Here is a 72,089-nt window from a genome sequence, read left to right as displayed (position 1 = left end):
TCTTTTTTTTTCTGAAAAGTTTTTTAGAAAATATGTTTTTTTTTGAAATTTCTTGAAATTAACATCAAATTTTTTTAAACTATTCTCATTATATACCTTCAATAACACTTTGCAATTTTTACATAATGATGCAGAAGTTGATTTTTGAGACTTTTAAATTATTATGTCTTCTTAGAAAAAACATTTAAATTAAAAAAGCAAAAAAAGGGCTAACAAGTGATAAAATGTTACATCGGAATACATGAAACCGGATATTTTTGAATAACTCAATTTATATATGGGGCCATCCAGGGGAAAAAACCAATTAGTGGCTTTGCGACCAGCAGGACCAGACCCCGCGAAAACCGGCAGTTGTCAGGCTCCCTGTTCGTACCAATACATTTTGAAAATAAGAAACCGTTAGCGAACAGCATGGGCCGACCGGGCCCCCGCGGAGGCGCAGGGGTTTCCCATCTGGGCAAAGCCAATTTTTGGTTTTCCCATGGATGGCTATATATGGGGGTTCACCATGATTAAAGGTATAACACCAGCAAAATTTTCTATTCAAATTACGCTTATAATTACAGTAATTTTTTTGGGGAAAATTTTTATGTCAATAATTTTGCTTGAGAAAGGGTTTGCGCGAACTTTTTTTTTGATAGACTTTTCAAAGGGAGGGCCAATGTTTTTATTTTGGGGTTTCATTTGTATTATTGATTGAATTTTGGGTACCATACAGACCTGCCCCGTTTTTGGTTGTCTTTTCGAACTTACCCTAACAAATAAGTGTTTGAAAATTGTCTAGGAGAGCAAAGCAAGCCCACTAAAATTAAAACTAAACCAAATTTTATCATCCCCACCATCGGATTTACAAATACAAAAGCATAATTTTTTTCGGGCTAATTTTTTAAGAAGGGTTCCAAGGGCATTAAATAAAAACACGCTTTGAAGGCGTGGCTCCCAGCACAAGGGCATTTAAAAAACCAACTGTTTTTAAAAGGCTTGGCTCACAGGGAGTTAAATTTTCAACACGCATTGAAGGCTCTCACAGGGCGTAGAATACAAAAACATTGAAGGGGGGCTCACAGGGCAATTGAATACAACACTAATTAAGACAAACATATACGTATTTTATTCTTTAAATCACAAAAAAACATATCTGTTAAACAGGAACATTTACTTCCAACCACCTTCCCCCCGCAAAATTTTCTAAAATGGACTGGCCCTAATTTAAATTTTGGGAAATACCATTTATTTTAAAGGGATTTTCATTAAAATTTTTATGACTGAAAAAAAACAGTGAAAACCTTGTCAACCTGCAGGATGTCCCTGCACGGGTCGCAAAGGCAGAACATTGCCACCAGCGGGCAAAAGGTAAAGAGAAATCACTAATAATTTTTTAAAACAGTCTGCGTTCCCTTTACAATTTACGTTGTGGTTCGGTTATTTTTTTTTTACCTCTTAATTTTCAACGCATTGTAAAAAAACAAATAAAAAATATAGTTTTACGGGCCGAATAAGTCTTCCATTGCGCAAAAAAAAGGTTTTCGAGACAGTTGCCATTTGCTTTTTGTAAGCAAGAAAGTTAACCATACAAGTGATTTTTTTTTTTAAATTTTCATTTCAAAAATCCACAAATCACCAGAAGGCACTTAACAGGAAAGAATTCAGCATTGTTAATGGGGTTCTACATGGGAAAGTAAAGTTTTGGGGAAAAATTTTGATATAACTTTATTTCTTAATTATGCAGAGTGTCAATGTCTCAAGTTTAAAGAATTCAGAATGACCCATAGAATGTCAAAGCTTGATCTTCGGGTTTTTTTATATTTTAAATTTTGATGAATCTATTTAACAATTGAAAATGTAGATTTTAACAAATTTTTATCTTCCAAAATGCAACATTCTCATTTTGAAAACGTATTTAATCAAAGGGGGGAAGGTGACATGCACTTCCACAAATGAAAAAAAAACATACAAGTTAAATTTTTTTTTGTTTAGCCAAATATCGGAAATAGATTTGCTTCCCGCACCAGCCCACTGATCCCGGGAATTTCGTAGAATGCTAAAGTTTTTTATCGTTTTCCGAAAGGAAAAAACTATTTAAAAAAAAATTACCTGCTACCCCTTTTATTTAAAGCAGCCGACATGAATGAGTCTAATGCACCTGTGAAAATCCAAAAACAAACCCCTAGACTTTAAAAATTCACACCCCAACTACAATAGTAAAATTTTTTTTCTTGCATAATTGTTTTACATTTAGTTTTTTAATTTAAAAAAAATAATTAGTCTCGAATATTCCCACCCGCACTTCCAAAAGTAATAATATTTTCTGCATAATTAATTGTTCTACAAAATTTTTTTGTAGAAATAAACAAAATAATGACTTTTTTTAAAACATTTTTTTTGTCGCAAAATTTGATTTACGTATTCATATAATTGGAAAGGGTTTAATTCAGTAATTTCCATTTTAGGAAGCTATCTCGGGGGGGCCTAGGGTTTTAGTGCCCGTTACGAGTGCAGGAATTTTTTTTCGCTCCCTGACCGAGTCCCCTTTAAACTTTTTGTTTTTATTTTCCGAATGATAAAAAAAAAAGGAAAAATAATTAAAACTTTCAATTTATTGAATTTAAAAGATATAAACTAAATTTCTTAATTTCAAAAAAATGACGAAAAGGGGATTTCGCGAAAATTTCAAATCACAGCGTTTCACAAATTTTTTTTTTTATTTTCATCCAATACTCACATTTGCCCGAGAAACCACATTTATTAGGAGTCCACTCGCATTAAAACGAATTTTTCAACCTGGTTTTTTTGGATTTTTTTCTTTTGAGTTTAACAGAGAAAATTTTCGACATTATTTCGATTTGTAATGGGGGTCATTTAAAAATAAACAAGTTGCGAGTTGTCTAACAGTATATCCTGTTTTCCTCAATAAATTGCGAATTCTTTTAAAACAAAATGTAGGGTAATTTTTATTTAAGGGGCAACAAAACCGTCAAGAGAACGGCTCTAAAAAGATTAACCACAATCCACCCCAAAAATTCTGCACTCTCCCCCCCCCCCCCCCCCCCTTCCTCTCTAAATATAATATAAAATTTTTGATTTAAGAGTGTGTTTGTTTCATTATTTTTTGAAGAGAAATGGGAAATTTTTAAAGGGAAAATTAGTTAGGAGCCACGCTTTACCTTTCGCTTAGTTGGGAAACCCGTAAATTTTTTTCTTATTTGTCTGACAGAACAAAGTTAAATTGTATTGTAAGTTTGTTATGTAAAACATATAAACGAATGTTTTAAAAATAACAAATCCGCCCGCTTTGCTCAAAAGGGGAGCGAGGCCCCCCTTTCACGAAAAAAATTAAATAATTGCCTTTGCTAATCGTTATTTCAGATGCTTGTTTTTTTTCTTTTATGCGTTTTTCAATGTTTACTTTTTTCTCCTAACAGACCATATAGTCTATTTCATTTATCAAAACCCAAAAAAATTTTGAATTTTTCAGAAAACGAAGTAAAAAAATAAGAAATATACTTAAACAAATCTTAAGTTTGTTATACGTGCTTAAGAAAATTCATATTTTCGTGGAAAAATAAGACGCAGACAAAAATACTAACCATGTGTATTTTAGCTAAAATACATTGTTATAGAAAAAATCAATTTAAAAAACAATTTCTTTTAAAAACAAAGATTTAAATAACAGACTTAATAAGTAATTTTTTTTTTTTAAAGGTTTTTTGTGAAACGGGCCAGATTACGTATGCGGTGTCGTGAATTCGATCCTGGGCGGGGATACGTTTTCGATTTTATAAAAAAACAGTGTCTGAAATCATTCGCCCTCCTCTCTTATTCATGTAGAAGTTGGCAGTTAATTGCGGGAAAAAAACTTTTGTATGGGACCAAAAACAAAACAAGATTTGGTTAAAAGCTCGCCGTTAAATACGAAATCTGTTTAAAAAAGGTGTTAAACCAAACAAAACAAAACAAAATAAACTAAAAGCCTAAGCTACACAGCTATCACAATAGTTATGCGGGGGGGGGGAAAAAACTCCTAATCTATAGTTATACATTAAAAAATAACGATGATGATGAGATGATTAAAAAAATAATAACAGTAATAAAAATAATAATAAAATGAAAAAGATAATAAAAATAAAAAAATGAAGAAAAATGTTTTAAAAACACAAAAATAACTATAACAAAAAATTCTTGCATAAAAACTACTTTTTTCACGGACCGCCATGTTTTAACGGGAAAAAACGGTGCAAACAAGGCAAACAAGTGCGTTTAAACCCCGGGTTTTATTTTTTTAAAAGCTTTCCCGGGACGTAAATGTATTTCTGCGATTTAATCGGGACTGTGTTTGTTCCTTCAAAAAACTTTTTCTTTTTGCATAAAAGATGCAATTAAAACCCGATAGAATTTTTAAGTATCATTAAACGCCAAATGCGCTGCCACCAACAATGTTCGTACCGCTTTTTCCCTTTTATACTCCCCTTTTTCTTAACGGCGTTTCAGTTTTTTAGATAACTGTGAATGTAAAAAAAATCGCTGTAACTAGAACGATTTTTTTTTTAGGAAAATATTTTTGATTTGGTATGTATTAATCTGTATGTTTTTTTCTAATTTCTCGAAGAATGATAAACCTTTAAACCCCGACACTACTTTGAATATCCCCTACTCCTAGTTTCCGTACTCAAGTTTAAATGAATTTAAATTATTTCTTGAAATGTGTCCTTTCCCAAATTGTTAAGTTAATGGACAATTTTTGGTAATTTCATTTTTTAATAAGGAGATTAAAAACATCGTTTAAAAAACTTTTAGGATACTTTGGGGGTGTTGTTTATTTCTGGGCCCGGATACGGATATTTAAAACATGTTTACCGTTTTTAAGAACAACAGAAAGGAATTTTGAAAATGTCCCGAATCGTAAGTTTTAACAAGAAAACAAACATTTAGGGGTCGTAAATGTTTTTATGCAAGAATAGCGACAATACAGGTTTTTTTTGGTATTAAAGTCTGCGAAGCCCAAGATAGTTTTTGCCGAGGGGGAATCCCGGGCTTCGCAGATGTTAAACACAAAAAAGTGATTATCCCTACATAAAATTTTTTTACGGATTGCATCTCTGTTAAAAAAAAAAGTGGAAAATCACAGGCGTCCAAAAGCATAAACGAAACAAAATTGGGGTCGGTTTGTTAACCGTTCGGAACGGGAGCGGAAAGCAAATACCCTACCCTGCACGCTCTTTTCTTTTTGGGTTAAAAAAAAATATTATTATAAACAAAACATAATTTAAAATCTGTTCAGAAAAAATTTGAGTGAACACAAAAATTTTTATTTTTAAAAAAATACAATAAATAAAATAACCTACGTTATTTTAGTATTTAATTTAATTTTATAATAATGTAAACACTCAGATGGTATTGTTTGTTTGGGGGCAGGGGCCATTACACAGGGAAAAAAGTGCGGGCCCAATCTTCAATAATTATGAAGCCAGTCAATACTTCGTTCCCCAGAGGAAATCTCCTTTTTCGGGTTACTCCGATAAAAAACTTTTTTCAGTCCCTACCGCATTTGAGGTCCATTTAAAAAAAGTATTAAAAAAATAAATAAAAACAATAAAAATAAGAAAAGCAAAGGAAAAAGTGTTTGTATATAACAATAGCATTTAAAATATAAAATCATATCTTTAAGCTACTATCATTATACGTAAATGACGGTCTAACATCACAATAATGATTTCAGATAAAAATGGTGTTGTTGTGTCGGATAATACATAGGCTGTAAGTGGCGTCTTCTTGTCTGTCTACCAACTAGTTTTTCTAAATTTCCTTTTTATTTCGCTTTACTTTCTCAGTAAACTTGCCCTTTGCTTTGATGTATGTTTGTAAAAGAAAAGGGACGTAATAATGCAACATGTGAATAGTCTCAGCAATTACCACCTATGAACAGAACGATCTGTATACAGACTTGGCGTATTCTTTTGCAAAGTTTTCACGACAACACATGTGTTGTGATAATATATATTAAGAGTAACTGTTGATGTCAGGGTATATGTTCGCAAGTCTTTTATTTATTCTGAAGATGGCAGAATTCGTTTATAGTTTCGTTCTGGTATATCTACAAAATTGGTTTATTTCTATAAACTAGTGTACTTATAATACTTTACATAAATGGGTGATAAATAATTTATGAATAAATAAATAAATAAATAAATAAATAAATAAATAAATAAAATAGTAATTATGAGAATAATAACCATGTCCTTTTCCATTATTACTCAATATTGTTCTGTTTTCCCCCAAGCAATGCTATTTTTACCACATATTTCCTTGTCTAGCATAGTACAGACATTATTCATGATCAAGTTTACGTGAAAGTGATACCTCATAATAATATCATTACAATTGTGATAAAATTATTAAATTTGATTTACACGTTTGAAATGTTAGTTACAAGTTACAGTCAAACTTGCTTCAAGGCGATATGAGCCGCACCATGAGAAAACCAACATTGTGGCTTTGCAATCCGCGCAGTCTGGTCAGGATCCATGCTGTTCGCTTTCAAAGCCTATTGCAATTACAGAAACCATTAGCGAACAGCATGGATCCTGGCCAGATTGCGAAGATTCGCAGGCTGGTCTAGATCCATGCTGGTCGCAAAGCTGCTATGTTGGTTTTCTCATGGCGCGGCTCATATCTTCTTAGAGACCACTTTTGTTAACATACCTTATTTGTGTTTTAGAGAACAGATTACATTAAGAGACCATAATGTTTTATGACATTTTTTTGTACTTTCCTAAGATGTTCCAAGCTGTACTTTACTTGTGATTGCAAAATAAAATGGCATTATACATGTATGTTTTGTTCCGTATTCCTTGGCTGACATATAAGTTATTAATTTTGTATTTATCTTTCATACAGAATTCCGACCTTCCCTAAATTTAAGGCCCGACCCTAAATGTTTTTATGGCCTCGGTGAATATTCTTTTCATTTTTTTGACAAAAGGTTGCAAAACTGCTTTGGTAAATCTGTACGATACGTTTCTCTTTATTTTTACAATAAAGTTTGATTTTATCACATGAATTTATTAATGTATTGCTTTTTGATCAGAATGTATACTTCCAGGTGTCATATTTAAGTATACAGAACGAACATTACAACAGTTTATTATACCACTTTGCTGTATAAAAAGTACTATTTTCGGAAGTAACTTGAACTCAACAGAACCATAGACGGACGATGTTTAGGAATATTAGTCTAACATTTAATTTATTGGTGGGTGCTAAGGTATTTATATATATATACAGTCAAACCCGGCTGCAGAACCTCCCTTGGGGACTGAAAAATGCCGGTATTTGTGAAAACATTATTTTCTCAAGACGGGTGACGTGTGACCATAGTAAGCAGGTTATATTTTTAGGAGGCTGTCTACATTTACGGGTCCGACTGCATAAGGAGTTCATCGGTTCTAAGACAAAGGTGAATGTACCAAGTAATATAGCAAAAACAAAACAAAATCATGTGGGATAAGGCCGTGACTTTATTGTAAATTTTCAAATGAAAATTATGGCATATTGTAAATATATAGCATGGTATATATGAAAATTATGAGAAAATATGAAAGACAAAGCTCCAGCTAAAATGCCTGGAAGCAACATAGCAGCGCGAAGGTGCAGAAAACTATGAAAATAAGCGCAGAACATACCAAAGACCTAATAGGAAATTGTAGGTTCTAGTATTTCGCACTGATGAGAAACGAGGCAAAGATGCTCTCAGAGATCTCTATGACATGAGATGATATATCAACAAAAATATTCTGCCTAGATTAAGTAAATGCGAAATGAAACATAACACCAAGATCAAAATGAAATCTGATGTAAGTCAAGAAAGTCTTCAGCAAACAAACGCACAAAAATATTAAAAAAATTATTTCAATGTAATATATGAACAAACGGACCGGTGCGAGGGAATGGTTATAGCAAACTATGCTACAATAATAATATAATCCATCCAAGCGATTGACTGAGCTAACCAGCAGACTGGAAACGTAAGAAAACAGGGGGGATTTACATGTCTGTTTCAACATAACCCATGTGTTAGAGGTTTGTAGCAAAGTGATCCACAAATTATAAAAATATGTACGGACCTACACGTACATATAACAAATGCAACTTTCGACTGATCACTAATAATCGTATGGCCGATAAGTTGAACAACCCTGTTTATATAAGACACAGTCAATCCATGGACCTTGTGAATGGCCGACCACATGGTACAAGGCCCCTCTAACGGTTAAAGAGCGCCCCCCAATAACACCAATAATAAGAGATGACCAACCGAGCGCGAGGTTGCAGATACGAGAAGGTCAACCTAGACAAGTGAGCTTTTATTTTGATACTGCCGTAGTAACAAGAATAAAATATTTTGTGGATCACTAACTATTGCTCACAACACGGACAAAATTAAAATGAAATTAGAATTGACTTGAGCCAAACAATTTAATAAAGAAGACTTTCTTTACTGTACCCCGTATAAGATTACAATTTGTAAGCGTCTTTTTAAGTCACGACAATAAAAATTCTAAAATGATGAAATCAGATCAATGCAAATAATGTATGTTTACTAATATAAATCAAGTTGATATACGCATACACGCCTTATTTCTTTCCTTTACTATATAACTAATACCAAACAAACAACCTAAACTGGTTTCAAAGATGGTGGTTAACTACTGTTCATATAACAATCAATATTCCAATAACACAATGCATCAATAGAAACGCCTTCGAAATATATATAGACAGAAATATCATATGCATGTACTTAAGCAATCATATGCCGAAAGAAACATAAATTACCGGACTATTTATGAACATATGCAGTAAGACAAATACAGAATGGACAATTCATATGTAATATGACAAATACTTGTCATGTTATCTTAATCTTTACGCATTATTATTATTATATTTTATTTTTTGTTTTAATTTCATCTAAAAACTACCCAGAAAGACAGGTTAATCGTATGCTGCGAGCCGGCTGCCCCAACCCTAACTCTTTTCTATTTTTTTTTATGATATTTTTATATAAGAGGGGGGAGGTAAGGAGAATCCGAGGCTCTGACCAGCGAAAAGGCTCTCTCCACCCCCTGCTTTCCGAGTATTTACTATCATCAATGTTTCTAGTAGATAAAATAAATGTGCCAAACAGAACAAAAACAACACGAAAAACTGGGTAATGTTCATGAGCTGTCATCGAATTATAAATCGATGTACAAAACGATGTCCTACAAAAATATTTCAATTATGTTTGTTTTGCTTTTTTACAGAATAAATGACATTAAGACCATCTCCTCATATTTCTGCAAATACAATGCCAGAATTTGGCGAACCTGCATGCTATCGCTTTGTGTAGAAAACCCGCACTAATTCATGATATCTTCGTGCTTAAATTCAAACCAAATTTAACAAAAAACAACAAACAAAGTACCAAAAAGAAAAATATAGTAACATTCGGAATGTTTATAAATGAATACATGCAGTTAAAAATCAAGCTGGTTTCATTCAGCCGTATTGTTCCATGATGATTAAATGTACCAACAGAAGCATACTAGCAAAATTGAGTTTATACACACACTGTAAAGAGTTTGTTCTCTAATATACCATAGATTACAGAAGCGGCGTGACATGTTTGGTTCAGCAGTACATTTTGTGTCAGGGTTCAGCAGTATGATTCCCCATTGTGACCCTGAAACAGATTAAACTTGACGGCAGAAATATGTTAAAAACAACAAAGTTACTGTAATGGGAAGGGTGGGAGGGAATTTTTGTAAAGGATCTGTCCTCTACGGATTTCCGATAAAGAATGTACTTGTCACTGCACTAAATTTGCCCATGAAAATCCCGTGGGATTAAAACTTGTCAGACTAGTATTTGAACTGATACGACTATAAATACAAATACAGGTGCGGATTAGCAGTGAGGCGTTATGTTAGACAAGACGATACCCACCAAAATTAAAACAATTTATTTCATAAGAGAACATAAATTTACTTAATTTATTGGTGGGTGCTAAGGTATTTTATATATATACAGTCAAACCCGGCTGCAGAACCTCCCTTGGGGACTGAAAAATGCCGGTATTTGTGAAAACATTATATTTCTCAAGACAGGTGACGTGTGACCATAGTAAGCAGGTTATATTTTTAGGAGGCTGTCTACAGTACGGGTCCGACTGCATAAGGGGAGTTCATCGGTTCTAAGACAAAGGTGAATGTACCAAGTAATATAGCAAAAACAAACAAAATCATGTGGGATAAGGCCGTGACTTTATTGTAAATTTTAAAATGAAATTATGGCATATTGTAAATATATAGCATGGTATATATGAAAATTATGAGAAAATATGAAAGACAAAGCTCCAGCTAAAATGCCTGGAAGCAACATAGCAGCGCGAAGGTGCAGAAAACTATGAAAATAAGCGCAGAACATACCAAAGACATAATAGGAAATTGTAGGTTCTAGAATTTCGCACTGATGAGAAACGAGGCAAAGATGCTCTCACTGATCTCTATGATACAAGATGATAACTATAGATTTCAACGAATGTAATGCATTTTAGATTTTAGTACCAATAAGATTTACAATATGCCATACCGAAATGCACATTACGTGTATTGAGGGCCACTCAACATTTTATGAAAATAAAATTCGCCAAAACGAAGTATGCAGTGAATACACGTTTACTCGATAGGTACAGCAGGCCATTGACAAACAGTTAAAGTCTAGAGCTAGAAATTACCTTTTGCTATGTACCTTAATTTTTAAGATGTATCAAAATCTATGAAACTCGCTGCATATTTTACATATTGTATATTTTTAAATGTTACAATATCATTCAGGTACATGTACATATTATCCAATAGTTCGATTACTATACTATAAGCCAGGGTCACCATGAAGCCTTTTGCTGAGGTTTCAGTCAAAATGTATTATCTATTTATTTTGAACGAACATCAGACGAACGGACGGACGGGCGGACGAATAGGAAACCAGTAGCCATAAGACTTTCAATTAGAAGAGTCCTACTGCCACTGACTTGTTGCGTCATAAACAGAATATGCTTGAACAGTTTCCTGTGACGTCTTCTTTGCATTCATATTATTGAAATTATTATTCATATCATTATTGTTATTATAATTAATATTATTATTATCAACATTATTCTCATGAATGATTCACTTATGTTTTACACCTATTTTCGATATTTCTTGATTATTTCGTTTTCCATATCAATGCATTTTTATAACTTATTCGTTTACATGCAGGCAATTAAGTAATGCATGCAACGGACCTAGATAAATCGGATCTAATAAAATTAACCAAGTACAGCAGTTACCTTTCAACACAAGGTGCCCCAATAGCTGCCGATCCCGAACATGCCACGCCGCTCCTATAGCTAAACTGTTTAAAGACATTAGGAGAATAGCCGGTTGACGACATTAGTTTTCTGCAGCTCCTTAAACCAGAGATTGACCGTGTTAATGCTGGTGTTACAGTTGCTGACGTAATGGATTATCCGCATCAAAGCGTACAGGCTAGAACTGCGTCACTTTTCCTATGTGCAGTCTCTACGAACACTTCAACCATCTGACTGAAATACTGCTGAAAACGGCATGGAACCAATTAATTGTATGTCGCTCCTTTCTCATCGGATCTGTTAAGCTGTAACTAGACTATGCAGCATGCTTTTTATCATTTGAAGCAAGATATTTAAAGTATGATTTTGACAATTGGTAAGAAACAACCAAATGTATATTTCTATTTGATTTAATGACATAATAGTTTGTAATTTTTTTTTTTAAATTATATTTGGCTACAAAGCAAAATTCTTTGATTAATCCCAGCGATACTAAATCATGTTACAAAATATTTCCGCAACAATGTACGTTAGAAATGCATAAACCTCAATACACCTCGGTGAAACCAGTACATGCATATTGTACATATGATTAAAGTCCATAAATAATAATGACCGAGAATAATGTACAGGAACTAACGTACTGCATTTTTTTGCGCATGTACATGCAAACATAAAAAAAAGCTCGACCACACCCATGTTTTACCTGTGAGTGTTTGTCCGCTCACTATGTCTGTTAATTTTATTTATTTATTTATTTTTTTTATAACTAAAATTCACCTCAGAGTGATTCAGTCAGTGATTGAATAAAACTAAATAACCAATATATTACTGATTGTATGATGAACACGTGTCTCCATTACTTTCCAGAGGACATATTCAAATGCCGTATAAACAGAAAGTTCAGCAATCAAAATTACAAGCGCAGACATCTAAAGAAAATATATAATGTATACTCATCTCAATTGTGAATTCTCAAAACAGTAGCGCTGCAGTTTTCCGTCGTAATCTTCTTTAAATTTTTGTAAACGATCTGTCCTCTACGGATTTCCGATAAAGAATGTACTTGTCACTGCACTAAATTTGCCCATGAAAATCCCGTGGGATTAAAACTTGTCAGACTAGTATTTGAACTGATACGACTATAAATACAAATACAGGTGCGGATTAGCAGTGAGGCGTTATGTTAGACAAGACGATACCCACCAAAATTAAAACAATTTATTTCATAAGAGAACATAAATTTACTTAATTCGTTTCGACCCGCTTTACCTATTTAAAGATGGAGCAGAATCTGCCAATGCAATACATCACAAGTAGATTAAATGTGAAAAGACTATGTGAATTCTCCATTCGGAAGACAATATAGTTACATAAGGCCTAAAAAATTGTTTGTTTCCGGAATCCCGAGCTACCCTAAATTTTTGGCCCGACCCTAAATGTTTTTATGGCCTTGGAGAATATTGTTTTCAACTTTTTAACAAAAAGTTGCAAAACTGCACTTTTTATGGTTTAAACGTGGTCAGTGATGTTAGAAATCAACTTACTGATGCTCTAAAGGCATTACCCCCTTACCTGTATTCATTTTTGACACGAAAACAATTTCCGAAAAGTCTCCCTTAATAAAAAAAAAAAAAAAAAATCAAAAAAAATTCCGACCTACCTACCCTAATTTTTTTTAGCATGTTACGGAAACAAAGAATTTTTTTTAGGCCTAATACATTGTCGAAAATACTTGCTAATGACTAATGGATTCGATATCTTCAGCATAGCTATTAAGTATTTGTCCACTTGTGATATATAAAATAAAGACAATTTTATGTACTGATTATTTCCGGGTACTACATGTGAACATCTGGGATTACTGACGATAACTATGGTGTTCTGTTACGACCATGTGTTATTCTGCTTAAAATTAAATTAGATCAGACCGATTGAACCAACCTGCTACCTGTAAGTTGTGCCATATTTCCTATTTTATGCGTTTCAATCTAGATTATAATGTCGTTAGTTACAGAGTCTGACAGTGATTCTGAGATAATCACTGAAAATAATAGATATATTAAGAAGGCCCCACCTGTTTTTCAACAGTTGTTATTGCCTTTCCGACTTTACAAGATAAGAACATGCGATTCCCATTTAAAAGTGCCCCTACATCGATTTTTTAAAGTAGACCCAGAATAAAAAGTACAGCGTAAAATTGAAAGTCAGTTTACATTAGGTCTGCATAATTAAAGCCTTAATCAAATGTGAGTTTCTTAAACTAAATATATAAATTCATCGTAAAAGACAAAACATTAAAAGTTAGGCTTTGCCCTCGCCCGTCTGGAACATTCTTCTTTCGGATTTAACAGGTCATGTTTTAAGCAAACCTCGTACTGTATCTCTTGTATCCTTTAAATACAAACACACTGGTCTACTTAAAGAAACGGAAAGTGTTGCATTTAAAATCCATGACAGTGTCAAACCTAGAACTAAATTATTATTTGAATATAGATTTTTTTGGCTGCATCCCACGTTTCCAAAAGATAATATTTTTTTAGAAAATGCCAGGCAGAGTGTTTTTCTGCATTAGCAAACATCATTCGCTTGAAGGTTGTTGATATGCTATGCCAGTTTGCCTAATCAAAGGGAGAGTACTACGGAAAGCCAATAAACTGAATATAACATCATTCAGTTCCCTCCTCCCAGAGTGCATGTGAGGAGTTCCTTCGACTACAGGAGATGCAGAACGGAAACGTGTTACAAAAATTATACCAGAAATAAATAGTTTTGTATAACATGACGTGAATAATATGTTGAAATATGTTTTTTTTTTTTTTTATTTCTGGCTAAAATGTAAACGAGTTTTAGTCTTATATATCGTCTTAAATATCAAGTACAGTCAAAAATTATCACACGATCTCTTCACTTTAATACAATTTTGACAAATTGAATATGTGTATTAGTTATGTGCCCTTTTTATGCAATTTACCTAACAAGGTATTAAAACATTTTGAAAGCAGTAAACTTATCTTAAAAAAGCTGCTTCCACATCTTCTAAAAATATACAGCTAGGTCATCCTACATCCTAGCTGAGACAGAAATTTGTCCAAAATGCGCGAAGTAAAAAAAATACATACAACAAATTATATCTTGCCAGTAGCTGGGTGTCATAATTATAACATAAATCCCCATTTAATATCCTGCTTTAACCATTGTAGTGGTATTCAATAGATCAAATTTCAAATAGTGGTGTAGCCGGCCCAAAGCTGATGTTTCGTCAAGGGTTGCTAATTATACGAATTTATCTTCATTTTAACAAGCGTATCCAGTTACTTCTTTCAGTTAATGGCATAAGGCCTCATTGCCTTTAAGTTTAATTTCGTCGCATGTACATTAATTTAAATCATAGACGTTGACTATAAATTGATTAAAAGTTTTCCTTATCATCTTGCTACGGCTGTTCTTTCCTTACTTTAAATTGACCCAATTAAGGTTTTATAAAAAAATTTATCTTACTGCACAAACACTCGATGACAATCCCCTACCCTCCTCCGTCCCTGACAATTGTTAGCCAGTATTTTTAGCATTATAACACGAACCGAGCGTAGACGATTATAAAACGGACTTTGTTACAATTTCAACATGTTTAAAAATGTGCATTTTTATCATCAATGCTACAAAATACTGGTTTACAGTTGGCAGGCTCGGGGGAGGGTGTCTGTGACTTACTGTATATGAACAAAGAATTAAATTCCAGCAAATATCAGAATGCAAGATGTCTTGCCCGGGGGTCGAACTTACGACCCTGCGAGCTGTTGATCTGCGCTCTCCCTATTGAGCTAAGCGGTCAACAGCATTTTTACATGTGTCACACATACAATGGATAACCTACTAAGAACACTGTCACCTTCACATAACACAAACTAATACCTCTACAGTGTAATCTGTGTTTTATTTATAGGAATAGGAATGTGTGTGTGTGTGTTTTAAGGGTTGGGGAGGGTATTTCTTAAGCTTGAGGGGCCACGTGGCCTAGTGGTTAATATCGCTGATTTCAAATCGCTTGCACCTCACCGATGGAGGTTCGATCCTGACTTCGTGCGTGGAACCCTTCACATAAGAAGCCATCCAGCTGGTTTACAGAAAGTCAGAGGTTCTACCCAGGTATACTTCTTTCTATTTTATCCAGGAAACCGGATCTTGCGACTTAAATGCATAATACACAAAACTTACACACCATATTTCTATATCATGGCTTATGCAAGACAGACTATATCGATTTCAAAAATATAATCCGCCTTAATTTCATATTCATTTAATCTTGCTTAACATCGTAATTGTATACATATAATCAGATATAATGAAGGAGGTAATGTCTGATACATTTTCAGCTTATTTTCTAATTAAAAATGAAATTTGTGTCAGAAATGGTTACGACCGTTGACCCTTGGATACATATTGCCCCTCGTCGATAGGGGTACAAAGCTCATTAGGGTCTGAATAAGCAAAAGTCAGAAAGCTATCTAGCTGGCATGCCCAAGGTCGGAAGTTGAACCGAGATGCTAGCCCGTGCAGGGAATGATGGTATTTCCTACCACTAAATTTCCGGAAACAAAATCACAATATTAATGATTTAATTCAGTCGAAACACTAGGTAAGCACAAAGACTTAAACTAACTATCTCTAATGATAATCATTCGTTTAAGTAATTGCCCAGTCATCAAACTTCTAAACTGTATATATGTATTCAGAAAAGGTGCCCGTATTGAATAAAATGTCCATTTACTTCCGACATGCGTAGATTTTTATTCTGTTTATTAAATCGAGGATTGTCCTACTGATGTAGTTGTCTACTATTTTACCCCTATCTGTCATTCTAATTAATGTTCTTTTCCAAATGTCCTTGAAGCTAAATCAGTCAAATCTTTTCGGGAGACTTTGCCTGTAAAAACTTCTGGAAACTGGCTTTGAAACAAATAAAATTTTGGTATTACTGTAAACAAGCCTGGCTTGTCGTTATAATATTCTTCAAGAAACTTGCGTAGTTGCTGCTCAGTTACATCACTTCCTGGTTGCAATCGCACGCATGCGCAAAGAACTTGATAATATACGTCGTCTGGGACAGGGACAATGACTGCTGCTTCAAGACCTGGATATGACTCAAGTATGCGTTCTAGAATATCTGGACTCACGTTCATACCACCAGAGATAATTGTACTAGATTTTCTACCTTGTATATAGAGGACGCCTTTCTCGTTTAGCTTACCAATATCATTCGTTTTGAACCAACCTTCTGGCGTTTTCACCGCAGCTGTTTTCTCTTCATCGTGGAAATATTCTTTGAAAACAGAATCACCACGAAAATAAACCTCCCCATATGTATTAATCGGAACAACTTTTTCGTCATTATCGACAACCTTCATTTCAATTTCCGGGCCTTGAAACAGGTTTCCACAGCAGTTTTCTTCAAATTGCTCTTCTTTTATTGCAAACGCTATGGCTGCAATTTGAAATTCGGTAGCTCCGTAAGCTGAAACAATAGCAGGAGTTATTTTTCCGAGACATTTTGCAATGCTCCTGCTCAGCGGCTGACCTCCAGTAGCAAGAGCCGAAATTTGCCAATCAAAAGGGAGTTCATCCTGGAATAAATATTTCATTCTGATGTAATTCATATCTTTAATAATAAAGCCAAACACCACTTAACATGCTTAATTCCTATCTAATTTTGAAATACCTTTAAATAATCTAATTAACTTATATATTTTAAAAGAAAATTATGTCACGGTTTTATGCCGTTTATATGTAAGCAATCGGCTTTATTTCGCCAGTGAGGTAGTCAGTAATTCAGGTTGGCATTCACAAATTGCGCTTAAGACGTAAGCTTGTCTAGCTAAAACAACTATTTATTTTTTGGCAAAACCATTCCCCTTCAAAATAAAGATCTAACCTGAAAAAAGAAAAGAAATCAGACACTCATTCACTTCAAAATAATTATCACACGCCGTAATTTTCAGACTCGAAAAAGCCCAATATTTTCTTCCAAAATGTGGTAACATATATACAAAACGTATCTTGGGCAATATCTAGAGGTTTTGCTAAAGCATTTCTTCTTTTTTGTTTGATTCTTAAAATTGTAAAAAAAATGCATAGTCATGGGTTGTATAATCAGACAATCGCATTTCTTATAAGCAGACATTACCACAAGTTTCTTCTCAAGACAAAAAACAAAACAAAAAAAACAAAAAAACAAAGGAAAAAAGAAAAAAATGCACCAATGTATACAGGGTACATGTAACCTGTAATAGTGAATTTGTTAAAAATCATTCTTTTTTACACGAAAATGCGTGCGAGAGTATTTGTATTTTTCGGATGCATTTATTTTATAACCTACCTGCCGGCGTATAAACTCGTGCACCATCTGAGGAAGGACAGAGACTGAACTGCACTTCTCACGCTTTGCAACTTCTATCACGAATGCTGCACGGTCTTCAGGCGGAGAACAAAATCCTGACACTGTGACACGTTTAATGCCTGATATAAGGGTCAAGGGAAACCCGCCAATCCAAGCAAAGGGTCGATCGTTATAAGCTATTGATTTATCAGCTGCAACCGCTTCTGTCGCCACCTGCTGGCAAACACGAATGGCACGATGTGTATGAGCTACTAGTTTCGGTACCCCTGTACTGCCGGATGTTTGAAACAAAAAAGCTATGTCGTCTTCTTCAACTTTTGGAAGCTGTATGTCGTCATTCAATTGTTCAAGAAAGTCCACTAGATGTAAGTTATTCTGCATTTCAGCATAGTCTTCGTCTTTATGCGTAATCAAATAACGAAGATATGGCATTTTGTCGCTACGGACACGGCCTTTTCCATTTTGTGTCTTTATAAATTTCTTAACAATATTCCAATTAGCGCCAGCTACACCGGGGTCTAGTACTAACAGACAACAATTACGAAGTTTCTCCATTATAGCAATGAGATCGCTACCATCAGTGTAAGTAAACGAGATACTTACTGCTATAGCACCGGTCATCATCGCTCCAATAACAATATATAACCATTCCGGACAGTTCCGTACATTTACGGCTATTACCTCACCTTTCTTTACGCCAAGACTGATCAAGGCTTTAGCCGTTTCGCGAGCTTTTGCGAACAATCTCGACCACGTGACTGCCTCACGAGAATAGTTGGAAGCAACAAAAACAACCGCCTCTTTGTCTGGTATTGTGGATGCATGGTATTCAAGACAGTCTATTATAGTTTTTAAGTCAGTTTCCGCGTGTGTCCTCTCTAACTTTATGTAACTTTCTTTGAGATTACCTTCCTTTGTACTCATTTTATATATTAAGTATATCCGATTTAATCATTTACGACTCCTTTAGACAAAATTTTAATCTCTTAGTGTTAAAAATTCAGAACTGTACCGTTTTCAAATCCGATGTAGAGTAGATTTTCACATTCCTTACTTTGTCCTCACGTACTGACACAGCTGAGTTGTAATAACACAGCTGAGTTGTAATAACACGTCCAGACACTAAGCTTTTAATAATATAATGTTAAATCTTTCAATTCCATAGATTAAGAGCGCACCGTGCCATTCACAGAACAGTTTTTTTATTCAGCAAAGTAATTCCACTTTCTGTCCGTGGATTGTAGTATATGGTTAATTGAAAAAAAATCCCGAGCATTTATCATATTCTTTTCGGTAAATTAGATAACGCCTCCCACGTGAAGGCGATGTGAGATAAGGAATAAACTAAAATTACTACACAAATCTGACCTCCTTATTTCTACAGACAGAGCGAAATAAACCCATAATTACACAAGACTTCTTTCACATTCCAAAATCGATAGGTTATATATAAAACTACAGATAGAAGTTGATAATTTGACGACAAGCTGTGTGTTAAGATACGATGAACAAGTAGAATGCGGTGAATATATAGTAACATAATATCAAAGTCTGCTCTATCTGTCAGTTTAACATCGTAGAGCTAGCGTGACCTCATTTATTATGAACCCTGCAACCTTCTATTTACTTAACCCCTTGACCGAGGTATCGTTTACGTTCGAGAGTTATATCCGGTGAATTGTGTTATATCAGATAAACGATTTCAACCAAAAGTCATTTAAAATATTTAACTTATAGTCATCGTTAAACTACTTTTCCGTAGACGTTATTTCTCTATTCTTTTTTTTTAATAAACGGCCGAGATGCAAATTTTCGCTTTAATACTACAAGTAAAATTCATAAATCACTTCACGTACTCTAATATATAACTATATTGGTGCAAACTTACCTATGTATGCTGAACATTATAAATTGAATATATTATAATATATAATATCAGATTAACCATTATAGTACTAGTTTAAGTATAGTATATACTGTGAAATCATAAATATTCGTGGGGGACTATTTCTCGTGGATTTCGTGGTTAAGTCAGTCCACGAAATTTAATCCCAACGAACAAGCAAAATTCCTATTCAGTTTATTTCAGAAGTTGAAATCCACGAATTCTTATCCCCACGAAATTGCCGTTTTGACCAAAACCACGAAATTTCATGCCCGCGAAATTAAATGATTTAACAGTACATGATCAGGATAAATCTGTTATGTACTTGTATGATAACATAGATTGACGCGTGTAATATTTCAATCTTGTCGGATTACAGGTGACCATAAATAAATATTATCTTTAAACGTTTTCGTGTATATACTTTACCCCGTTAAAATTTGAAATTGGACTGTTCTGTCATTCAATTTGTGCAGTATCATTTAATATTTACATTCGCCCTATTCTTTTCCATTGAAAATTATGAGTCAGACGTTCATTTCGTATGAACAGCAAAAGGAAAGGCGCGAAAGTTACGTCATCGCTGCTTAGTGATAACTGACCGTTGTTTTGACGAAGTCCGCGTATAGTCAGGGAGAACGTTCCTTAGATGACGTCGCAGTTGTTCCGTCTGGTGAATAGAATGGCCGGGAAGATGATTTTAATGTTGAATGCCACAAAATATGTGCAATTTATAATATTATTTTGTTTACAAATGGAAAGGAAATAAAATGTAAATACAAGAAATGAAACTTTTCTTTTCGGTGTTCATTTGAAATGAACGACAGAATAGGATCGGCATATTAAACATGAATCGCTGCGATTCATTGATTTGCCGATCCTATTCTGTCGTTCATTTCGCATGAACGCGATTCATGTTTAGCGCGATTCATGGATTTGTCGATCCTATTCTGTCGTTTATTTCGCATGAACGCGATTCATGTTTGATTTGCCGATCCCATTCTGTCGTTCATTTCACATGAGCACCGAAACAAATCATTTCATTTCTTAATTATTCGAAGGGGTGCTAAACTGAAAAACTAACAAAGCAATGCCGACAGCGGAGTTAGGTATAAGTATAACGAGTGATCCACACAATGAAATTATCACATTTAGCAAAGTGCACTTGTACAAAACTTCACACGAACATAAAGAATAAGAAATGTAAAAGATCCTTTAAACATATATGAGCTGCGCCATGAGAAAACCAACATAGTGGTTTTGCGACCTGCATGGATCCAGACCAGCCTGCACATCCGCGCAGTCTGGTCAGGATCCATGCTGTTCACTAACAGATTCTCTAAGTGCAATAGGCTTTGAAAGCGAACACGGCGTGGATCCTGACCAGACTGCGCGGATGTGCAGGCTGGTATACATGCTTGTCTCAAAACCGCTATGTTGGTTTTCTCTTGGCGCGGCTCATATATTGTTCTTGAAGAATAAGGATAATACAGCGGAGGATATGAAAAGAATTGTCGATGTTTGTCTAAAAATGGTGTAAAAATACGACTTAAAATTACACTTATATTCATACACCAATACAAGAACTTAAAGATTTACGTCCAAGGTATAAATCTGTAAAAGAAACCAAGAAAAATCGGTTTAAAAACTTTACCAGTACAAAACTATTTACAAACAAATTTACTTTGCCTGAGGCGTAAACGCATGACGTGCGCGTTATAAATGGTACGATTTAGTTAAACAATTGAAAAGACAGCTAATAAAAGTAAAATATGTGTCCTTACATGAAAGCCACTCGTGAACTTATACATATAGCGTTCACTAGATGAAAAATACTTTTGACGTTTCCGCCAAATTAGAGAGAGGGCATTTCTACGGGTCGGGGTGTCAAGAGTTCGATCACCTGTCGGACGGGGCGTACGTTCTCTGTGAAGATTTGATAAAAGGAAACATTGTATCCAAATTAATCATTGGTGTTTCACCTCTGGTTCATGTGGGGAAGTTGGCAGTGACATGCGGATAACAGGTTTGTATTGTTACATAAACCAGGAACAGTGGTAAGGTTAACTGCCCGATGTTACATGACTGAAATACTTTTGAAAATCAGAGCTAAATGAAAATAAAAACAAACAAAAATCTGAAACAAACAAATGTTCTGTTTATACTATTTTCGAGATACATTGATAATGACTTATGTACTCATCGCTTAATCTAGCAGAGATGATGCTGAAGGTATCCAGAGGCACGATGTCTGCTGCTTTATTTAACACTGCATAGGTAGTTCAAAGTTGCTATTATATATTTTATAACATATCACGTAGAGTTTTCAGTTACTGAACCAAAGGTGAAGTCCTATAAATCATTTATCGAAGATAACACTAAAATGTTCAACGGTTGAATAGAAAAATGTAGTCTGGATTTAAGAAACTGACAACAACGCAATGGATTCCGAGCACTCAGTACTCCACATATACATTTGAATATCAAATAGGGTAAAAAAGGCGTTTAATGTAATACGCGTTCATCAAAACAGAAAGTTAAGTATTTGCGTCAGAAGGACAGTCATAACACCGATATTAATTGTGCTTGCTATGCTACATTTCATATCCGCTAGGACAATAAACACTGAGGTTGTTGCTGTGACGTCATACGGTGACTCATCTTCACCTTCGTCCTTGACTTTGATCTGAAGAGCGTAGCCTCTCGTTACAGACGCATCCAGGGTTTTGTTTGGAGCTACACTGATCATACCAGTCGTGTTGCCTATAACGAAATATCCGTTATCATCACCATCTGCAAAGGGTCATTTAAAAAACTTCAGTTAAACGACAGAAACTCACTTCAGCTTATTCAAGATGTCGATTTATTAGATATTTAAAATACTCAGAAATAGTAACTACTGTATAAAGACTTACAATCGGAGTTTAAATTTTCGTGTTTACTTAACTCACGTAAAAAATAATGATAATGATGATAATGATAATAATAATAATACAGCTAAAAAAATATAAAAGATTGTAGCATTAATTATTAAAAAAGATAAAACTTAAGCCTGCTGGCGGCAAGTGATTCTGCCTTTGCGGCCAGTGCAGACCAAGGTCAGGCTGATCATGGTCTGTACTGTTCGCTATGCAGTCAGTAAATTTTCAGTAAACACTCCTCCTAAAAATAAATGGTACTGCCAAAACCGAATGGTCCATTTTAGAAATTACGCAGGTTAAAGGTTAAAAGATCCTTTATTTTCATATTAAAATGTAATACTGGATAACAAAATGAGCATAAATAGTTTTTTAAAATCACCAAAATGTTATGATAGAAAAAATAGACTAAATCAGTAAAGATAAGACCTCAGATATGTAGGAACTGATCCAAGAAGGTGATAGACCGAATGTTTAAAGCTCTCCCTGCTAAATTTCTAAAATGAACTCGTCAATCTCTCAATTTGGACAGTTCCAGTAACTGTTAAAAGGGGTGCTAACAAATAAAAGATAATGACTGAATGACGAACATTGCAGATTATGATCAGACTGCACGCCGCGGATGACAAGGGGTAAATAACCTCTCGTCAGAGCGATCAACCGATATAAATCAGACGATAAAAAATAAGAACGCCTTGTTAACCTTGTTAAATTTTCACCGTTGTTTATCGCAGAATATTACAACGTTTGACTTCCTTCACGTTCGAAGTATAGATATAAACTAGTATGAAAAACTACGTATTACTTGCTATCGAATATGACATCAGAGAAGAGTCTCCAGTAGCCTTCGCTTGAATCACATCCGTTCCTATAAATAAAAATTTCTTTTCTGCACAACGATATTTTGATCATAATTATATCACTGAATCATGCAAAAATGTTTAACGTATACATTACATGGTTTGCAAAATTAAACACTTATGTTGGAATGAAATCAGTTATAACAGAACTTAAATTATTACACAGAATGTGTCTGTCACTCTAATTTGACTGGCAATGCTAAAATCATTAAAACTATTTTACGTTGACGTCACGTCAACGTGATATTAAGCATCATTTTTGCATCTAGAAAAAGCGCTTTCATTTGGTCAAATATTTAACTTCCAAAATTTAAATCGAAATGTCACATTGCACAACTGTCTTGATTAATTTACACACATACTGAACTGGTTATTCGCTTTGCAGAATAATTTGCTATCATTTTTCCCCAAAGTAAACACTTCCACGAGTATAAAAAATGGAGCGTGACGACCTACAGTTTTGCGTCATGTATGCGCGACGAAACGATTCTATTCTATTTTATCTAAATTTATTTAACAATAAAAATATATAACTAGAAATATCGAAATAATTAATAGAAAAACCGTGTATGAACACTCGGGCGGCTAGGCCCTTTACGTCGTTCGAAATAATTACACTCGGGCTGTGACCCCGTGAAATTAAAACGCCCAACGTCTAACCGTCCATCGTGAATAAATAGTACTGACACGTTTTTTGTATTCAAATATTTCATAATCAAATAAATTTGTATGGCACAAGTGATAAAACAAGAAACCTGAATCCAACCCATCCGCAACACAGATTCCGTAGGAGGAGGATTTAAAAGCCGGTGGATTATTTACGTCAATAATGTTCACTGTGACGGTGGCTGTTGCGGAACTCCCTGAAGAACCATTTTCGCTGGAATTTGTCGTTGCGCTGGTTTGAAATTTAGATCGTTCATAATGTAAACAAAAGTTTACAAAAATTTGTTTGAATAATAAACAGAAAATTTAAGTTTATATCAAGAAAAAGGTTTTTATTTTCAATACGAGTGGCATAGCTACGGGTGAAATATGATTTTTTACCCTACCATTCTTAGGCTACTGGTCGAGCTTGTACAATTTTAAGACCAAATGATTTTATAACGGTGAATTTAACAACGCGAAAATGCGAAAATCGCATTTTGAATTATCATATTTTCTTCTGTTTTAGTAACGTACCTAATCTCCAAAACATAGGTTTTCATAACTTCGTAGTCTAATGGTGTCTTCAGAATCAGTCTACCTCTAGACCATACAGAGAAATCGTCAGTTAATGTTTCCACCTTGTACCCTACGGAGTCTTGGTCTTCTTTAACTTTGAACTTAATGTCTGTGGCCCCTACAGGTTGATTTTCATATAGCGTAATATTTCCCGAACCATTTGCGCTGTCAGTTTCTGGTATGATCCATCCAGTGAATCCTGCTTCGCCTAATGCTGTAATAATATTATGTGTAAAGTACTCGTCGGATAGCGTCGATGTAGTTAACACGCCCAGAAGTTTAAGATTCTTTCAAAGTCAAATGACTAAAATATAATGCTTCTACATTTTGCTCCCCCTACCCCTGCCCCCTCCCCAAAAAAGAAAACCACAAAAAAAAGCTGATTCACATAGAAATAAGTCAATTTTCTGCCTTCTCTAATCAAAGGGCGAGATCATTGCTTTGTTTGTTAACCCGACGTTATAAGACATAATGCATCATTTGAAAGCCAGAAATCTCTTATTTTCAGACGTAGAAAACTTTTCTTGTTGTTATCAGATATTTGCATGTTATCAAGAAAGAAACTGAGCCTTTTCTTATATACAAAATCCATCTTATCCTCTGATATCATGAAGTCTTTTCTTGATAACAATACATTGATTTCCTGATGTGAATAAATATCAATGAATTGCACGACTGGATCGAGTCTCTTTTTACAGACTTACTGATTATTTCGAGTAAAGAACGGAACATGCCGAAATCACACGCAGAAAAAGGCATTTGTTTGAATTTGTTTTAAAATCAGGCTAGCAGTTTTGAGAAGAAAACCTTTTAAATTTTAAACTATATATAGAATGCTGATAGAAAAAAAGTTTATGTCTTATTTCATAAAGTCTTGATGTTTTTCTTTCGGAATTTGAATAATTTCAACCATTATCCATCTAAAAATTTATAATGATCTTGTATATCTTCCAATTTGGACGGTGCAATTAATGTTGAAAGGGATGTTTAATAACAAAACTATTCTGTCTGAATAGCGAACAGACGAGTGTAGATCATGATCAGCCTTTACGGATGTGCAGGCTGATCATGATTTACACTAGTATCAAAGACACAAACAATTGTGTCAAGCATAAGGGTTAAAAATCGTACGGAAGGATTTTCTAAATAATATTGGTATGAAATACTGTTTTTTCGATCTTTCCGATGTTTTCTAACAAACACATTTTTTTCCTAAACGTTGACACGCCAATAATGTTTGCACGAGTGAATTTTTTCTTGATATCTGAAATACGGATCTATATTCGGGAATTGCTGTTGTAATTACAATTGATGTATCAATGTCATGAAACGATTTTCTGATACCAAGATAACATTTTGTTTGCAATAATAAGAAGAATCTCTTTTTAATAATTTACTTATATCAGAACGTTTTCTTAATATCAGGTAATAGTGTACACACACAAAAAAAGAAAGAAAATAAAATTGGGATAAAAAAACATTTCGAAATTTAAAAATTAAAAAAAAAAAAAATTAAAAAATAAACAACAAAAAACGACTGGATTTGGATTTAAAAGATCTACAGAAGTCTAGTCAAACAAAACCAAAACCATCTGACAGGTCTTAATTATAGTAACATTAAATTTGTTAAAAAACTATAAAAGAATTACCTGCAGCGGAACATGTCAAAAGTACTATAAAATCGCAGTTACACATCATCATTGAAAACAGGTCTATTTTCACTGAAACTTAACAAATTCTAAACTATAATTAAAGCTTGAATCAGGTTGATATGTAATTATTCTATTTTATTTATCGCGTTGATATATAATTATTTCATTTTGGTCATTACCACAACAATATTAAAACAAAACGTAACCAGTGAAAATAATTAAAACACGCAATGGTTCTAATTTTAGTCTATTCTTTTTTAAATTTTCAGTTTATATTATTAAAATTTTAAATCGAATTGAAAAAGATGGATCGAAAAATGTATTCCGTTTCGTTTGGTACCTTCTCGCGTGATATGGTGTCAATTTAAATTCTAATTGAATATCATTCTTAAAGTTGAGTTCCAATATTTAAAGATGTTTCATAATATTGTTATTTCCTAGGTGAGGAATTGCAAATATTTCAGTAAATGATGTATATATACCATGATGCATTGTTACCGATGTCATGTAACGGTCAATTCGTTCTTTTGGGACATGAATGCTGAAAGGCTGCTAGTCAAAGCCTTGAAATAAACGTCTTTAAGCCTGGGGCATATTTGTCTTTTCATGTAGATTACAGACGTATATTAATAAAATATGAGTGTCATTTATAATATGGCCAAAAAGTGGCCAGGAGCATGGCACTATAGAATTAAGTTTCAGTCGAAGGCGTCTTGTAATTTGGTAGGTTGCATTGAATGACACGTCTGAACGTAGAAAATTGAAGTTTTAGAGCAAACTTCATCCGTTTCAAAACAATCTCGTCAAATATAGGGGTAATATGATAGCATCTATCAAGTTTTGAGTTTTCCTGTACTTAAATCCATTGTAACTTGCCATTCACATAATCAAAATATTTGTACTAATTTTAATAGGCAGGGAAATATCAAACATTTTGTTTCGCTTAAGCAGAAAGATTTCATTCCGAATTATAATTTCAAGCGGTTATATATGTAATGGTTAAAGGACAGATCGAGTGCTTTGTTACAAATATCAGGCACTGGGAGTAGTGATCTTCAAATTGTCGCCGACAGCTTAAAGAGCCAAAGTCGCCAACATCGATTATGAACTTGCATAGTTTGACGCTTTGGCGAGTTTAAAGCCCATTCGGGAGTTACGCGTCTTTTGGTGGTATTTCATTTTTAGGTTCATTTCTTTTCCACTCTTCAAAATGGAGGCAAATCATGTTTCGTACGATCAAAATAATAAAATGCAATCCAAGATATATTCCCATATCTGGGCAAAACAATATCACCAGACAACGTGGAAGAACTTTGGATTCTACAAGATCTGTGAAGGTGCAGCATTGAGAAAAAATGCGGTGTATCGTTTGTCGATAATTATTAAAAAGTAAACAAATAAAGGTACCCCAACCACTTTATAATTTGGGTTGATTTACTATGAAAACAATTCAATCAACATCGTGTTTCTAGAATTTTTAATATACAGCTGGAAATTTGTAATTTCATACACAAGAAAAATTGGGGGGCATCGGAGATTGAACAAAAATAGGTACAAAATAGCATTTCATTAATGATTTTAGTTTTAGGTCTTTCATCATTGCCAGTTTCTTAGAGACTCCTGATTGTCCGACAGACGTTTGGGTGAAAATTATTTAAATTATTATGCCGCATTATTTCTTAAAAAATAAAAGAAATCTGAGTTCGTGTGCGCGTTTCCGATTCATTTTACATATTCAAAAGCTACCTACTTTGATATGTCATAGGTCTATTTGTTAATCCATTAGACATTTTACATGGCTTTTATCTGTGTAACACTTTTTAATTACCCACCTTGATATCTGCATACAAGGGCTATAACTCCTTACGCAAATTATATAACTCCTGCTAATTTGCTAATACAGTTACATGTACATGTAGTTAGTCAAGTGAGGTTATGGTCAGTAAGTTTCAGTAGGTTCAGTGTTTAAGTCCGATTATTTTCCAATTAATCGCTCAGAAGGCCTTCCGATTATATCCGATTAATCGATTTTCCTTATGCTCTCCGATTTTCATCACTAAGGGTTTTCCTGCGAATATATTAATCGACGTGTTTGATTATGATTAATATCTATCCGTCCGTGATGAAATAATGCCCAGAGGGGCACATGGAGTCTTGAAAAGTCTGAAAGTCTCCATATGACCTATTATTGTGTCGGTGTGATTTAAACACACACCTACCACCACAAAAATAAATAAAAATAACGAAGAATGACACTGTGCAGATGTTTCTTAGCGAACCTTTATGATAAATGTCATTTAGCAATATTCCCACTATTTGATTCTTTAAATCCATATCAGAATGTTTCGCAAATTTCTTTCTAATTAAGAAATAAGATAAAAAATGATACTTAATTTCCTGCAGATTTAGTAACTTTTTGGAATTCGAACGGAATTTTAATGATACTATGAAAAAAAATGGATTTTGTCTAAGCAAAGTCTGAAAGAGATATGTTTAAAAGGATACACATTTTAGTAGGAAATATGTTACTTTTATGCAGACTGAAACACCTGGAGCCAGATATATGCGTTATATTTGGAATGAAATCAATGACAAAATGTTAAGGGTTATGTGGCATTCATGTGAAATGAATTCAGACTAAATAATTTCAGACACATTGTCTTGTGCCAGATCGTCAGGAAGAACATATGCATCCACACTACCACTACCCACGATTAATAAATCTTTGCTCTCCCTAATGAGCTAAAAGGGCGAGCTTTTTCATTGAAATAACGTAGATAGCCCCATTATCTGTCTTTATTGTTAACATTTCACAAACTGGTTTAAAACACGTTATGCACATTGTTATCGAGTACTTACATTTGCAGAATGCTATAGGTTTTAGGGACCAAAGCCCTTCCTGTTTAAATTTCGAGAAGCCGCATGCGCAAGTCCAATTATTCACTTTTGATATTTTTTATCCTGACTATATAAATTCTACATTTAAAGATAAAAAATCATTGCAGATTTTGGTACTGGATATATCAGATATTACCACCATTCATTTAAGTTACAAGTAAGAATTTTTTTCCCATTTTGTTTTGTACACTACTGTAATTACAGTTTTAGAGAGTATAGTTTATTCACAATGCGAACCTGTTCAATCGTGCATTAAGAACACGTGAAGATATCTATTTATGAATAAAGATATCGCTCGTCTTTCATTCGACGCCGCCCTGAAGGCGGTGTCGAGTATATGGGATACACTTTTATTTCGGACCCTGTAAAGATGGTAATGAATAGTTTCGGAGTGATAAACTGAACACAGTGAATAGTTTGTAGAAGGATCAACGATATTGCACAATATTTTTAGTGAATAAACAAAAAAATGGCAAAAAGAAAACATAAAAAATGTATGTAATGCAACTTATTATGTGATTTAAAACAATGCTATCTGTCTTTCCTCTCCTTATTTGTAGAGCAGAACATATTTTTTTATTTACAATTTCGTCAAAAATTTCTATAAATAGAATACACCACAGAGCTGATATACCATATACTGTAACGCGTGAATCGCCTGGACAAGGGAGCGTTCGTGTATTTTACAATAATCTTGCAGTAAACTTCGAAGAGAATATTAAAAAAAATTACAATTTGTCTGCATAAAAATTCCTTGGAAAAAAAACGTATTTACAAAGTAAATAAAGGAATCAATAAGCATAGATATGTTGAAATGAACGAAGGAAGTGCCGCTGTTAACTTATTTTTAACCTTTTGTCTTATTTTCTTTGTTGATAGGTACAATGATGTAATTTCAGAATGCGCACACTTTAGCAAATTCCTATTTCTATTTGTTTTTTTGTTTGTTTTTTTTTCTTCCTTTTTTCTTTTTTTTTTTGCTTATGTGTCATATAGATCTACTCATTGTTTACAGATATACACTGTCAACTAAGGTGTGCAATAGGCTAAAGAGCATTTGGCTGAATTTGTTAGTGACAAGTTAATACTTCTTTAAATGTGGTTAGATCGAAATATCAAAAGGCATGGGACCATAACTTATCAAAGCATCAGTGACTTTAAAATAGAATTCCTTGTTGAATTTATATGTTCATTGGTCTTATATGACTAGTCAATTGCTCTGGTTTTATTATATCTTGTTACTTGCTTCTTTTTTTCTTTTTCTTTTTAATTTAATAGATAGTTTTTGTATTTGTCCATTGAAATATTTTCTACACTTTGGCAGCGGGTTATTATGCTTGCTAAATTTCTTGTAATATTAGATTTGAATCTAGACACTGACATACTCCTAGTAACCTTACAGTTCAACGAGGACTTCAAGTTTATCGTTCGTCCGAAAAAATGAATTCTATGATATTCAAAAGTATATAAGAAAGATTCATGCTTTGTGAATAGGGGCAATATAGAGATTATTTATGTTATATAATTCTTTTCCTGGACAAAATGTTTGGTTGTTTTTGGCAACGGAAACAGTAAATTGCTGTGTATAATCTGCATTCTGAAATCTATAATGTAGGTGACTAAGGCCATAAAACTTCATCAGTAAATAGAAAACACGCATTACATTACATGATAATAAAAATAATGGTTTCTGTGAACCACAACTTTGAAATAATTTCAACATTTCCTCATTTCCCAACAAACTGCATTTCTGTGAAACTTCATAAACACTCTCCTGCATATAAGAACTTTTCACAGGAGGTGACCTTAGTTAGTGAAATAATTACTTTAATTTTGTATGTAAAGGGACCACCTACTCGGAATGTTAATGTCATTGCAGGTAGAGGATTTGTATTGCATGGTAAAACTTTTCTATCATGTTTATTCTTCATGTTTAAACAGTTTATAACATATATTGTTTTATGTGCTAATGTTGATAACTTGTAGCCAGTCAGACTAATAAAGTAATGATTAGGTGATTTCTCATATTGCAAAAAATGTACTTCAGACACAACACTTGGCGGCGTCTTTGATGCTTGCATCAATGAATTTCCTTGTGTACTCTGCTGTGTGTCTATCATTTACACCAATGGCAAGAAAGTAAAAGCACAATACCGCGAAAAACAATCTAGGTTGTTCTTAGATCTTCTGTAGTCTCCTTCTGATCCGGTCTCAAAATCTGGCTAGATTTTGGGTTTAACTGGACAACTCGCCATTATATCCTAATTGTATAAAACATAACAAAAGACAAACACTTCCTCATAGAGCTTTTATTCATATCAATGATTTTATCTTAGAATGGGGTGTTGTTATTTCGCTTTGAATCTTGTATTAAGATTTATAACGAATTAAAACTGAAAAGAATACTACTTCTTTTCTTTCTCATTATAATTTCGTGAAGTAAAATAAAAAAAATCAACTTTTAATTGTTGCATATATTCATTGCTATTGACAGTGAATAGACTGGTGGTAATGATAACTATTTCTATCATTATATTTACATTAATGATTTATTTATGATATATATAGATTTGATATTTATTATTAGGAGTACTGTAGAAGTAGTGTAATAACCATTTTATGATCACACTGAAGGCAAAGAAAGATAATCCTGTAAAGATACAAAGCTATGTTATAAAAGAAAAATAAACAATGGTTATCAAACATGTTTATGTAGCTTGAAATTGAAGAAACAAGAGTCACATATGTTACAATGGTATTTGATACTAAGATCTCGACATACAATTGTTTACCTGGTAGAAAAATTCCCGCCATGTGTTAAGGGTTTTGTTTAGAATTTTTAAACACTTTGATATATCTTGATCCGAAATTGGCAGCGTCACTTTATTTGTTTTAACTGAAACAAATTATCAGGTGTGTTTAGGTGAGAGAAACAATGATTAATAATATTTATGCACAAGTGTAAGTTGCATAGCCCCCGTAGCATTAATTCAGGATAATAGTGCACATGTATAATGACATGTTATTAAAGGTCTAAGCTTATATATTCTCTTAGGAATGAGATGATTACGTTTGATAGATGAAATAATATGAGCCGCGCCGTGAGAAAACAAACATATTAATGACTTTACGACAAGCATCGATCCAGACCAGCCTGCGCATCCATGTTACGTTGTTCGCTTTCAAAGCCTATTGCAGTTAGAGAAACCGTTAGCAAACAGCATGGATCCTGACCAGACTGCGTAGATGCGCAGGCTGGTCTGGATCCATGCTGGTCGCAAAGGCACTATGTTGGTTTTCTCATGGCGCGGCTCAATTATGATGAATACGGTTACGACAGTATATGAATGATATTGTAATTAGGAAACTGTATGGTTAAATATAAAGTAGTGAGTTGATGAGTATTATCTACATGTTTGCTCGTACATACAGAAGGACAATTGTGAATGTAATAATTAGCGTACGCAGTACGCAATACCAAAGTATTAGAATAATATTTATACTGCAGAAACACCTTTTTGGTATAATAAATGAACAGTTCAAATCCATTTTTCAGTGTGAAATGATATCTTTGTATACTTATTTATCAGCCATGAATATGTTTGATCATAGTCTCTGTAAAAACATCGAGAAGTAACCATTTAAAAAAATCTGAAGCAAAATTGATACTTGTAATATGTAATTGACAGTTATATGTAATTTCAAACGTTTCCTCAGGTGAATAATTCAGCAGAATATTGGGTAAGCTAAGATTCCTTTTCAACAGTTTGCAAGAGCCGAATTTTTTTTTTAGTTAACTCAAAACCAAAGACCAGCCAGGAATCTAAAACTGATAAAAGTGCTCCGGGTAAGAGGGAATCATATGCATACCAAATCATGCTAATTTAAGTTAACCTGAAAGAGCCTACAATAGATTTTATAATGTAAGCAATCTCTAATTGTAATTATAGTTTGGCTGGATATAGTCGTAAACGAGATGCTCCCAACAGAAAATTGTAAAATGATGTAAACATTTGTGAGATTTATGTGAGTTATAAACTGATGTGAATTTTTAAGTTTTTTTTCTTACATTGTTTGCAACATATAAAAGGTGTGTACCCTACATTTAGCAAAATCCGAAAATGCTTCAAAATGAGTAAAGCATTTGGGACACTTTTGAAAACAGGACATGGAATGACGAACGGAATCCGCTGAAATATCTTGAAAGTAAACCTTTACATCTTGAAACAAAAAGAAAGTTCTTCCGAACATATTGGCGGACGGAGAGAGAGATATACTATATACAACATTAACAATACAATATTTCATAAAAAAAAACACTTGAAGTAAAATTGCATTTAAACATATAAACATAAAGAATATGACTCAGTATAAACATCTATATTAAGTATTTGCTCTCTCCATTTCCTGGATCAGGTTATTAATAGATGAAATAGACAAACGTGAAATATATCAAACATACGGATGTATATAAGCTGTTGTTCAAAGACATGTGTACTGATCGTTCAATGAGCTTTAACAGCAACTTGGGTTTGGTGTATTTTTTGACAATTTTATAATCAGTGAAATATTTACTCATGAACCAAAAACCTGAGAAGAAATTCTTGTAAAATCGACCCACACACATTTTTCCAAACCATTCAACCGATTTAACTGAAACCTGTTGATTTTTTTCTAGTTTCGTACCAGCTTGCGTGAAAGGACAGTCACATCCATTACCGGTTATAGCCATACACGGATGCATATGACACATTTCCAAACATGATATGCAACTGAAAGTTTCGATGAGCCTCAGTGCATATTTGGGCATTGAATATGTACATCCCACTTCTTGGAGCTACAAATATACCCGACGAGCAGTTGTAAGCACCTCCCTCGTTTACGAGTGCATTTGAAAAGACAAATGACTGACCTGGTGTTGGCGTTATGTCTGTGATATTGTAGGCGTTGAATGTAACACTTGTATCCGAAACAGTATCTAAAACAAAACAGAAATAGAAAAGATTCAAAATGGATTATTGTTTATCACACTTGAGTCCGTCTCCTGGAAAACCAGAACAGGTGTCATATGAGAAGGCATGGTCGACACCCTAGTGGGGCTCGAACCTGTGAGCTCCAGTTTTAGCAGTGGACACCTTAACCATTAGACAGTATTACTTAGCATGGCGCCGGAGATGCCCTTACTAAATTGTTGAATATCAATTTGGTTTAAGTGGGACAGTATATATTGTCAACAAAAGGAGCAGGATTATATTCAAGTTAAAAAAAAAACGAGTACGCTACAAACAAAGACATGTTAAAGCAACTAACCCACACATTGTGATTTGTAATTTTTAAAACATTTATCACCGAATGGCAAAATGCCGCCAGTGTTTCTTATATTTACATGAAACATAATGGTTGACCAGTTGATAGTTTTCAGATTCGATTTTTTGCAGTTTTTCTCATGAACTTTTATAAACCGTTACAACGCTTTATTTTGTAAACATTGATACATATAGAACGAGAGGCGACATAATTTTTAGACGTTATCATGGGCAGCAAACCAACAGTTCGCGTGTAGTTTGATGGTTTCATTTATATAGTCGTCTACCGATTTGGGAAGTCAGTATGATTTATGATTTACTTTGCCTTATTTAGGTAAGAACCACTATCGTACTGAATAACATTACCTAAATAAAGGGCCGTTCAGTTATTAAAAATACACAAACATCGCTCACCTCCAAACCGAACTATAGGTAGCGCACAGTATTATGGGGTTTTGCAGTGAAAACAAAACAATAACATAAACTCAAGTCAACACATTAAGTTTACGATTTAGTAAGTGATTCTTCGTTGGCCGAGTGGTTACGGTATTCGGATTATACCTTTTCTTGAAACGAAGTTCGATGCCCATTTTTTCAGTTTGCATCACATACTTTGTGTAAGTTTGTTCTTCTCTGGTTTCTAATTATTTTTTTTATATTTTCTTAAAAAAATGGTAGTATCTATAAATCAATCAATCCTAGAATTATGGCCGGGTAATGCTTTTATTAAGATAAGTGTAAAATTGTTATAAAACTTACAAGGTAGTCTAAAAGACAGCCAATCCCCGCCACTGTTATGGATAGTGAAAGGGTAAACATTTGACGTTGAGCTGTGACCTTGACCTTGAACTGACATGACTGACCCTTAAATTCTGCACATCGTCTTGATGAGGTGATTATTTGACCCAGGTTTCATGAAAATCCTTTAATGAGTTAAGGAGATACAGAGCTCAAACCTTTGACCTTGAGTTGTGGCCTTCACCTTGAGTTGACATGGCTGACTCATGAGTTCTTGATGAGGTGATCATTTGACCCAAGTTGGATGAAAATCCTTCAAGGGGTTTAGGAGATACAGAGTTGACACAAAATGGAAGGCTCAAACTTTTGACCCCAAATTGCGATCTTGACCTTGAGCTGGCATGACTGACTCATGAGTTCTACACATCGTCTTTGATAGGTGTTCATTTGACCCAGGATTCATATGAATCCTTCAAGGGGATTGGGAGATACAGAGCGGACACAAAATGGAAGGCTCGAACATTTGACCCAGAGTTGTGACCTTGACCTAAAGCAAACATGGCTTACTCATAAGTTCTGCACATTGCCTTGATGAGGTGATCATTTGACCCAAGTTGGATGAAAATCCTTCAAGGCGTTTAGGAGATACAGAGCGGACACAAAATGGAAGGCTCAAACATTTGACCCAAAGTTGTGACCTTGACCTTGAGCCGACATGGCTGACTCATAAGTTCTGCACATTGTTTTGATGAGAAGATCATCTGATCTAAGTTTCATGATTATCCTTCAAGGGGTTTATGAGATACAGGGCGAACACAAAATGGAAGGTTCAAACATTTGACCCCAAGTTGTGACCTTGACCTTGAGCCGACATAGCTGACTCATGAGTTCTGCACATCGTCTTGATGAGGTTATCATTTGACCCAAGTTCCATGAAAATCCTTCAAGGGGTTTAGGAGATATAGAGCAAACACAAAATGTTACGGAAGGACGGAAGCACGGAAGATGGAAGGACGGAAGGACGGACGGAGACCATTCCTATTACGCCCACCACTTGTGGCGGGGGATTAATAAAACTAACTTTAAAAATAGTAAAGGAAAGCTTTAAAACATTAGACCATATTAAACGTAGAGTGTATTTAGACATAATTACGTGTCTAAGTGTACTGACTTCATTTTATGTTACAGTTTTGTTTGTTTTGTATTTCAAAACGTCACAATAGCGTGCGGCGCTGTATTGATAATCAAGTGATATTTGCTTTTTTTATAAACCGGGAAACTCTTATCAGAAATTGTAGACGAATGTTTTTTATCTTAAATTAAATTTTATTTGGAAAACAGCTATTGTCAACAGAATTTGATGGGGGAAAAAAACATTTCTAGAACATCAAATATTCAGGATATCTATAGGTGAATATAGCAAAAGTTTGACTTTTTAAAATCTGACACTACAATCAGTGGATTAGTCGCTTTAAGATCTTTGTGTAAGAAACAAGTCCAAGTTGTCCATTTAATGTTTTAGAACTATATTGATTTTTTTTTATTCAACTGTCAAAATATTCGGAAGAAAAATAAATCGTCTGAATAACACAAACTAATGCCTGTTTCTGGTTTCATTTCTCAAACACATAATTCTTACAACTGACAGGAAGTTAACTCTAAATGAAAATTTAATTTAGACGTATGCATCAAATAGGCTCATACTGCTACTTACTATTCAATACTCTTTACATCCAGGATAACCATGATAATGATATCTTAATAAGTACACGTCAATAAGACATAGTATTAAGACATATGCTAAGATGCTAACCATTCCTTGCACTCCCCTGTTACTCATGGTCATCCTTTAAATGAATATAAATAAATCGTGTGACATGATTTGCTTTTCCTACACTAAATTAGGCTTAATCTTGCAGAGCGGACCGGTTTCGTGCACAATGGACTGGAGTTTCTTTTTATCGATAATGGAAAATTCCATTTCACATCGCGGGAAAAAAAGATAAATCCCGTGCTGTAAACGTCGTCAAGAGAAACTAAATTCATGCAGTAAACTCGTGTCATTATATTTGTTTTAACGTTTTCTGTAAGGCTGGATAAATACCAAATACGGTCAAACCTGTGTTATAAAGACCACCTCTGAACAGAGACCACCTGACTCTAAAGACCACATGTTTTGTTTCACATTTTAACATTTACAGTGTATTCTAACCTGTGAATAAAGACCACTTCCCAATAAAGACCACGTTTTGGCTCTCCCAAAGGTGGTCTTTGTAGACAGGTTTGACTGTACATTGATACACTTTGTTTCTTATAGTCAATATCTCAGTTTTAAATTTTACTAGAAATACATGAAGTAACGCTTCAGTTACTACGATGATTCTAATGTTGATTTTCACTTTTCAAATGATGACGTCTCTCTGTTTACGATCGTACATTGTCAGCGTTTTCTTTAAATGAGCGTCTATGAGAAATAGTACTGTAAAGAAAGTAATTTTCTTCTATTATTTGTATAAAACGGTTTGTAAGAAACAATCTGTCTCATGTCGTAGACACAGATGAAGATATACGGTCTCGAGTAACCGTTTAAGTTTTCTCGTTAGAGCCTCGTTACCGCTGTTACAATTACCCTCGAGCTGTAGGCTACCATCTGCACTTACACGGAAAAATTCCTAAAGCCGACATACGTCCAGGTCTTATATACTTATGACAGGCTTTTCTATAACATATTTCCACATCACTTGAATCACCGTCGCAGTATTTTCCATATGGATCCGGACAAGGGTTTGTACACGACCTTGAGCGTTTACGCAAACCCCAATCACAAGACGCACTGCAATTACCCCATCCACCCCATTCTGTCCATCCTCCGTCTACAGCTGAAAATGAAAGATATAAAGAAATCAAACATTTCACTAAAGTTAGGTGATTATATAGCTTTGCCATTAATAGTTGTTTGGTTAATTCAGATAATCATTGAGTAATATGTCAGTTCTTTAATATGTGCAATATTTGTTATCAGTCAAAAACACAGAATACCGGGGAAGGACAAAATAATTGTAAAGCTTGTAAATTATACGAACTAGCATAAACAACATATGTGTTAATTTAAGAACGCGGGTGTACATATTTGACAGTTTTGTAAAGCTTGTAAATTATACGAAATAGCATAAACAACAAATTTGTTAATTTAAGAACGCGGGTGTAAAGATTTGACAGTTTCGTTTGTTTGTTTCTTTGTGTGTTTGTTTTGGGTTTAACGCCGCTTTTCAACAGTAATTCTGTTATGTAACGGTCGAAACTTTTAATAATGATATTCTGTCGACTTTGTTTCAGCGGATTATACATGTTGACTAATTTCATTCAATTTTGAACTCTTTCAAAGATATAAAATGCACACGTTTTCAAATACTAATGTTGTCTATCATTATGTTATTGACTGGAAATTAAGCAGGTAAGTTTATTAACAAATTCAACGAGGTAACAAAACAGTGTGTTTCGTATAACAACTGTCTAGCTTACTTTCAGATGCATTGAAAAAAGCATTTTCTTATTAAGATACAAAATAGGTAAACTACTGCAGGATTTAAACATTTGCCACGCCATCGTTTTCTTTCACTGATAACACTATTTTCAAATTAAGGCATGTGTATCACCTCTAGTTTATATTTCGAAGATTTTAAATTGGTGTTTTGCCTACCCCGAATGTTTCAGCAATTTCGTAAGCTGTTTTTCATCCCGAACGGGCAACTCAAGAGCTTTAGAATTTGTTGTAATGTCTGATGGGATACTGTCTTTGCTTTTTGCAGCTACCATGCTCGTGTAAAAAGAAGTTGTCGCCATAATCAACTTCACGTGAATTAAAGAACCGTAACTCTGCTTACAACTTGCAAGTGAGCGTCTTAAAGTCGTAAAAACCCTGAATTTACTGTAGCTTGTCGAGTAAGGCATATAGTCATCAAATTCAAATTATCTAACTATAGCCGGAAATTTCGTTGGAAGATTAAGATATGACAGGGAGAAGCTTACTTTAAGGGAGCGAAAATGCAGTGACAACAAAATCGATTTTGTCCAAGTTTTTTTTTGAATTAAACACTCAATTACTATTAAACTATGTCGTTCGCAGTCCGATTTGATTCAACAGCTATAGTTTTCTACTGTGTTCTTCCGCTTCAATATCTCTGTATATAAAATGTAATTCCCATTTTAAATATAAATGCAGAAACAAAAGTTACCTTCGCATGGATCTTTCACACATATGTTTACGTCCATTGTGTCCCCAAAACAGTGGTCGCCATACCTTAACGGTGATGGATTGGTACATGTACGGTGCCTTTTCTGTACACCTATTCCGCAAGTTACTGAACATGTTCCCCAGTCTGTCCAGTCGGTCCAGCCTCCATGCTCTGAAAAACGAGTCTTGAAAGTTTTTTTACTCACACGAATTCGGGAAAATGGACAATGAAATTTTAATGTTGTGTTTTATATATCTGGTTCTTTAATATGGTCAACTGCCGTGAAGGTGACGCCTTCATAACATTGCAATAAGGACTTCCAGATTTTAATACTGGAACGCAAAAACATTCGTACAAGGAGTCCATAAATATCTCTCTCACTCTTGATTTTGTTTTCTGAAGCGTATTATCTAAAATTATCAGAAATAAGAAAACAGTATATTTATAGGTTATTAGCTTTGTATCGGGAAATATGCACGAGTTCTTCAGTGGAAATATTGCGCGACTTTAGGAGCGCAATATTCTTCCGCTGAAGAACGAGTGCATATTTCCCGATGCAAAGATAATAACCTTTTTATTACATACGCATCTACACATATAAATATAATGTAAATACCATAAACTTGTTCAATAGCCTGAATAGGACTGAAAATACTGAACTAAATAGAAAAAAAAGTGCAACAACACACACTGAATTACGTCACGCACCCGATATGAAATTCAGGCGTCAGTGTATGGAAAAATATTGACGTTTCCGGTACCAGAGTAACTTAACGGGGAATAGAAACGAGTAATTATGTAATAAGTATAACTATTTAATTTGGAAAGGGCACAGTCATTTCATCTAATTTGCAAAATATGAGAACAGTAACTTCCTTTGTAAAATTTAATTTAGGATGATTGTTTGAGACCATTTGATTGATTTTAATGGTAAAATCTGAAACATGTGTACGAAAGATTGCAATCTGGATATGCAATTATGTATAAAAAAGACTGCTATAAAACATATGTAGAACAAATTTAATTTTCAAACAATATTACAACACATGCAGTTACGCACCGGGACATAAAGGTCTGACGCATTGCTTTATATCAGTATCGTTCCTTCGCAGTCCAGTCCCCAGTACGCAGGTGCTGGTTTGGTACATGTTCGTGTTCTTGTATGTTTTCCTTACCCACATGTCACATCACACGATGACCAAGAGGACCAGTCAGCCCAGTTACCATCAACTACAGGACACATGTAGTGAAACAAAGCAATAACTTTTAACATCTCCAAACAAGATAATTGGTTATCAGGACATGTCTTTAAATTATACACAGAACAAGGGAGCACTGTAGAAGTTTAAAGTTACATAGTCTAGGTGAAACTTATGTCTCTGTAGTTAAGTTTGTATTAATGTCTACTCTAGGTGTTACTGATGTTATTATGATTTAGTTTCAAATGCAGGGTGATAATATAGGCTTAAGGCAATCTGTATAGACGGAAAAAATAAAAAATTCATATTAGTTTTAGAATCTTATATGCCAATCTCTTTATATATTAATGGAATATTATCTACACCGTTTTTTTTTATTAAAAAACAACAACAAACGATACAAATATAAAAATACACATCTCAGTTCTATATACCTAACAAACACAGGTCACAGGATTTTCAGCAGACAAATTTAGCATCATGTATATCATCACATACGTCAAACAAATAGTCCAACATGTCACAGTTTTCGTACGTGTCCACGCAGGGTACAGCTGCAATTAGGCCAAGTACATGTCAATTACGTGTAGCTAAAATATACATTAGCATTCTATAGTAATACGAGTTATACTGGAACTGTAAATAAACAATTTCATGGCATCGTGATATAAAGAACTAAGTAGTATTCTTACATTTCATATACTACAGATTAGTGCGCAGCGTATGTACTAATCCGAATTTTTGTGTTCTGATCACAACAAATGATGTGTTTTTGTTTTTTGTTGTTTTTTGTGTGAAAAGGTGATGAGTACATATGGTTAATTTTGAAGATGACTACCAGTTAACACATCAATTCACAGGCACACAGAAACTAGTTCTTGCTCTTGCTGAAAAGTAATGAGTCACAGATATTCCACAGAATATTTGAGCCGCACTAAGAGAAAACCAACATAGTGCGTTTGCGACCAGCATGGATTCTCTCATTGCAGCATGGATCGTGACAAGACTGCGCGAATGCGCAGGCTGGTCTAGATCCACGCTGGTGGCAAACGTACTATATTGGTTTTCACATGGCGCGGCTCATTTCAAGAAACGTAAACACTAACTAAAGTATCCACCAGTTCAGTCATCTTAGTACAGTATGATGACGCTGATATTTGATTATGTAGTGTTAGATAAAGAAACAAAATCAATTCTTAAGTCTATAAAGATAAAATGAGCCGTGCCATGAGAAAACCAACATAGTGGGTTTGCGACCAGCAAGGATCCAGACCAACCTGCGCATCCGCGCAGTCTGGTCAGGATCCATGCTGTTCGCTTTCAAAGCCTTTTGCAATTAGAAAAACCGTTAGCGAACAGCATGGATCCTGACCAGACTGCGGATGCGCAGGCTGGTCTGGATCCTTGCTGGTCGCAAACCAACTATGTTTGTTTTCTCATGGCACGGCTCAAATATGAATGGATGAACTGACATATTAATGATCTTTTGTCTTTTCTTGCAAGATAGAATTTAATGAAACGACATGATATTTAAAATAAATGACGAGTAGAAAAAAAATACAGGTAGTTTCTAGCACTGATAAATTTAATGAAAGCTAACTAAAAAATTAAAGTAGGAATAATGATCTAATAAGAAAAATCGAAGTAGGTGTCTTGGTACCAGATGGTTAAGAATAAGATGTTGTTACATAATCTTGACGAAAATGACTAGTTTTAATCGCTCCTTAATTGTGATTGAAAAACATTTTAAACAATTGGGTATTTCGTCAATATACTTAAAATATCTGAGTGCAAAAGTGTCTATTATTAACATTCTGACAGTGATCTGATATCATTAATGTAAGTACATACCTGGCCTACTCATTAACTAAGCATTTCATCAACCTTCCAATAAGCAAAAGCAATCCCGCAATAATAAGCATAACAGCTATATTCACAAATAAAAAAAAATGGAATCGGAAGGTACAACATCTGGGAAATCTAAGGAAAATTTTAAATGGGAAATATTTTAAATTAAAGTCTGGTAATGGCTTGATAAAAAATATATATAAGTCGCAGAAACATAAAGATTTCCAATAGACATCTTACACTACATTATTAGCTCAAATATATGTTGTATAAAAATTAACTTTACTAAATATAAGAGATAAAATATAAGGGTGATTTCCAGGAGGCACAAAACACCCCAACCATGCACCGCAAAGTAGGTCCAAAGAAAAAGAAGCTTTAACGGTAAAATATTGTAGTCAAGTTTAAATGAATCAAGGTACTTTCATAACTGGATGTCATGCAATAACAAATGATTGTAAAAAACAACAGTTTTAATGGCGGTACACATTTATACTGTGCTTATCTACATGAATGTATACATGTATACAGGGTGTACTGTTTTAAATCTAATGCATGGTACTGTTAATACACATAAACATGTTCATCTTATTTTACATCAACTGTATGAAGGATTTAATGTACCTTTAACTTATACAAGTGGTATAACATATTTTAGAATAGTTAGATACAAGATAAACGATGAACTAGAAGATAGTAACCTGATACAAGTTGTATGACTACACATTTTGTATATTATATGCTGAATTTTGTAAAGGTTTTTAAACTACAACATGCCATATCTACCGTATATGTAAAAACTTACGCGACGATTTTTAGAAGATTTAACTATTACCGAAATATAGATTTCATGTGATAAATTCTCGCAAAAATACCGTCATACTAGATGTCCAAATTTCCTATTAAAGACAGCAAAATTAAACTCAGTAGACACTTGTTTTTCGATTTTCTCACGTATTTCGTTTTAGCACTTTGTCATCGGAATGAATGACATAACTTAAAATCTACACCCCATGCCTTTAAATGCCGATATCTAATTACGTCGATGTGAGAATTCAAAAAATAATTTTAATATGCACACAAATATCTTCAAATAGTTTCCTGCTTTCAGTTTCTTGCACACATCTTTTATCAACATTTACATAAATTAATAAATAGTTGATTCGTTCGTCGGTCGAGTTTCATTATCTGTTCAAGTGTTTCACAATGTCAGTATTACAAATTCGTATCACATGCCAAAGGTAAATAAAACACATTTAATTTTTTTCTTGTTATTTGAAATCAACGTACGTGTTTCCTGTTGACACAGGAGATCGTTACACTTTTCAGTTCCGCAGCACTCGTAACACTGTTCGGCCGAAAGTGTTGGAGGTATATTGTCACAATTCTATAACATATAAATAATTGGTTAAATTAACTTCTTTTAAATTTCATTTTGACATTTATAATATCTATTTGTCAGTGATCAGGTTTTGAATTTTTACACTTCACTTAACATAAATGTAAACATGACCTTTTTTATCCATGTTCATAAATCAAAATATATGTTTGTTCTATGCATTTGATGTTTCGTTCAGTTAAATGATTTTTGTATGTTCAAAGTTACTACACATATTGATATTATTATGTTACGGCCAGGAAGTAAAAGTGTAAATACGCTACCTCATCGTCTGTACATCCCATCGTAAATGTCTGATTTTGTCCTATTGTTTCGGATCGTGTGAAACATGACTGTAAAAATGAAAATATGATATTGTAGCATAGGAATTACAGTAATCACTACATGTATTTCTTTCAGACTGCTTTATGATATTACATTTAAAATTTCCATTGTGTTTAGCTTTTAATTTTTGTCATTCGGGACAAAGTTATGACCCGTTACTGGATGTTTTATTCCTTTGAAGCCTAATTATTATAGCTTGTTCATAGTTAGTCAGATTTAACATTATTCGAAAATATTGCATCCGATGTTCACTCAGTGCAATATTTCGATTTACACTGAAGCTCTGCGCAATGCAATATCTTTGAAATATGTTCATCTTTTGTAATAGTCATAAGCATGCATTTATCGTTTCAATCAATGTAATTTAAAGTTTTTATGTGTTACATTATTTTGTAACAGAACAGACTTTTATACAACTACCTACCTGTCCACTTCCGCATGTCATATTTGATTGACAGTTCTCTAAACTATCTACGTCACTACACGTGTAACACGACAGTGAAGCTGAAATGTTACTTCAGAATTTTTTTTAAACAACAATGCATGTACAAAATTTTTTAATGTGGAGAAAATAAGGAAAGCTAGAAAGAAAATACTATACATATAAAGTAGTTCTGAAGTTGATGTTTGAAATAAAAATTCAGGGTGATCACATTTCATCACGCTCATCAACGAAATCAATATGGCAAACTTTTAGAGGGTGTAGACAGTATCATATAGTTTGTGAGAAAATGCGCATCATCGTAGATCTGCTTAATTTTCTTCAGTTATCAAGTTGTAAATTTTGAAACTATCACTACGAAGTATATATTTTCAATGCTTAAATTAGTGGTATTACAGTTATTATCAATTTCTGCGGTAATTTGAACAATATTATGGTTATTTTCAAATTGTCACTACATACCTGTGGTTCTAAGCGCAGCCAAAAAGAAAGCAAGACAGACTGAAGGTAAAACATAGAAAGGTGAACATTGTTGGTAATTATAGTATACTCAATAATGTGTTAAAGCTGTTGAAGAACAGAAAAGGGGTGTAAAAATTTTATGTATCAATATAATCCGAACGTCAAGTGATAAATATGGAACTCTGGAGCTGTTTTATGTTAGATAAATATTTATTTAGAATAGTATCTTCCCAAGATCCTGTTATGTCTTGTTAATTACTGCATTATCATGTTGACTTGCAATGCTATCATGTCTAACGTATGTACTATTTTTGTCAGAGTGACGACCATCCTATTTTCTTAAAACAACCTGTTATAATGCCCAGTGGACATAGTGGCGTACTATTTTATTAAACGGCCATCATATTTTCACAAATGAACATGCAACCATGTCCATTGTATATAAAATCTTGTCAGAGTGGCGTACTATTTTATTTAAAGACAATCCTATGCTATCATGGCCAGTGCATTTACTCTCTTTTCAGACTGACGTAGTATATTGTAAAACGACCATCGTATTATCTCAAAAAAGTACTTTCTTGTCAGAGTGATGGACTATTTTCAAATTGCCAAACGACCATCCTATTTTCTCAATGTATCATGCTATCATGTCCAGTGTATATACTATCTTGTCAGAGTGACGTGCTTTTTAGTCTAACGATCATCTTTTTTTCTCAAAGTAACCTACTATTTTGTCAGAGTAACGTTCTATTATGTCAAACGACTATCCTACTTTCTCAAAGTAACATACTATCATGTCCAGAGTACATACTATCTTGTCAGAGTGAAGTATTATTTTGTTAAACAACCATCCTATTTTCTAGAAGTAACAAGGTATCATGTCCAGTGAACATTACAATCTTGTCAGAGTGATACACTATTTTGTTAAAAGACATAATAGTATACACACTAGACAAGATAGCATGTTCCTTAGAGAAAATAGGATGATCGTTTAAGAAAATAGCACGTCACTCTGACAAGATAATATACACACTTTACATGATAGTATGTCACTTTGAGACAATAGGATGGTCGTTAAACAAAAAACAAAAAAAAAAAAAAAAAAAAAAAAAAGAAGAAGAAAAAAAAAAAAGAACGTCAATCAGACAAGATACTATGTTAAGTGGACATGATATCATGTTGCTTTGAGAAAATAGGATGGTCGTATCACAAAATAATATGCCACTCTGACAAAATAGTACATATATTAGACATGATAGCATTGCAACTCAACATGACAACACGGTAATAAACAAGACATAACTATATCCTGAGAAGATACTTCTCTAAATAAAGAAGATACCGCTTAATCTTCTAACATACGACAGCTCCGCTTTTCCATATAAAAATCGCTATTAACATAGAAAATAAACTCTTATCAAGGGTATTCAGTTTGCCATAATCCAGTCAATTTCTTTAATTTTAACAAAAGAAATACTATAGCTACCAGAAGACGAGCATAATAGTCACCATTAAAATACGCATATTATTTAAATACCTATGTTGAACATTTTTGGCATAAACGAGCTCCCAGTAAATATCATTTTGTCCGTTGAACAACGAAAACGAGACACTAAAATATAACAGAAGATATAATTATTATCTGTAAAATAAAATCATTTGGTATAAATTCTGAACCAACAGTTTAGTTATTGTTTCAATATTGACATTTCTTTCTCCCTATCAATTTTGAATTAGCTTAACATTATTTAAATTATTTGCTAGAAACGTTTGTCATATATCAATATCGCTCTTGTTCTGGAAATAATGTTACATGAAATATTGAGCCTTTTCTTTAAACGTATGAATTACCTAAGATAATGTTGTCATGGTTTCTTGCAGAATATAGCCAACTAGTCACCTTAAAACACAGTGTACTTATTTTAAGTGTTTTTAAACAGCGTGTAAACTAATACATCTAAACTGTATGAATGTACTACTCCTTTTTGAGATAGCCTTTTTATGAAATTCTAATAACAGATTCAGAGAATCATGTGAAATACTTTTTAGATGTAATATGTAAGTTTACAGAAAAAGCAGTTTGTGTTATTGCACGATTAAACTTTAAATGTCAAACTGTTCTCGTTATAAATCTGTGTTGATATTTTACTCTTTATGCTGAGTGGGAACGAAGGATGCGGCTCAAAGAGTTTTTTATGTAAGAAAATGACACAGAATTTCAAAGAACTCCCTAAAAAATCAAGGAACATAAAAAGACAATTTCACGCTGGAAAGGGCCGAGACATGTGGCTTGACCTGTACATTGAAATGTGAAAATGACTAGTTACTGTTGAAAAGGTGGGAGATGAATGTTATCTGAAGACGAAGCTTTAAATCCTGTTACACAATATGATATGTTAGCTGCTGACAAGATCTGTTTGTTCTAGACAAAAGTTATTTAATGTCTCAGAAAAATGAGGAGATGTTCTACGCGAGTCCGAGAATGATCTAACACAGACATCATGAAAAAGTAAGGAATTAGAAATAGTATAGTAGAAATGGATCAATCCATAAAAGACATGAAACAGTACTTATTGCCAAATATCCAAAGGTGGTACGTCTAAAGAGTAATCCGAAATCATAAAAAGAATGTGCAATGAGGTCAATTGTAAATGAAGAACAGACCAATAAAGAATTGCAGAGCTTGCAGACATGACTGAATTGAATGTGTAAATATACAAGTTACATCCGGACACTATGACTTTATAAACAAACTGAAAGACATTCAACACCTTCCTGAAGGTACATGTGCTATTCTGCTTTGATATCTGTAAATTATATCATGTTCCAAAGAAATAAGGATTGATTGCATGTGATAGTCTCACAAATATGAAACATGCTTGTCAACTGAAGATGGAAAATAAAGATCGCTCAAAACAATTAATTCAAACCTGGCGTAAAACACTTATAAGAAAAAGGTATTGTAATGGATCCAATTACTGAAAGATTGGCAGAGCTTGCAGAACATGAACTGAATGAATTTGTAACCTCATCACCAAGTTACATCCGGGACACTACTGACTTTATAAACAAATGAAAGACATTCAGACACCACTTCCTGAAGGTACATTGCTATTCTGCTTTGATATCTGTAAATATATCCATCTGTTCCCAAGAAATAAGGTATGATGCATGTAGGATAGGTCTCAACAAAAGATCAAACATGCTTGTCCCAACTGAAGATGTGGTAAAAATGATAGAAGTCGTCCTCAAAACAATAATTCAAACCTTGGGGTAAACACTATATACAGAAAAAAAGGTATTGCTATTGGATCCAAGTTAGGAAAAAATTTTGCATGTTCATACATGAGAATCTGGGATGAGAAACTTATGAACTTTGACCAGCAACCCCTTTTCTACAAGAGATTTATAGACGATGGATTTGGTTTATGGACTGGCGGAGAGGAAAGTCTGAGAAATTTTGCGAGGCATGCAAATAGTATACACAAAGATATTCAAGTTGAACTGAGATATAGCCCAGCTAAAATAGAATTTCTAGACACATGGGTAATACTTGAGAATGGAAAAGTTTACACCAGCCTGTATAAGAAGCCCACTGATAAACAATTATATTTGCACAAAAGCTCCAATCACCCATCAAATACAAAATCAGGGTTGGCGTATGGCTTAGGTCTTAGGCTTAAGAGAATCTGTGAAAAAGAGCAAGATTACCAGAAACACAGAACTGGACTTAAACAACAACTTCGCAGAAGAGGATATAGTGGTAAAGAAGTAGAACGGCAACTGACAAAAGTAGATACTTTAGACAGAGAAGACCTATTACAAAAGCAGACTAAAAAAGGAAAAGACAAACGTGTACCACTAGTATTAACATATACCAAGCAGCTCCCTAATATCCACTCAATTGTTAGGAAACATATGAACATTTTATATAGATCTGAGAAGATGATGGAAGTATTCCAATCTCCACCCATTATTGCCTACAGAAGAGACAAAAATATATGTGACATCCTAGTGCACGGGAAAACAAACAAGGCTTTAAAGCAGTCAGTTAACCTATGTAAATGTAGAATATGTTTGTCTCTCCACATGGGAGAAGTCTGGTCCACTGACAAAAACAGCAGCTACAATACAGCCTCAGTTCCAAAATGTACTGACAGAAACTTAATATATGCTCTGGTCTGCTCACGGTGTGACATGACAGTTTATGTAGGAGAGACAGAAAGATCCCTGAAAGAACGCACAGAAGAACATCTTAGAGATGTCCGTCAACAAGCAGATAAACCAATTATGAGGCATTTCGAGGGTCATACAGCAGAAGATGTAAAGGTTGCAGTACTTCAAAAGGTGTTTAACGAAGGACCCATTTACAGACAGATGGTAGAAGAGGAATGGATAAAGAGGCTAGGCACGAAGACACCCCAGGGATGTAACGTAAAACTTAATATTTAAAATGCATTCAGTAAAGTCGTTTATAGTCATCAGTAGTGACCCTTGGATTCTTTAACTTAACTTGTGTAATTCTAAAAACTATGGAGGGTCCTTTCACTTAAATGACAATGCATGCATTTCTAGTGTTTCCATACTGACTGCGTATAGACATCGTGTATATTTTAAATTTTAGGGGTTTAAAATGAATTGGACAGTTATCTTGCTGATTTTATTTATTATATATATATATTTATTATTATTATTATTTATTTATTTATTATTATTATTATTATTTTGTATATCTTGCTGCACTTAGTATTGTGTTTTGCTCTCTGGTTATGAATGATGTTGACACCTTGCCCTTTTGCGGGAAACGACGTCACGTCTTACACAGGATATGACGTGACGTTGTCTTAGTGACAGGACGTCAACATTATTCATTTCCTGTGATATAAATGTTACATGGATATTACTTAGTCAGAAAAATATTTCCATATTCTTGAAAAAGGACAAGTGTCCGAAAATTCGAAATAAAGATTAAAATATCAACACAGATTTGTACTATACTTCCCTTCGGAAGATTTACAGACATATTGTGTTCTCGTTATAGGTTGGAATAATGCATGCGGACCGTATTTAATGTTTAATGGTGCTATAATTTCAGGATCTTCATTTATTATAGCAAATATTCCGTGTAGGACAAGAGTTATTACACCTTTAATCACATGCCACTAATATAGCCCGCTATTAATTTGCTTACTTGCGTTGTATGCTTTTTATAGATATTAAAACATATAAATGCCGTGACTGTCACAGTGTAAATATGCTACTTTTTTGTAGTATCACAATTTATATAGTAAAAACTTGCATTAGAAAAACCCATGAAAAAGAAGTACAAAAAGAGGAATCTTCATCGAATCCATTTACGTCAAACTAATATAAGTAACAAACGTAGAACATATGAATAAAGTTATTGATTTGAGTTTTGTGATACTATTACGCAAGTGAAATACTATCAATATTGGTACCAAAATATACTGAACTGCAAAAAAACTATCCAGATGTATAACTGGTATATTTTGAAATAATCAGTTAATTTTTCAAATTTAAATATTTTCTTCATACCAAAATTAAACTTGAAGAGCTTCACCTGATAATTTTTTAAAAATCAATCAACCGTGAAGTCAGTAGTCCCACGATAGCCGTTTGAAAGTCTATATCTTCTGCGCGTCAGCTGCATTGTAACATCCCAATTAGGCGCTCGCGCTACATTTGATTCAGTCGTGCGGTGCAACCAACAATATTTTTTAAACTTGATGCTGATTTTCGTGTTAGCCAATTATCAATATTTCCAATGACAATAAAATTTCACAAAGAAAATTGTTAATTACAGGTGCACGTGAATTTCGTGCAAAACGGCTATTGTGGGACTACTGACTTTACGGTTGATTGATTTTTTAAAATTCTACACGTGAAGTTCTTTAAGTGTAATGAGATATGAAAAACACAAATGATTTATAAATTAAAGTTTTTAAATCAAAAATACCCAAGTTTTAAAACTGGATAGTTTCTCTTGCTTTTCAGTATACAAATTTATCGTCAATTGTGTAGCTTTATCTTTTCTATAAACTTACTCACTAAAGAATCATGACTACTTTGCAAAGTTTAAAGTAACTATTTATTGTTGAAATCAGCTTTTTAGATAAGAGAAACGAACGAGTAATTGGTTTGTATTCTCCATTCATAAAACCATAAAATCCATTAAACATTCGCAACTTTTAATCACATTTTGTTTCTAGATTTGTGCAAACGAGTTTAAGTAATATTCACAAAAATTATTGAAACTACTTGAAATCATAAAGTTTTAAACATTTTCAATTCTTATTGAAAGGGATGAAGTTTTTCAGTCAAATTTATCTATTCAATATTCAGTTTAATTTTAAAAATGGTGAAAATATGTACCATAAAATCGGATATAGATGCTCATGCAACATCAACGCTTTTGACGTCTTTATATTTCATGATAAGTTTTGTTAAGAAATTGGATTTAAAAATCTAGTGTATTATGTACTATCTGATATTAAACAAAGCCGTCCAAACAGTTAAAATAATTTGAATTTTACCTGAAAAAGAAGCAATCTACACACAAACAAAAGTATCTGATTTCTGTTATTCTGTATATCAAATAATGAAAACAAAACATAATGTATTCTAATTTACGAGTACTTACCGAAATGTTATATGCCTGACACAATTATTTACTTGACACTTAAGTAAAAGTTCGTCATGTAAAATGTAATGCCTTGACGAAAATATTTATTTCTTAATTTTAAATCTTAGCTCAGTTAAGTAAGGTATTGACATGGATGCTTAAATACCCTCGTTTAAAATTTTTAAATCTCAGTTAAAAGTTTAAGGCAGAGGTAGTATTTTATTTGATTCTCTAACACAAATGAATAGTTTTGTCGATGGTCTTTGTTGCATCTACTTGTCGTATTTCAAGGTAATATCCATGTGTTAGGAGTCGTGGTCTTTGATATCTTCGATTATTTAAAACGCTACTTGAATTCGATTATACCTCTATTTAATTTTGATGATATACTACTATGCTGAACGTATGTTAAAAACATTAATTATTTTCGTAATATAGTTTTATGAGTAACCAGCAAAATATGATAAGAAAAATCAATTATCCACAAACTAAAAGTACTGTCATATCTTTTCACATAACTCTTTAACAGCAATCATCCGTCGAATTATAGAGAATCATCATTAGATTAAAATTTACTATATTTATTCTGACGAATTTTTTGTTTGAAATAAAAGTGTATTTTACTTTAGAATAAAACCCTGTATTCAACTTCTGTCGGAAACGGAAGTATTCAATTGTAGGACTACTCATTAAATTGAGACGTTACATGCATCTAAAGGTTCTTCATTTCAAACGCGATTTTAATCTTAATTGCCTTAAATTATAGTCCATTTTGGCCGATATTACAGTATATACAGGTAATACATATATAATAACAAAGGTCATAAAGCATCTTCAATGATGCAATCGGCTGTCATGGATTTTGCCAGACAAATGCCTCTTGGAACACAGGCCATGGCAAATCCACTCGAGCAGAATACAACATAGCAGGTCAAGATACTGTTGTCATGACCCTATTACTATATCTTTGAAAATATGAAATAATTAAACGTATATTTCATTGTAAACTTGATGAATAAAAAAGTGCTTATTCTTTGTTTCTGATATTACCGTAATATATGAATGATAAGTTTGACATGTGACTTTGTATCCATGGGCATGGAAAATAAATACATATAGTTATGAGAAAAATACCAATACCTTTTTACTCCTGCTGGAACGGTATGACGCTAAGAACCTGACAGATAACAATATGTTAAATGTAATTTGGATTGAAAATATATACACTTGATAATTGTGTTGTTTTAGAAACTTCTGTATACATGTATAATCCATCGAACTGGAATCTAATAATTCAATAGGTATATATTTATACCTATATGTTTCAATTTCATTAATGCTGTATATGTCAACATCAATGTATGTGTATATCTCATTAAAAGGTTAATGCAAACCCAGATATTTTCTAGTAAGGCCTTAATTTTAAACATGCCAAGATCATTTCTTTATTTTTATTTTTAGTTAAACTAACTGAAGTGTCACCTCATTTACGTATTTCGTTTTGTTTTAAACATATTATCTCAGTTGACCATATGACATTGTTCATACCCAGTTCTATTGTCAAACCTGTTTGTATAGATGAAAAATAAAGCACAGACCGCGATACAATTTTCTTCTCCATATTTACGAAATACTGAAAATAAATCCTTCCTTATTATATATAAAAAAAAAAAATATTTGCGGTCACAATGACCTAAGCAGTTTGTCATCTTGACAGCAATTAATATATTTAAATACTCCATTTACATTTCAATATAAGTTACAGTGTAACATAAATTGCATGAAAGTTTTTAAAATGATTTGACCTCAGATTTTGGTTTAAAAATGACTTGCAGTTAGATGATATTACGAAGATTAAAAAACTTTTTTATTAACTATTTGAAAGAAATCAAGAAATACTTCTCAACCGATAATCGAACAAAAGTTGTGTGAGCAATAAAACCTCTCCACCATCTTGACCAGTACACCACGGAGAAATACGTACTGAACGTCCGTTTATCTTAAACTTTGCCATAAAGGCAGTATACTTTTGGTACTTTGTGAGAAAAACTTTTCAATTTCGAATTTAATAAATGGCAAGGACATCGAATTCTCAGGTGTTTCCATAACATGTAATCTATTAGTAATTAAGTTTGAAAGTCTTCTTAAGAAATAAAACAACAAATTACTAATATCTTAAATGTTTCTTTTTTCCTTCTTGTCGTATGAATTAGAAGCCAGTCACTGTAACAATACAGTAACGATAACATAGTACTGTGTCAGTATCAACCAAAATATGTACATTTTTTTCAGGAGACCGTTGTCCTAATTATCTATATGAAGTCGTTTAACTGTTACGTGATAATATGTTTTATTGTTTGAGCTTACATTTTAAATAAGTCACAGTCTACGTATGCATATATATGACATTCGAAATATAAATATAAATCCGAGTCATAAACGAGGATAAACAAACTGCCTGATTTATAAAAGTTTTTGAGTAATCTGTTCTCCGACCAAGACACCCAACTTCACATGACCCTTTTATATAAATTGCCACTGGAAGAAGATGTGATGCATGTTATACACATTCGTGACATTTTCAAACAATGCTCTGTAAATGTTATTACATAATTATCGTCTTGGTTTAACAAAACAGCTGTAACAAATAAATATGTTTTTTATAAATTTTAATTAATTTAAAGATGTTTTTCACAATTATTTCTAGCGGACAGAATTTTTTGTAACTTTGCATATTTATAGATTGATGTATGACAAGTTAAAATAAAAAATAAAAATAATAGGTACCCGTGCTTCTTTTTTCAATATTAAAAGTTTATTAAGAACACCAAATCGGTATTTTCGTCTGAAGAAACAGTACATACATGTCATAATAAAACTACTGCAAACAATTATTTATTCGAAGTTTCACTCTGATGTTACTGTTTATGCATCCGAATTAATCACACCACTATAACTATGCATAAAATGTCAACATATAGATATATTAACTCAGAAAAATTACTCTTGAGAGATGTCGAAAGTATCTGAAACTGAGAAAAACACGAAGTATTTCTTAATGATATGAAAAATCTAGCGGACAGAATTTTTCCAAATTTTATACTATGTAAGCTAGAACTAAGTCAAAAAAATCTAAACCAAAAAATAATATCAACCCATGCTTGTTTTCAAGAAAAATTAAAAAATATTCACTCCACCCACAAAAGTATTTTTTCATTACCCCACCCACCTAAAAATTATGAACATTTTTTTTCTTACAAAACAAATTACACAATGTTATTATCAGTTCCTTAACCAATATTCTTACTCACATGCGGAATAATGCTCCTTTAAGGTTGCATGCCTCTAGGTCAAATACTTTTTGAGATACATGCTACACAAGCTTTCACATCCAATTTACGTATATATTTGACCACGTCAAGGGACATAAATCTGTTTTTATTGAGTGAAACCTCAAATAAAAGCACTGGTGCACAACTTCGCATGCTGAATTTAATTCTTGTGTGGTTTCATGACTCTTGGCGCATATAATTTTGAGGTACATGCGACACAAATGTTTAGACCCTTTATGTACAATTTGACTATCAAGGGCCATAACTCTGGTCTTACTACGTGAAATGCGGGATGGGGCACAAACAGTATAACAACATTTTTAGGAAGTCACATTTGAACTTGAAGGAGATATATCTACGTTAAGATTTTCTGGAATTTTATTTGACTTGGAGTCGGCTGCATCATTACTGGACGAAATAGTTTACTTTCAAATTGGCTGTCCACAATGTATTCGATTCGAGCACTTCCTACAACTACACCTCCAATAAAACACCATCACTTTTAAAGGTAAAATAAGGATGCAAGACCTACATTGTCAGTACATACGATATATTTTGCGCGAGTGCGCTGCATATCTGACAATTATGCACTTTCGGCGGCGAATTCTGAACTTTACAGTGGATATCGCTTGCTGCGCGATTGAGCTGCGCACAAAATATTGTGATGAACTCCTTTAAAGAATTATATTGTCCAATCCTAATATTGTATTCTATGAATTCTATTTCTCAGTGCCAAATAGCACATGCAAATTCCTTTTATGAAAGTTAATAAAATCTAAAAGAAGATCATTCCATAACATTGAACACCAGCCCAAGCCCTTTAGGAGCATCTTTATTTTGACAATATAGTTACAGATGAAACGTGATAATACCCATCCTCTACACGGACGGTATTGTGCCCCTTCAAAAATAATAGAAGGAAAATTTTGAACGAAATGTCGAATATACATTTTTTATGCTCTCATGCAATCGTAAAAATATAAACATATTTGCTTATTACGGTTTAGGAATTTAAAGATCTAAACAAGAGCACCGCCCTGCGGATGCAGACGCTCATCTGATTTTTTTTTGTCTCTGTATAATAGAAATATTGATCTACCCATGATTTTCTAAATCTAAAAGGGGTCATAATTCTTGCAAAAAGCGATGCAGAGTTACGGTACTTGTTTTGCAGAGCTCCAAATTTTAAGGCAATAGCTTTGATCGTAAAGGAGAAAAGTTGACTTAAATGCAAAACTCAACCAAGAAATCCCAAATTTTCTAAGTCAAAAAGGGCCATAATTCTTGCAAAAAGCAGGATGGAGTTATGTTTCTTGCTGTACAGAGTCAGCTTTTGATGATGAACAGGTGTTATTATTATTATTATTATACCACATTTATATAGCACTCTTTTCATGCACTTGTACACGTTCAAAAGTGCTTTACAGAATAAATTGCAAAAATACAAACAAATACGTATACAAAGACAATGCATTCCACGTTAACAAAAATCATGAATGAAAACAAGCATAATTTAAAAAAAAAATAAAAATAAAAAAAATAAATAAAAAATAAATGTATCGGTCAGTTAAAAAATATTGTACAAAGAAGTGGGTTTTGAGCAGGCTTTTGAAAGCAGCTAGCGTGTCAGCTTCCCTGATCTTGACAGGAAGGGAGTTCCAAAGCTTTGGAGCAGTGCACGAAAAGTTGCGATTGCCATACATCATGGTTTTAGATTTTGGCATAACCAGTGACAGCGTGTCTTGTGATCTTAGGGTCCTGACCGGTTTATACACTTCTAGCATATCCCTTATATAGGCAGGGGACTGATTGTGTAAAGCCTTAAAGGTGTGGGTCAGAACCTTGTATTGCACCCTGTATTTAACTGGCAACCAGTGAAGCTCCTTCAGAACCGGTGTTATATGATTGCGACGGGGCGTCTTAGTGATTACGCGAGCTGCAGTGTTCTGGACATGTTGCAACTTGTTAAGTGTGCTGTTTGGTATACCACTTAACAAGGCATTACAGTAGTCTAACCGTGCAGTAACCAGGCTATTTATAAGGGTTTTTGTGGCATCACTGGTAAGATACCGTCTGATGTGACCTATTCTGCGAAGTTGTGCATACCCAGCCCGGCACACCCAGTTGACTTGTTGTTCCATATCCATACCGCTGTCAAATACTGCTCCAAGATTCCTAACACATTTCGTGGATTTTATCACAGAGTCACCGACCTTCACAGAAACGTCATCAATGTACTTGGAGTTACGCTTTGATGTCAATAGCATTACCTCAGTTTTATCAGCATTGAGCTTCAGCATGTTGGAATTCATCCACGAGACAATTTCAGCCAGACAGCTCTCAATGCGGCGCAAAGCTTCACTTCTGGCCACAGCCTCTATCGGCTTAAAAGATAGGTATAATTGAGAGTCATCAGCGTAAAAATGATGAAGAAGTCCATGACGTCTGCATATGGCACCCACGGGTTTAGTGTACATGATATAGTTCTTTGGACCAAGCACTGATCCCTGGGGCACACTGTATTTCATCAACGTAGGCGTCGACAACTCACCATCAACGCATACAGTTTGATAGCGGTCACTAAGATATGATGACATCCATGCAAGTGCTTTGTCTGTGACTCCAAAATGATGTTCGAGCCGGTGTAACAGTGTTTGGTGATCAATCGTGTCGAAAGCCGCAGAAAGATCGAGTAGCACGAGGACTGTTACAGAATTTTGATAGAGAGATGTGAGGATGTCATTCTGTACCTTTATCAAAGCCGACTCAATTGAATGAAACTTTCTGTAAGCAGACTGCAGTCCCTCATGTAGCCCATTTTCACTCAAGTGCCGCTCAAGACGCGCATCTACTACCTTTTCTAAGATTTTTGAAATAAAAGGGAGGTTAGATACAGGCCTGTAGTTTTTGAGAATGTTTGGTTCAAGACCTGGTTTCTTAAGCAGGGGTCTTATCCTAGCACTTTTAAACTCTTTTGGTTTATAACCTAATTCCATTGAGGTATTTATGATGTTTGTTATCAGCGGCAAGAGCTCATCGAGACATTTCTTCAGAAGCAATGTTGGTAAAGGGTCAAGTTCGCAGGATTTGTTTGGAGATTTTTGTATAATTTGTTCTACATCTTCTATCGTTGTAGGAGCCAAATCAATAAGACAGTTTGCAACTTCTTGGTGTTCTGGACAATGCAAGTCTACTGAATCACGATCAGTTTGGCTATGCGAAATAATATCATTCCTAATGTTCTCAATTTTCTCGATGAAAAAGTCAGTAAACTTCTGCGCAAGTTCCTTTGATGATGTGTTAGAGGGACGGAAAGCATCTTGGCTGTCTCCTAGTAGATTTTTTGTTATCTTGGCAAAACGTTTGTGGTCAGTGCCACACGACTTCACCTTATCAGAGAAGTAGTCGGTTCGGGCCTGAATTAGGAGTTTATTCATGGTAGCACATTGGTCCCTATAAAGTTGATGGTCGATTGTTAGTTTGGATTTACGCCACTTCCGCTCAAGCTTGCGTTTTAAGTGTTTAGCCTCATGAAGTTCGTCTGTAAACCACGGACAGCTAGGTCGAAGAACGATAGTTTTTGTGCGTAAAGGAGCGTGTTTATCTGTCAGTAAAGATAATCCTTTTGAATATGCATTTACTAGCTGATCCACGTCTGCGCCTTCTGGAAACGTATTTAGTGCAAGGGACGCTGAGATGTCTTGTTTGAAAGAACTTACGTCAATAGAGCGTAATTTCCGAAAAGAAACTTGCTTCCGTATCGGAGCTGGTTTTGCGGCACAGGCGTTGAAGTGAATTGCATGGTGATCCTGTGACATATTACCAGTATTGTCACAAAGACCTGGATCGATTACCTCGACACATGTTATTATTTTGCTGTCGTTCTTGGTTATTACAACATCTAATGTATGACCGCGGGCATGGGATGGTCCGTTCACATGTTGATGCATACCACATGACTGAAGTACACTTTTAAATCTGACAGCATCTCGGTCTGATGGAATATCAAGATGGAAATTCATGTTGCAAGGTGTTGCAAGTTTTAAAGCAATAACTTTGACAGTTTTGGAGAAAAGCTGACCTAACACAAAACTTAACCGAGAAATTTGATTTTCTAAGTCCAAAAGGGACAGGATGGAGTTATGTTTCTTCAAGTACAGAGTCAACTTTTGATGGTAAACAAGTGTCGTAAGTTTCAAAGCAATATCTTTAACAGTTTAGGAGAATAGTTGACCTAAACGCAAAACTGAATCGAGAAATCTGATATTTTCTAAGTCCAAAATGGGCCATAATTCTTGCAAAAAAGCTGTTTGGAGTTATGTTTCTTGCTGTACAGAGTCCGCTTTTGATGGTAAACAAGTGTTGCAAGTTTAAAAGCAATAGCTTTGATAGATTAGTAGAAAAGCTGACCTAAACACAAAACTTAACTAAGAAATCTGATTTTCTAAATCCAAAATGGGTCTTAATTTTTGCAAAAAGCTGGATGGAGTTATGTTTCTTGCTGCACAGAGTAAGCTTTTGATGGTGAACAAGTGTTGCAAGTTTCAAAGCAATAGCTTTAATAGTTTAGGAGAAAGGTTAACTTAAAAATAAAACTTAACCAAGAAATCTGATATTTTCTACGTCCAAAAGGGACCATAATTCTTGCAAAATGCTGTACAGAGTCCGCTTTGGATGGTGAACACGTTTTACAAGTTTGAAAGCAATAGCTTTGACACTGTAGAAGAAAAGCTGACCTAAACATAAAACTTAACCAGGCATCGCCGACGCCGACACCGACGCAGACGCCGATGCCGATCGAGTGATGACAATAACTCATCATTTTTCTTCAAACAATCAGATGAGCTAAAAGAGTGAGAAAATATGCTTTTTTCGTGCAATAGTTATTTTAAGTTAAATAAAATGCTCATGCAAGGGAAGCATATTTAGCCTTACTGAATTGGAAGGCCAGTGTGCAAACCACTCGCGGGCCTTAATTTCAGGAAAGTCAGACGGATAGCTCAGTGGTTTGCACACTGGCCTTCCAATCCTGGCCTTCCAATCCTGAGGTCGGGGGTTCGATCCTCGGCTACTCGGGAATTTTCAGAAACGCTTTTCAGTGTTTCCCATCCAACTAGAGGTGTACTGGTCAGGAACCCAGGCAATCCTTGCGTGTATCAGTGCTATACACTACAGTGCTAGTAGAGGATGAATTATGCGCCCTGTGTGGCTGCATTTGAACGTGAAATTGATCATGAAAAGGGCGCTATATAAATCTGGTAATAATAATAAATAATAATAATAATTTTGACGAAAATTTAAATACACTGATAAAAATAGTACGAAGTTTGTCACAAACGTTGTTGGACACAGAAGATGTCTCGACATAAAAACTACATGCATTATTTACATATATATTTTTAATATGGATCTCTAATAAAAGACGAAATCAGTGACATTTTACAGACATTAAATCAAATATATCTTCTTTAGCCGGTGTAAATTTCGTTAGAATACATTGAATAATGACTAATGAGGTGGTTGTCTTCCTTCTCTCGGATCATCTTCCAAAGAGGTTCTTACCTTTCTAAAACGTCCATGCCACTTGTATACAAACGAGTGACTGCATTTGTACCAAGTATTTGACTTTCCATCAGTTGTAGAGTTTGTTTTGGTGTCTTGTTTAAGCAAACAAAGAATTAATTATTGCCCGAATTTCAATGTCATTCTTTACAAACGTCATTTTTGCGCATAAGTGTTCTTGACAACAACGTAAAAATAATCACACAGCGACCATGAAAATAGCTACACTAACAATATTTTATGAAAATGACGTCATAATGTCCCGGTAACGTATTGCGCTAAATTTGGACAGTCATAAAGACAATATCTGATATCAAGTTTCAAGGTGTTATGGATAACATTTTCACTTCCGGCGATGGGGTATAAGCGGGTTAGCAATAATTAAATGAATATGTCAAATACTGCCGTATAGTAGGTTTCATGCATCTTATTCACAATGCAATGTCCATGCCAATTTTGAAAAGTTTCGTAAATTCTTAAAGATTTTAGAGCAAAAAAAAAATATTATGAACCTGTACTAATTTGCATAAATCATTACTAAGAAAATGGCTTTACATTTTAGCAGGAACTTTTATTAAAATGTCATATATTTAGCGCAGATTTACGAGGGGACGTTCTTAAACGTCATTTTATATAGACTTGCAAATATGTTTAAGTGCATACATACTTTACATCTGTAGTGCTCGGGACTACTGTCCAGAATTAACTCGACTGAGACACTGGACATGGCTTCTTTTAATGCTCTTGCACAGAGATACGAGATCAGTCGTACGATTTTGTTCTAAGACTGAGAAAAACACAGATCGTTTAACATGTAAACTAAATTTTTTTCGGACTCTTATCAATGACATAAATAGTGTATACGATTTGCATCAGACTAGCTCCTAGACTATGATATATCTTTTTACAATTTTATGATTGAATGAGGTGAACTGAGCCAGTCTATATCCTATGTCCAATATGATAATTTGAACATCATTTCTTTGTGAAAATCTCTAAAATAGACTCGCTTTTGTCTCTATTGAATGGAAGTATACAAAAAAGAGGAAAATGTAAAAATATATTATCATCAGTCTGATGGCTAGCCTAGATTTGAACATAAGGTTACCAAATAGCAAACGATAAGCATAGAGGGGTTCCTATAATAGTAACTGAAGGAATAGCGAAGTAAAACAAATACACATACGTGATACGTTCAAACGGAGGCAGTGGGAATTTGGAAGAGCAGAGTGCATCATGTATTTTTAACAATTGCCTCGGATATAAGGTGCGTTCCAAAATCACTCATTTATTGCCAAAAGAGCAAACAATAAAAGCACCAGAACATTTCCTTAGACGGGTATGATGGGACGTGGAAGACTTTATGAACAGGAAAACTATTATGAATTTGTTGAATTCAGACAAACGCATAAAAACCAATGGAAGAGATCTAGATTGTTGTCACCTGATAAGCAACGGTAAAGAAATCAGCAACTATTCCGTTTTATGACCATTTTCTTTATGAACAGACAGTGTATGGTACCGATGCATACAGTTCCGAAAGTCAAGATTACAAATGCATATTTTTATCAAAGTTATGTAATTCACGATATAAGTTAACCACAAAAAATAAAATCATGTTTGAAGCAAATCACTATTGTGTCTTTGAATGAAATTTCAGTTTATTTCCTTCGTTACAATTATGTTTATAATTATTATCAACCGGTAAAACGACGTGATTCGAATTGAACTGGAAACCGGTATATTTCACCAGACATATATCAAACAGGGAATGCCATGTTCCAAGACAAAAGCCTCCGCAAAACGAAAGCCACAGCACGCAAACGCGCACACTATAAACACAAAACACACACACACGCACACAAAGCAAACACACGAGGACAAAACGAACAAATTAAGGGACATACTGGGGCACCGCCTTGGAACGGTCAGTGGCAAAAACACCACTGGGAGGCTTCAACTGGTTTATGGTGCGTACCCAACCTCATTCTTACCCCCACCAAGTTCCAAAGACACGGGGCAGTGTAAATAAAAGTAATCCTTGCCACACACGTAATAGAAATAAAAAGGCATGGCATGTAAAACACAAAAATGCTCCTGTAGAAATATATAAAAAACAAACCTTAAGAACCAAAAACGTATGTACTCACTGCCTTTACAGAAGACAGAGCAAAAAGAGAAACATCCTTAAGGGCCCGAAGAAACAGGCCAGGAGACAAATATCAAACAGTTCAGTCCTGGTGGGATTTAAAAACTGCATATCATAGAGTCACCCCCCTCTTCTGTCAGACGCAATCAAAGAGGGAAGCGTACTGTCCAACAGTAAATGGGTTGAACACCAAGCATGCATTGTGTCGCAAAACAATACATACACTGTCGTGTTGTAATGTATTGTTACCTGAGAGAAATAAAATAAATTTAAATTTAAATTGTCGAAGTCTTAACGAGGTTATCATCATGTTAGCAGACGCCAATTGATGGAAAATGTGAACTCTATTCTAAAAAATGTAGATAGAAAGTTGTCAGTTTTTAAAGACTGTATCCAGACATAACACCATGGTGTTTATTATCAAGAGCTAAGAAACGCTTATTAAATACGTTAGCCAATGTCACAGTTGTCAGTAGCACGACATAAGAAAAACAGACAATTCCGATAATGTTTATTATTAGTGCTTATGTCAAAAGGCTTCTTAAATGTACACCTTGATTTTGTACTGTATATCAACCATTTATCTATAACAGGCTGCTGTTGTACCAGTTAAAGTTTGTTTTATATCATTTACCATTTTTACTTTATTATATTGGTCCATGCACTTCTAGAGGAAAAAACTCATTCATGTACATATCCGTTTTTAAAATAAATAGAAAATACTGATTACTTTATTTCAAAATACTGACATACATATAAATAGCGCTACCTGTTGTTGTAATTCACCTCCTGACGAACCTCTACATGGATGTTAAACCTATTCATTTAACAATGGTATTATCAAACGAAATAAAAAAACATTACAACTGATACACTAATTATTTAGACAATAAACCATCTCGATGGCAAAAATAACGTATTCAATCCTTCTTTTAGATTAAATCAAGTGCATGATAGATTAAATACCTGTGAAACTATTCAATGTTCTTGTCTTGGAGTTAACTCAAAATAACAATACATTGATAACAGTCTTTACGGTGGGACTTTAAATGTATCAAGTATGATTTCGCAACAATTTAGCAGTGTATGTAGAGATAGACTCTAAACTTTCCAACGATAGAATACATGAAATAACGTCAAAGTGCTTGAAATAAACAAAAACTGAGTTTACAAAATTTGCAATTTATGATGGTTTCGTTGATATAAATAACATAAGTAACATCCACAGAGAATGACAACTCTTGCCTTAGGCCAGTACTTGTAAGCAGAAATATCTATTAGTTTGCTTGCCTTGCAGTTACACAACTGAGTGGAAAATGAAAACGGTTTATGACACAATATTATACAGCAGAACTAAAACATTTAGGATTTATTCATAATTATGTGTTTGATTTACCCTTCAAAACATACTTCATATGATTTTATCAGCTTACCTATGCAAAGAAAACCTTTAACAAGCCGATAATAAAAGTAAATATCAGTAAGTATTTTATAGTGCAGACAATACAGTTTTGCTTAAAATCAAAATGTCACAATAGAATCACTTTTATAATACAGAAATGGTAGGACTAATAAAGGTGCAATATTGATCTCTATTTCCTATGCCTGATGTATGTATGTATACGTGAGTAACATAAAAATGCATTCACATTGTAAAACAAATAGACAAAGATGAAAATCAAAAATAACAATCCAACAATGTAGGACACCACCTTTGAAATGTAAATGGCATAAAACCATTTGGGAGTGTAATCTGTTACGTTGTGCGCTAACTCATCCTCTTTATGCAAGCCATATGTTACAGTTGCAAGATAGTGTAAATGAAAGATACTCCCACCGGGTGAATCCCTAACACACGTGGTAACAACACACATGATACGTAAAAGACACATTATTTGTATACATAGAACGTTTCGATAATAAATGTACTAAAGCACTTTGCAGAGGGAAGAGCAGCAGAAAAAAAGCCTACTGTGATTGATTTCCGTAAGCAGCAACTGGAAGAATTGGACAGGTTGATCAAACAGACGTGGACGCTTATAAAGGTTATGGACAAATCCAGCCTCACTCTTCAACCAATATCATGTTCCTATATTAGAAGACTTTGTAAATGAAATTACTCCTCGCCAGGTGAATCCCTGACACAAGTAACAGTAACCACTAGACCACATTGTAAAACACAAATATGTACATCACGTACAGGTATGTAACATAAAAATCCATGGGAGCATTAACATATGAATACATAGTATTCGCAGAAACCATGGCAACAAGAAGAATATATAAAGGACGACGGGTAAAATTAGCAAAGAGTCCACCCCTTAGCGAAATTTAAGAGCTAATTGCCATAGAGTTCTATAACATGGATTTGTACTTAAAATGTCGTACGTTCCCAATTATATAATGTTGTCCTCACATTATTGCACTCATTGATTTATTAAATAAATCCTATACTTATTTTGAATTTAATTTGTATTCAATTTTGTCTGATGTGTAAATATTTTTTCAAACGGTTGATATCTAGATTTTGATTCTTAATCAAGTTCAAGTCATTTTGATGGTATAATACTACGCTCGCCACTGTTTAAGTGTAGATGTATTTATAGAAACAATGTATATATGAAACTGATTGCTACGTTCTTCATTTTGTGTTCAGCGATGAAAATAACAAGTTGAGAGATCTGACTTGTAAGCCAGATTTGATGTTGTCGTAGTGCTTTAAGTTTCGTTTCTGTGGTATTTAGCTAAAATAGGTTATTACACATTGATGAATTCTTAAACTAGATGCCCGCGGGCAACATGTCGGGCCCACCAGCTGTCAAAAGGACTAAGAGTTGCACATGACACCCTGTCTCATTGAGGTAAACATAAATTCCAAATAAAAAATGATTGCAAAAAGTTACAATATAAGTTATAGTAACAAAGAGAAGTAAATCTTTAAAAAAACCTAAGTCCAAACAAAAATCCTTACGAGTAGAGATAGGTCAAAATACACCTCAAAATTGGATGTAACATGCATATTGAACTACTTAAAAGTGGTCTTGATTTTTCCCTATGACCAGTAATAAAAAAGTTACAATATAAGCTATTTATAGTAACAACTAAGGGAAATAATTCTAGGTTCTTGCACATGACACTCCGTCTCATGCTGGTGAACAAGTGTGCCAAATCACACCAAAATCCCCCATGCATGAAAAAGAAATGCTCCAGACAAAGTGTGACCTTGTCCTCTAAGATAGGAACCTGCGGTTTGCGCATGGCACTCCGTCTCACTAAGGTTAACATTCATGCCAAATATAAACGAGATTGCTCCATGCATGTCAAAGTTATGGTCCGGACAAACAAATCCGGATGGACACACGGACGCACACATGGACGCACGCACGCACGCACGCACATACACCAAACAGCCATTTGGACAACAATGTCTTCGCTTCCACAAGCGGGCTCGACAAAAAACATAAAAAAACTATGTTAAAATGTGGTATGCATCTATATATTTTGCAGTTTCGGTCATTTGTCTGGGAGATGAATTTTGTTCCGCTATTCTAAGAATTTAAATATTATTAAAAGGTAGTCGCTGCATGACTTTAGTCAGAATAATCAGTATTTGTCAAAAGGTGATTAATTACACGTGAACTGTTGGTATGAATTGTGCAATAAAAGCATACTGACCTTCACGTTACGGAAAACGATTTCTGAGAAAAACGTTCAAGTTGTAATCTACAAGTATAAATTATTCTAGTCACCTAATCATTGTCACGCCGAATAGTGATGAAAACCTAATCATATCACTTCGCTACTACTTGAAGAAGGTGATTAAATTATAAGATATATATAAAAAAAAAAAACGACTTTCATATGATAATCGAAGATACAGTCTTAGTAGGATATTGGCTATAGGTGTCAATCATCTAATCCAAATTTCATCACGTGCAATATCTTATCTCATGATTGTGAAACTTTTATCGGCTCTAGACTGATTGTAAAGTGATATCTGGTTTTTAAAAGATTTATTGCAATCAAGCAATATGTAATAGTAGCTAATTGACATCTGATCATAAAATTGAAATTCAGACATTTGATTATTTTTAATTGCAGTACATATTGTTAGATATTCTCGTTGCTGCTGCAATTTGCAAGTAACAAGATAAGTTTGACTTGGAATATTGTTGTTAGTCGTACGTGTCTAAATGAATAAGCAAAGGCAAATATATTTACGAACACAAAATGATATCAAATTACATTAATATATTTATGTTTGACCATGCTCTATAAACACATATTCAAAATTTTCCGCTATTTAACAGGTTATCAAGTCGTTCTTACTAGTAGGCAGAGCCAATAAGACACTTAAATTACCAGCAGCAATGACGCCATGATAAATTGACACCATAATTAAAGTGACGCAGTACACAATTTTAGACAACTGTGTAAACTAGAAGAAACGCTGCAAATGTTTTGGACTTCTTACTCTTTCCTTAACAACTGTGACGTTTCAGATTCGGTCGGAATACGCCCGCGGTCGATATATCTTTTTGCAGGTTAGTAAATACTCTCATTGGCCTGAATAACAGGGAAAAGGTGTAAACTCTTACAACAAAACTGATTAAAATGCTAACAGGAAATGTTAGCATAGATTAAACAATTATTGTGTATTTTGTAATAAATTCCTTATGATGCGATCCCTTTTGAGGAATCTAATTACTAAAAGAAATGTTTGCTTTTTGAAACCTTGTCACAAACATATTTTGTTGCTGTCATTCATTGCTATTTTTACAATTTGTTTTCTATTGTATTTTCCGGACAGTCCATCAAAACAATTAAAGTAACTTTACATATCATATTCCAACATGGCTCGATTTGATTTCCAGTTAAACAAAGAAAAACCAAGCTTTGTAAACTCTGCGTTAAGCAACGGTTGACGCGCGGACCGGTAAGAGAGCATTATGATGTCAATTATGACGTCATATTGCCGCATGACGTCTAATACATTATTTCTGGTGAAAATTAGGTCCAGCATAATATTTATTGAAATATGTCAATGAACATGTCAGAATGAAAACAACCAAGACCTTCTTGTCTTTTGTCGTCTAACTGATCACGATACATCGTTCAGATGCTTCAGTATTTAATCACTTGGGCTAATGTTCTCGTGGTTCAATTCCTACGCATCTGAACTCTGAACCGTGGTAAATTAGGTGATAAACCACACGAAGGCCTTGATTATTTGTTAAATATCAATGTTTGATTCCCTGTCTCTTAATGCATCAATCACACGGAGTGCTCGAATGCTCATGTCAGACATTATGAAACAACAGATGAGCCATGCGACCAGCATGGATCCAGACCAGCCTGCGCATCCACGCAGTCTGGTCAGGATCCATGCTGTTCGCTTTCAAAGCCTATTGCAATAGAGATACTGTTAGAGAACAACATGGATCCTGACCAGACTGCGTGGATGTGCAGGCTGGTCTGGATCCATTCTGGTCACAAAGCCACTATGTTGGTTTTCTCATGGCACGGCTCAGATTATGAAATAAGTTTCAGAATATTAAATTCGAAATCATGTCTAGATTAACCTACATGCTGAAGCATTCCTAATAAAGACAACAACAACAACACAAAACAAGAAACCTCTAGACTTACTGCTTTGAAATATGAAATATAATAGAATAACATCTCGTTAATCTGCGTTAAAGTGAATAGAAGATGAATAAATTTGTGTAATAAGTGATGAAATAATAAAGTGTCAGTTTGAAAACCAACTGCTAACGTTTTAGTTATTAATCAATGATCCTGAGAACGTGTTATCACACGCAGTACTTTGGCAAATGTTACTACTGTTGCCGCTCCACCTAACAAAAGCGATATCGTTGATTTCCAAATATGCAACAGCCTGTGCCGAATCACACAATGCATTGCTGGTCACGGGAAGAGACCCATATGCAGTTGCATATGCAATCCTTCCAATCATTATATCAAATATCATGTACCCTTCGTTATAAACTCTGGTACACATGTGGGCGTAGAATCTATATGTTCCACTTTTTGGAACGATAAAAATGCCTGTAGATTGGTTGTATGATCCTCCCTGGTTTAGACGAACTTTGGAAAATACCATAATTGACTGTTCGCTTGGTGTTATGTTTGCCACATGGTAGGCATGGAATGCCACCATTGACTGACCTAAACAAAATAAATAAAAATGTATTCTAGCAAAACGAGTCATACAATCAATTCCATTTCAAAGGATTAATATGTTAATTACTTTTCGAAATATTCGTTTTGTCGCAAAACAAAACTAACAAATTAGGACGGTCAATTAAATGATTCACTATTCTATCTAGTTACCTTTTCACTGCATATATATGTATTACAGTATAAATAGCGTTAAAGATTTAAGAAACATTAATGCACCGACTTATCATTGTAAGACCTAAGTAATATTTTGCATTACACATTTATATTTAAATCAGACCTTGCCATCACAGATTTTCTCTGCGGGGCGGTATTTCTATTACTCTAACTTAAAATGACAAATAAATGATTTCTTTATATTGCATTCAATTTGGCTTGCTATATTTAATATCTTTTTTTTCTTTAGTATCCGTCTGTATAACTTTTGAATGTGTATTTTATAGTACTTTTGACTCCGTACAAGCATAATAAGAGTGCTGTATAGGTATGATATACTATTAGTAATAATAATAATAATAATAATAAATTATAATAATAATACCAATGATGATGATGATGATAATAATAATAATAATAATAATAATAATAATAATAGAATTAATAGTAGCAATAATAATAATAATAATAATTGTTCCGTACAGAGATAAGCGTACCTTTTCTTTCTTCCAACCTATTTTCTAGGAATTCAATCCTGTTCGTCAATTCTTTAATTTTTGCTTCAGATTCTATCTTTATTTGTCGCAATCGAAGCTAAAGTGTAAAGAAATTATAGTTTTATTCATATATAGAACATTTTCCTAGAAACTCTAAATCAGGCATATTGTGTACTGACAGAACGGAAAACAAATCTGAATTTGACATTCAAATAGTCATTTTTAAATTAAATATTATGATGTAAAGACACAATTAGGAAACCGAAAACACATTTTAATATAGTTCTTGTTGGTCTTTGAGTAACACCGATACATATTATGTCATTCCAACTTTGAATAATATGGATGAAAGGTCGATATTTCAGGCAAATGTGGACAGTTTGTTTGAAACATAGATCTTCCATACACTTGGTAGCTTCAACAAGCTTGTAGGTAGCTTCCTTACGATAACAAGAAGTAGATATTTAATATTGTATTTGGTTTATCGTAAACTAAAAGTTATAATGTTTGCTAGATACCTGTCTATTGAAATATATATATACTAGGTTATGCATATAACGTGCAAAATTTACTTTATTATCACTGGTACATAAATAGAAATGTATAAAATACCAACATGTAATTAATACATTAAAGGAACCTGCACACAGTGTTTAACAATAATGCCGCAACTACAACTTTATGTTTTAATTATAAACACATCTACTTTGAAAAAAGATTTGAATGAAGTAAAAAATCCTCCGATAGTTTGCAATTGTCAACACGTTTTCTTTTCTTTCTAATTTTCATATAGTACTGACTATTTAAAACAATCCTTTTGGGTTAGAAATTTAGCAACGTCATGTTTATTAAAGAACATTCAGATTCTTTTGAGTTCTTATCCTTTTCTGTAAGACACTAAGAAATTTCCGAGTCCTGTATAGAAAATTGAAAAGTTTAATATCCTTCTAGAGATAACCTTGAGTTAGTTAAACTCATATTCTTGTACACGAACATATTACAGCACAGTAATAGATGGCAGTATGTAGACATTGACCCTAAAATTTTCAATGATAGTATTACATTAGATAAAGTCTAGAAACTGATTTCCAAGTCCTTGAAATAACCAAAAATGATTTCACAAATGTGAAGTTTATGATAGATTTGTTAATATCAATAACAGAAGTTTTAAGTTTTAATTTAAAGTTGTGATCCACAAAGAATGACAACTCTTGCTTTGGGCTAGTACTTATAAGTAGAGATCTATTAGTTTACTTCCCTTGCAATTATACAATCGAGTGGAAAATGAAAACTGTATTAGACACAATATCATACTTTTTTGCACAACAACATTATTTAGGATTTATTCATTTTAGTTTGATTTACCCCTCAAGACATGGTTCCTATGATTTTGTCAACTTATATAATTATGGTAAAAAAAAAACTTTTAACAAGCCAATAATAAAATGAAGTACCAGTATGTAAATAATAGTGCAGATAATACAGTTTTGCTTGCATCAAAATGTCACAACAGAACCACTTTTGTAATACAGAACACCTGGTAGGATTAGTCAAGATGCAATTATATTGATCTCTATTTCCTATGCCTACAGTATGTTATATAAAACATATATTACGTGAAGAAAACTCTTCAACAACGGAAACCAAAAAAAAAAATATGGAAACAGAAAGAAAACGGATAGGAAAAAGATCATTACGATAAAAAGTGATCTTGAAACGTGCGTATTCGAGCTCATGAATACAAAATGATTGGGTAATTTGCTACTAGTACCTGCAACTTACCCCATTTTTGATATTTGCAACATATATTGCAATTAAGTTGTAAAATGTTGAGTATAAATTGAAATAAAAGAACTAATAATTTGTAATGTTACATAATGTAGAAGTATTATAAATTCTTATTTAATTAATTATGATGAAACTGACGCCTTTTTCTTGCATATTAATCTTTTTTTTTATCTTGGGGCCTCCGTAGCCGAGTGGGTGAGGTCGCTGACTTCAAATCATTTGCCAATCATCGATGTCTGTTCGAACCTCACTCGGGGCGTTGAATTCTTCATGTGAGGAAATCATCAAGCTGGCTGGTTCTATGTAGGTGCACGTTCATGATGAAATAATGCACGGAAGGGCACCTTGGGTGTTCTTCATCCATCAAAGCCGAAAACGTGCGGCTGTATTGTTAAATACTGTGTGCCATATTACATATAATTGTGTCAGTGCCACGTTAATCGTGACAAAATAAATAAATGAGCCGCGCCATGAGAAAACCAACATAGTGGGTTTGCGACCAGCATGGATCCAGACCAGCCTGCTCATCCGCGCAGTCTGATCAGGATCCATGCTGTTCGCTTTTAAAGCCTACTGCAATTA

At 33.9% G+C, this 72,089-nt stretch overlaps 3 protein-coding genes across 3 annotated transcripts in view; all 3 read right to left on the bottom strand.

The window, feature by feature from the left end:
- Positions 1-16,103: 16,103 nt before the first annotated feature.
- On the bottom strand, positions 16,104-19,199 carry LOC123538894 (medium-chain acyl-CoA ligase ACSF2, mitochondrial-like). Its single transcript, XM_045323302.2, has 2 exons — positions 17,769-19,199; positions 16,104-17,016 (listed from the first exon to the last, which is right to left on the bottom strand). The coding sequence occupies exons 1-2, from the start codon at positions 18,711-18,713 to the stop codon at positions 16,258-16,260; spliced, it is 1,704 nt and encodes a 567-aa protein (XP_045179237.2). The 5' UTR covers positions 18,714-19,199; the 3' UTR covers positions 16,104-16,257.
- Positions 19,200-21,989: 2,790 nt separating this feature from the next.
- LOC123537769 (uncharacterized) lies at positions 21,990-52,038 on the bottom strand. Its single transcript, XM_053529421.1, has 16 exons — positions 51,841-52,038; positions 47,031-47,079; positions 46,717-46,791; positions 45,180-45,218; positions 44,700-44,779; positions 44,215-44,283; positions 43,843-43,939; positions 41,139-41,258; positions 40,566-40,735; positions 39,506-39,676; positions 37,931-38,149; positions 34,139-34,204; positions 24,635-24,890; positions 24,208-24,350; positions 23,398-23,460; positions 21,990-22,467 (listed from the first exon to the last, which is right to left on the bottom strand). Exons 9-16 carry the CDS (start codon positions 40,684-40,686, stop codon positions 22,199-22,201), a joined length of 1,308 nt encoding a protein of 435 aa, XP_053385396.1. The 5' UTR covers positions 40,687-40,735; positions 41,139-41,258; positions 43,843-43,939; positions 44,215-44,283; positions 44,700-44,779; positions 45,180-45,218; positions 46,717-46,791; positions 47,031-47,079; positions 51,841-52,038; the 3' UTR covers positions 21,990-22,198.
- Positions 52,039-66,700: 14,662 nt separating this feature from the next.
- The window catches only part of LOC123537774 (uncharacterized), a 6,155-nt gene continuing 766 nt past the window's right edge, over positions 66,701-72,089 (bottom strand). Inside the window, exons 2-3 of the mRNA XM_053529426.1 lie at positions 69,720-69,816; positions 66,701-69,054 (exon numbers count right to left, since the gene is read on the bottom strand). Of these exons, the coding sequence (XP_053385401.1) occupies positions 68,645-69,054; positions 69,720-69,816 (507 nt within the window). The 3' untranslated portion in view covers positions 66,701-68,644. The remainder of the gene's footprint in view (positions 69,055-69,719; positions 69,817-72,089) is intronic.

Source organism: Mercenaria mercenaria, chromosome 18 (genome assembly GCF_021730395.1).
Source record: "Mercenaria mercenaria strain notata chromosome 18, MADL_Memer_1, whole genome shotgun sequence".
NCBI classification, from domain to species: Eukaryota; Metazoa; Mollusca; class Bivalvia; order Venerida; family Veneridae; genus Mercenaria; species Mercenaria mercenaria.
This window is presented reverse-complemented; position numbering and strand designations above follow the sequence as displayed.

Coding starts and splice junctions, on each gene's coding strand:
- LOC123538894 (XM_045323302.2), bottom strand. CDS start 18,713: ATGAGTACAAAGGAAGGTAATCTCAAAGAAAGTTACATAAAGTTAGAG. Junction 17,017..17,768: donor ACGAGTTTATACGCCGGCAG/GTAGGTTATAAA, acceptor TATTTATTCCAG/GATGAACTCCCTTTTGATTG.
- LOC123537769 (XM_053529421.1), bottom strand. CDS start 40,686: ATGTGGGTAAGGAAAACATACAAGAACACGAACATGTACCAAACCAGC. Junction 34,205..37,930: donor GGCTTTAGGAATTTTTCCGT/GTAAGTGCAGAT, acceptor GTTTTGTTTTAG/ATACTGTTTCGGATACAAGT. Junction 22,468..23,397: donor GATGTCATATTCGATAGCAA/GTAATACGTAGT, acceptor GACCCTTTGCAG/ATGGTGATGATAACGGATAT.